The following is a 72089-nucleotide window of genomic DNA, read 5'->3' on the forward strand; positions in this document are numbered from 1 at the left end:
TCTTTAAGAATAGATACTTATAAGAACATTTAGCCAGTTTTTATATATTGGTTATTATCGTGATTAGTGTCATAGACCCAAATATCAATTATGTATTCTTTTATTCAGCATATATTTATTTAGCACTTATGGAATATACAGTGTGGTAGGCAATAAAGATATTAGTACAGTATCTTCATTCTTGAGAAAACTTTCTAAATGAACTGTCTTGTAAGGGTAGAAAAAAACACATAAACTAATAAACACATTTGAATGTTACAGCTGATTTGAGAAAAGTCTTTCCTGAGTACATGTCAGTGTGAATAAAAAAAAAAAAAAAAAAATATATATATATATATATATATATATATATATATACACACACACACACACACACACACACACACACATGCTAGTTCTAGGGATCTAGACAATGGAAAATATGAAGTAAGACTTCTATGAGAAGTTATATTTTAGGTGAATATTGACACAAGTGAATTTCACTAGTCAATGGAAAAGAAAAAAGCATGAACCAGGATGTCTGTAGCTGTGTGATGCATTTGGGACTCTTCAGGTTGTTCACTATGCCTAATCCTTACCTAGAGCAGAGAGAGATAGATAGAGAGAGAGAGAGAGAGAGAAGAAGAAGAAGAAGAAGAAGAAGAAGAAGAAGAAGAGGAGGAGGAGGAGGAGGAGGAGGAGGAGGAGGAGGAGGAGGAGGAGATCTAAACAAGGATGTAACATTAATCTCATATCCCAGATGTTGCAATTTGTGTTAATATCATCTAATAAGATAGCCACCAGCCATATGCAGTTACTCAAGTTAAAATTTTTATTATTTAAAATAACATAAAACAGTAAATCCCACAGTTACCCTAGCCACATTTTAGATGCTTAATAGCCGTATATGATAGTGTCCACCATTCATAACAGTATGGATCTCAACCATGTATATCACTGCAGAAAGTTTAATTAGTGTTGGATTGTATAGAATAGAAATTACAAACTTGAGTGCAAAGACCTTTGAAAATAACAATTCAGCATGATTCAGACATACTGTGGTGAAAGGGGAAAGAACTTAATAGTAAAGACTATTTTTCTTCTCAAGGAATCACAAGTGCTATGTTTAGATACCGTGTTCCCCAAAGGGCCATGTGATTAAGTCCTGCTTCCCAGGCTGTGGTATACTGAGAGGTGGTGAAACCTGTAGGAAATGGGGCCTAGTGGGAGGAGTTAGCTCTTGGGGAAGGGGTCCTTGAGGGGATATTGGAACCCAGCCCCTTTGGTGCTTTGTTTCCCTGTCACAATGGGGTGAGTTGTTTCCTCTGCCATGTGTTCCTGCCATGATACACTGAGCTGGCACAATCCCAAAGCAGCAGAGTTCAGTGACTATGGACGGAAACCATGAAACCATGAGCTAAAATAAACCTTTTCTCCTTTTAAGTTGATTATCTCAGTTATTTTGTCACCATATTGCAAACTGACTAATCCAAGGAAGAAAACATCAGCAAGGCAGTTTTGGGAATTCTGCCATTTTAGACAAATCACAAACAATTTTATTTAAATTAATTCAAATTTCTACTGAAATGTTAGTTTAAAATGGCTTTCTGACATTTCTCTCATAATAATTCAACATTTATACAAAGCCATAGAAATGGGAAGAGGTTTTAAAACCTAAATCTATGAAACTTTAAGAATATTTTCATTTGAAGCAGACCTTTAGAGAGGTAATTTAAGAGAGGACTCTTCTTGGTGGACCTACAATGAAGTAGATAACCATTCATGCAATCAGTGATTCACTCATCCATCTACTGACTTAGCAAATTTTTTGAGGTACTTACTATTTACCAAGCAAGCACTATTTTGGCCTTGAAGTTACAAAAATGAGCAAATTAATGAATTTAGGAACTAATTTAGATGTTAATATTATTGGGAAATTATGTTCCATGGGATCATAGGAGAATGTATTAGTAAAGTTTATATATTTGGGTAAGAAATTAAACAAATTCATTAACTGCTACTTTCTCACCAAATTCTATAAGAATGTTAACATAGAAAATTTTAAAAATGCATCCAAAAGAACATTAAGTACACATTAAGTAAGGCTGAAAGACAAAAAATCAACAAAAACAAAAATACAGTTGTGTTTCTATATACAAATAAAGGAAAAGCTGAAAAGGAAATCAAGAAAATAATTATTTATACAATAACAAAAAATAAAATAAAATACTTGGGACTAAATGAGGAAAGTAAAATATTTATGTTCTGAAAACTACAAAATATTGATGAAGGAATTTAAAGACACATGCAAAAAGTAGAAAGTTTCTACATTAATGCTTTGTAAAACAATATTATTAAAATGTCCACACTATCCATAGTGTTGTATAAATTCAATATACTCCCTATCAAAATTCCAATGGTATATTTTAAAGAAATAGAAAAATATGCTAAAATCTATGTGGATCCAGAAGGGACCCCCCTAATAGCTAACTTACGAGAAAGAAGAGCAATATTGGTGGTATTACACTTCCAATTTCAAAATACATTAGGAAATTGTTTCCTGATTTCAAAATACATTAAGAGGGTACTTTATTCCAGTACAGCAGTGTATAACAAATTCAGAAGAATAGTGAGAATGGAAATAAGCCTATAATATATGGTGACATTATCTTTGATAAAAATGCCAAGAAAACACAATCAGGAAAAATAATCTTTAACAAATGGCATTAGGAAAATTGGATATTTATATGGAAAAAAAATCAGATCCTTTCATAAACAGGAAAATCAACCTGTCAAAATTAGATAAGTTAACTGGTAGACCTGAAACTGTAAAGCTTCTAGAATAAAATATATGGGGAAAGCTGCTATGCTTGGTATTGACAATGATTTCTTGGAGTTGACATCAAAAGCACAGGAACAAAAGCAAATATAGATGGATGGAAATACATAAAACCAAAAAGCGTCCTTATAGCAAAGAAAATAAGAGTGAAAGGGCAATAGTGTGGGAGAAAATATTTGCTATATATATATATATATATATATATATATATATATATGAGTTAATACCAAAATTAAGTAAATACAAATTATATAAATAATTTTCAGCTCAATTTTCAAGAACAAATAACCCTGTAAAAACATAGGCAAAGTACTTGAGTAGATATTTCTCCAAAGAAGAGAGACAAATGGCAGCAGGTATCTGAAAGATACTCAGAACCACTTATCGAGGAAAAGTTTAAGAAACTGAATATCAGTGACTTTTCTTTGACTCATAAGAAAATTCAGGTTTCACCACAAAATTTGAAAAATTTGGTTAGAAAGGTAATTTCAGAATCTTAGCTGAAATCCCCTTAACTGGATCAGATGTTACTGTAGCCATAAAAGGGAAGAAACCCTTAGTAATATTTATTAATTGCTGGGAGCTGAATGAACGTGAGAAACTCCTGGGTTCTACCATACCAAATTATTCCATTGACACTACTAGAAATTTGCCCTCATGGCTCTGGAATGGGGAGAGGAGAAGGAATAACTGTATAATACATCCAGTGTCTTCTCTGTAATAAAAATCACTCTCTGGGGAAAGATTTTACTAGTGTTCTGTTGAGGGAAGTGATTTCCTGCTACTTCTGATCTTCTGAGCTTCCTGTTTTACAAAAGCAGAGGGGAAGTCATACCCAGGGAGACACAGCTGAAAAGTCACAGCTCAAATATATGGGCCCACTCCAGGAGTAAGATTTAATCATAAGTTTATAGATTGCTTTCCCCTCCCCATTCAGTATAATAACAGGGAATTATAACAGGTAAGAGCTTCTTTAGAGAGAAGGGTACTTAGGATGCCCTGAGCCAAACAGGGAGACAAAACAAGCACTCTAGGGAAATTTGAAGAATTTTTTTCACCTAAAGCCAAATCAAATATGGATTTAGTTCAATTCCTAAGCAAAATTAGCATAAACCCTCACACTGAATTCCTATTTGCTTCATTTCCATCTCTTAATAAATATGCCTAGTTTTAAAAAAAAAAAAACAAGAGATGAGGTATGACAAAGAGCAAAAAATAAATAGCTTAAAGTGAGAAGGTAAGCATCAGAAAGCAGAGTCATGTAAAACGTAGATGTTAGAGTTTTAAAAAAATGCTATGATACTATACTATGTGCTATAATGGAAAATGAAGAAGACATGTAAGCACATTTAGGTAATGAAAGCAAAGATGGAAACTCTGAGATAAAGTCCAGCAGATATGCTAGAAATCATAAATGCCATAAAAAATGTAGAATGCCTATGGCAAGTTAATGAGAAGATGAGACACATTTTAGGAAAGAATCGTGAATTTGAGGATACATCCATAGAAATTCCACAAGCTGAAATTCAAAGAGAAAAAAGAATGGAAGGGGGAAATGCAACAGAAGATTCAAAAACTTTGCAACAATGTTAAAAGGTATCAAAATAGGCATGACTGGAATACCAGAAGGAGAAATATTTGAAGTAGCAGGGGTTGAAAACCTTCTGAAATTAATAGTAGACACAAAACCATAGATACAAGAAGCTCAGAGAACAAAAGGCAGGAGGAATACTAAAACAAAAACAATTTCTAGACATATCATATTCAACTTTAGAATTCTTCTCTCCCCCTATAAACAAAAGGCAGGAAAAAAATTAAAAGAAACCAGAGGGGAAATTGCAGTCTACTTAAAGAGTAAAAATGAACTTCTTGCCACAGATCATGCAAGAAAGAAGGAAGTGGAATTAATAATTAAAGTGTTTTTTCTAAAAAAGAAAAAAAGATTAAACAAAGTCAAGAATTCTATATCCACCAAAATTATCCTTCAAAGTCAATAAAAAATACTTTAACAAACAAATAAAAACATAAAGAATTCATTGCCACTACAACTCCATGCAAACAATATTGAAAAAAAAACTTTTGGTCAAGAAGAAAACAACAAAAACATGGATTTACATCAAGAAAAAAGAGCATCAGAGAAAAAAGTATATGAGGTTATAATAAAAATGTATTATTTTACTTAATCTCATTTTGTCTAAAATAAAATTCTTTAATAACAAGTTATTGTGTGATTATAGCATATAGATAAGTTAAAGGAATGACAACAATGTCATGTAAAATATACATTAGATAATCTAGGGAAACTACTGCATTTAAAAGTAAGCATATTCTAAACACATAAGATGAAAGGAAATCACATAAGCTCACTTAAAACCAAAGAAAGTAGAAAAGATGAAAGTTTCCTCTAGTGAAATTCCCACAAGATGGCTTTGTCTCAAGGTCTGCTTTCTGTTGAACTTGACATCTCTGATTGTAAATACACTGAAGAGTCCAAAGTGTCAAGAAAAAATTAAAGTGAGCAATCTATTAATGGGACCATAGAAAATAGAGACTAGGTTCAACACACAAGACATAAGATTAGTGTACCTAACACACATTTGAATGACCTCAAAATGTAGAGAACTGGAGATATGTTTCTGTTCCCAACAAACTAAAGGGGCTTCAGATGGAAAAATCTCATTTATCTGAATGCCTGAAACCTATTTTTATTTAATTATCACCCACATTAAGTTAAATACCATTGCTAATAGGTGGTGTCATTGTAGGTGTTATGTGGATGTTTAGTCTTATATATTTATCTAATGTATAATAGAAAATATAACAATTCTATGGTAATATGATTTAGCAGACTTTTTACTTAGAACAATAATCATGGTAATAAAAAATTATGAATTTGGTAATCAGCTGATTAAATTTTAATAATCACCGAGGTATGGGGAAAAAAGGCTGATTGGAAAAGCCATGAAGTGCGGGAAAAAAAGTGGGGGGCGATAAACAAGTGTAAATGGATGAAGTTTTGCAACTTAATGTGTGGCCATCTGGGGGTCAGCTGTGGAATTTTGAGGAGAACAATACTGGAAGAGGGCATGGTAAGCTGGAAGAACAGAGCTGTCCAAAATTAATATGAAGAGTTATTGAGCTGAGATGGGACTTGAACTTGATTCTGTGGCAATCTAAAGGGACTTTTGCCAGTGAATACAGAATCTTCTAATGTTTAAGGGACTGCAACATGGAAAAATCAAATGTGTGTGCCTTGGGGTTTGCAGAATTGTAGGTCCTCCAGAGCTAATATTTAAACATTGCTTAAGTTCATCATGGGCAATGCCTGTCCTAGACATGAGAGATGAAACAGTGAACAAAAGGTGCAATATCCCTACTTTTATGGCCCATGCATTCCATCAGCCACTTCTAAGTAGACTCAGCCTACATTAAGTTTTGGGTGAACTGAATTATGATTTTTAACTGATGCAATTTTTGTCTACTTTTGATTTTTTTTCTAAAAATTTTGTACAGTGTTCAAATTATTCCTGTTGTTTAGCATTAAATATTTAAGAGTCTTGATTTTTAGAATTAAACATTCAAGATTTTTTAGTTTCAATGTATTCAAATTGTAAATGTTAGAAAAACTTTAGTAATACTATTTTTTGAAGAAGATATTAATAAATTTTTAGTATCTATAAAATAGCTAGTTTGTATAGGAAATATTTCTATTAAGACCAAAATTGTAATTTTTATTTGCCAAGTAAGTTTAGCAATATTTTAGAATCATAAAATATGTCCTTCTCCTGTGTCATAGATCTGCTGTGAAGAGACAGGTATGTTACCAATGCTCTATTTTCAGTACTGAATAGACAGCTTAAATTATGTACCTGTTATTAAAGACGGTAATTCCAAACACATCAGCTGGTTTTCAGATTTATCTATAGTGGATAAGTTATAAACAAACATTTGGTGACATTCAAGTGTTCTTAATGAATTGTTTTCCACAGAAAATCTGTACATTGTGATTGTTGCATTTCTTTTTTGTACTTATTTTAATAAAGAATGTTAAGCATTTCAAAATTACTCCTTCAACATATTCGTGGCAAACTCTCAGCCCCACCCATCAAAATTTATTGATTGAACTCAGAAATGTGTTCACATAAGTCCTTCCTCTAGAAGTCTTGTAGTGCTGCCTCCTTCTTTGGTGCTTTGATACTTTCTTCCCATTCTCCTCTCTTCCCATGTAATTTCAAAATGAAAATCTAGCAAACAAACAAAAAAATAAAGAAAGAAAGAAAAAAAAAAGCTTAGCTTTTCCCTAAATTAAAACTTAATTTGATTCCTGAAATGGGCAATTTATGGAGACAGGTAGAAGAGAGGTTACAAGGTCCTGAGGAGAGAAAGAAATATGGGATTGTTTAATTGGCACAGAGTTTCTGTTTGGAAAGATGAAAAAGTCCTGGAAATGTATCCTGGTAATAGGGGTATAACATTGTACATGTCCTTAATCCCATTAATACAAGCACTTAAATTGTGAAATGGTAAAATTAATGTTATGTGTACTGGTACCACAATTAGAAGTATACAAAATTTAAAACAAAGAAAAACTTTGAAACTACCAGATTTGTAATGGATTTATTAAATACTTGTTAACGTATTGCTATGTGTTACTTGTCAATGTTGGTGCGATCCCATTTTAACTGCCAGCTGGCAACAGTTAAGATTTGCAAGTACATCAAATCTAAAACAACAAAAAAAAAAATCATCTCCGCTGTATTTCCTCTAATCCCTGAGCAGCTTTCACTATGTGGTTTTACTCTCTTGGATAAGCACATAATGTTCTTATCATTCAGAGGGTAAACAAATCACCTTTTTAGAGAATGTTTTGATAGCAGGAACTTCTATGGTTCTTGGCCGATGGGAGGAATTAAAACACGCTGCTTATAGTTGGATTTTTGTATTGTCTTGGACCATGAGTAATGCTGGGGGAAGTTCCTGAAGCTGGCCTCCAGGAATGAAGACGTTTCATGAGAAGCCAATCTTTTGATGAAGAAAGCTCTAAAGAGATTTAAAACTGAAACACCAAATGCGATCATGCCCCAATTTTCTTTTGTTTTCCCCATAGGCTCATAATTATAAAGTAAGCTTGTCTGCTGGTGATTTAATGCCTTTTTAAATGATAAGCTTAGACATCATTCTGTGCAAAATGGGCACATAAATTATTTTCAGGAGGAACTATTTCCTCGGGTATTTGAAGTGGATTCATTCAAGATACAGGATGGTTTCCAAAAAATAAAAACACTCATGATTTCAATGGGAAGCATGTTTCACTTTGTTGTCATGTTAATATATACCTGCATCAAAAAGCTCATCTCATGATTTGCTAAAGAAATAACCTCAACAAGGCAAACTAATAGGGAAGGGGCAGCTTGAATCAGAGCAGATCATTCTCAAGGGGCCACAAATATCTCAGAAAAGTTTCCTAAACTAAGTCATTATTTTACAGTACTGACATTAGAATAAAACTTTTCATTCGTTTGTTTTACTTGAATTCTTGAAGGTTGTACTCTGTGGTGAAGAATTTACTTTTCCTTGGATACAGGGCAAATTGAAAGAGAATATTTACAGACCAAATAGGTACCCTGCAGTAAACACACAGCACAGACATGACCTGCATCTGAATGCTCGAAACCAAACAGAACATAGCTTTCAGGCCAGAGTATGTATAAAAGGCAAGAAAAAGAAGAACAAAAATCTCTTAAAATCCTCAATCCTTTCTGAAATTTGAATTACTTAACACAAACTTACAGAATTCTTTTATGACAGGTTCTGTTCCAGACCCTTTACCCACACAGACTTATTTTATCCTCATGTGAGATAGCTGCTATCATTATGGAGAAACTCTTTTAAGATTACACAGATTATCAGTGGCAGAGCTGTGAGTCAACCCTAAGCAATCTGGCTCTAGGGTCTGTGTACTCAACTATCACATTGCTGCCTCCCTTAAAACTGATAATAAGAAAACATCTTCATTAAAGGAAATGAAAAACACTGTGTGTTCTTTGCTTTCCCTAATTTACTAATTCATGTATTACACCTTATTCTGCTCCTTCTTGTCTTGTACTAAGTCTTGAGTTTTGTACTCACACATTTTTTTCTTTGCTTGCAAAAGACATATAACATGGCCATAGAAGCCTACTTTGTCAGATTTATAGTAGAAGCCCTTCCTTCCAGCTGCATAAGTCAACTAAGATGTAAAGAGGCAGGAGCAGGACCCAAGAGGTGGCCTCCAGGTAGTGTCTGGGTTTTGTCTTTCTTTTCTGTAGTTTCCACTCACTTGCATTACACTGCTCCAAAGTTGGTCTCATCTGTGAAAGTCACCTTTCTTCCCATTTAGTGAGATAAACTTTTGTTGAAGACACGGTCATTTCCCATGTGAGAATTCTGTCAATCAGGGGAGGAGTCTACATTAATTGTTCCTTTCTTCTTTCATTCTTCAATTCAGACTGCATGATTCCCCAGTTACTCACAGTAGGGTCGCTATCAGCACTACACATTATTTTTGTATCTTAAGAGTTGTAGAATATATTGATATTCCAACAAATTCCAATCATTGCATGCATTAAGAAATTTAGTCAACTCAGTTATTTTGTGGTTCTTTTCCTCATAATGTTCTCCTTGGAGGAGATAAAGATGCAGACAAAGCAGTCAACTCTTTCCTGGCTAACACTTAAATGATAGAAGCCGTTGGTTGGAGTGGTATAGAGAACAGCTGGAGTGTATGTCTTCCTCACTCTTTAACTCTGTGCTTTTAAAATTGATTATGAAAATTGTTTATGATGCCATCAAACTAGAAGGTTTATCATGAGCCTTAGTTGAGATAATGCATTTAAAGAATATACCTCAGTGTCTGGCACAGAATAGGTACTCCAAACACATCTTTAATATATCACATCAGCTGTCTGAGTAGTATCCCTATTTCTGCCTTGCTCATCTTGTTATTAAAATATTAAGCCAGGCACAGTGATGCTCGCCTACAATCCCAGAGATTCTGGAGGCTGAAGCAGGGGGATTGCAATTTCAAAGCCAGCCTCAGCAAAAGTGAAGCAGTAATCAACTCAGTGAGACCCTATCTCTAAATAAAATACAAAATAGGGCTAGGGATGTGGCTCAGTGGTTGAGTGCCCCCGAGTTCAATCCCCAGTACCAAAACCAAAAAAAAAGCTATTAATACACTAAAGCAATAACCTCTCAACTAGTTTCCTTGACTCACGTTTCACTACTATGAACATAGGTATAGAAATTGATTAGCTAAAATAAATAATTTTAACATGTTATTACCTCATTCAAGGACCTTTGATAATATCCAGCTTCCAGCACAGTAACTGGTATATTTTAATCACCAAATAAATATTTGCTGAGCAAACGAATGAATAGATGGATAAGTGCCCCACTGGAGACTTTCAAGTCCTTCCCCAATGAGACTCTCTACTCATTTATTTTCTCATTTCTATAAACACTGAACATTCATTTAGTGTGTGACTTGAATATGTCATACAGCCTGGGAGTGGAGTGTTTGAATATTCAAGAATGATAAAGGAGCTCATGGTTCCTTTCAAAAAAAAAAACATGTATTTCAACCACATTGATTTATTCATCTTTTGCTTTTTCATTTGCAAGATTATGTTAGTACAGTTTTGCCATTCTAAAAAGCCATTTCTCCCCTTTCATTCCATGCACATTCTTGTTATCCCTCAGGATCCAGCTGAAGTTAAACTCCGCTCTACATAAATACCTACTTAACAGTCCTGTGTAAAGTGATCTCTCCCTCATTCCTCCTCTCACTTGCTAAGACAATTACTTTTAATTACATCATACTTTACTTTGGATGGGAATCATACGTTATAACTTCTCTGGTATGCTAATACTAACATGTTATTATATAAATACATAGTTTATGTTCTATCTTCTCCTGCAGTGTAAATCCTTTGAAGTCATGTCCTTCGTGCTTAACTTTGTGTTTCTTAGTATCTTGCATAGGCCTTAATATTAATGCTATTTTCCCATAGTGGTTCCTCAGTCAGTATTTTCTGATTGATCGATGGATAGGTTACTGAAAAATTGCCTTGTCTTTAACAAAGGAATATGTGCATTCATCTAGAGAGTCAGTAAGTGTCGGCCTGTTGACCAAGTACAAATTGATTGTTCAATATTACAGGAAGAATAATTTGTCTCTTGATTGTAACTAAAAATATGCTCCTGAGCATTCCAGAAAAGAGTGAGAGAATAACAGAATTGATTATTTCCTTTTTTGCAGAGAAAGACAGGTTTATATCTCTGTACCTTTTCCCTACCTCAATTCATTATTTATCCTGACCGACTCCCTATTCCTATTTCTCTATTAATGTTTAGCATAGTTATGCTTAAACTGGAGTCTCTGGGCCCTTACAAAGTCTATCAATGAATTTCAGCAGCACCTACTTCTATAAAACATTGTCAGAAAGAAAGCCTAGCCATTATTTAATGACAAAAAGTGGGGGCTGAAACCCAGACTCATCAAACTGCATAGTGTTCATTCTTCTCACTGTAATACAGTTTGGGTGTTTTCTTAGGTTGTTGATAGAACAACCACTAGGGGTACAGTATTGAGTTCTGTACTGGAATGTCCAAGGGAAGGTTTGTAACAATATCATCCATAAGAGCAAGAACAGCAGAAACAACAACAAACGTGTATATGTTGTTGGAGATGCATCAGGCACAGCTCTAAATGCTTTATATATTAGCCTTTAAACCTCATCCAAACCCATGAAGAAAACAACACTAGGGCTATCCACAATTTATGGGCCAAAAGCCTGTGGAGCCAGACACAGTGGCACATGCTTTCAATTCCAGAAGCTCAGGAGGCTGAGGCAGGAGAATTTCAAGTTCAAAGCCAGCCTCTGCAACTTAGTGAGGCCCTAAGCAACTCAGTGAGACCTTGTCTTTAAATAAAATATAAATCAGAGCTGGGGATGTGGCTTTGTGGTAAAGCGTCTCAGAATTCAAAACCTTGTACACACACACACAAAAAAAACCTGTGGAACAGAGAAATTTGTCTAAGGACACCATGGTGATGGGTTGGGGACACAGACACAGGGGAAGGAAATCAAGGCAAAAGCGTCCTGCAATAGGTTTTGTTTCAAGCCATCCTGCATTCAAGACTTCCCTAAATTCCACCTTAGTCATCTTCCTTGGCAGAGTGAGAAATCCATCTGGGGTAGCAAAACATAGAGCCACATAATTCACTCCAACCCCTGACTTAACTTTGAAGTATCAGTCTAAGAATAGACCAGTCACATCAGGTTTGTGAAGATAATCACTTGCTTCCAGACCTCTTAGGAAATAAAAGGGTGTTAGAGGAGGCCTTTCTAGGCTCTGGCATTCTTCACTACCTTAATGTGTTGTAAAATTGAAGTCGCTTGCTTGAGATGTCAGTGAGAAAAAGTGAGTAGCCTTGAAATGAACTTTGACAGCATAAATAATACAGTTGTCCTGTTAGCTAGTGGGCTGTCAATAGAAATCACAGTTATAATAGTTTAGCAGAAGGTATGGTATCTGCTCCGAATTAAAATACTTTCCATAAAGTATTTTAATTCAGAGCACTTTATTGCATATATATATATATATGTGTGTGTGTGTGTGTGTGTGTGTGTGTGTATGTATGTGTGTGTGTGTGTATGTATGTATATATATATATATATCAACCAAAGTTTCAGAGAACCCAGTGTTCAAACATTCCAAGCCAGGATGAAACTAAGCAATCTCTGCATAGACATTGATTCTAGCCTCAAAACAGTTCTAATTATGTTAGATTGCAAGAGACCTGGATTTTAATTCATTTAATTTTATTCATTTGATTATTTATTTATTTATTTGCTGCCAGGGATTGAACCCAGTGGTGCTTAAAACTGAGCTACATCCCCAGCCTTTTTTTTTTTTTTTTGTAAGTTGCTTACAGCCTCACTAAGTTGCTGAGGCTGGCTTTGAACTTGAAAATCCTCTTACCTCAGCCTCTTGAGCCTCTGGAACTACAGGAATGAGCCTCCCTGCCCAGCCACATATTACTTTTAAAGCAGGCAAAGAAATTAAAAGTCATCTAGGTATATTTTTGCTTCACATACAAAACTCCATCAGTCATATGTGGCTTAATGAGGGCCACATAATTCACTCAATTCACTTAATGAGGGCCACATAAGTTCCCCGAGTTCACACCATCACAGGATAAAAACAAAATGTGAATCTTTACCATAATAGTCCTGCTTTTATAAAAGCAAAATGATCTGTTTATCAAGGTTTATGTCTTTTTCTTCTTCTACTCCTATTCTCCTTCTTCCACTTTTATTCACTACTTTTTTACCTCTACTTTCTTTTTTTTCTCTCTTTTTTATTAGATACAAATATTGTTATAATTCATCATTATACATGTTAGTAGGGCTGGGTTTTGATAAGGAGCAAATCAGGGGTTGAAACAGACAATAATCATGGTATAGTCCACAGTCAATATTTGACTGTCCTTGCTAATTCATCAAGTATTTCTTCATAATTCTCTATGTTATATGATTGTTGAGTGCAAGTACTTTAGAAATATGGACATGGCCTGTTTCCTTCCTAAGAGTAGAACATGTCCATAAATAATGAGACTAGGAGGAAGAAGTAACTGTATATCATCAAAAAGTCATAAATTCTATGCAAGGAGAGCTCAGAAGAGGAAAATTAATTAAGTCCAGGTACGGGGAGTAGGGTGTTCACATGAATGTCAAAGAAAAACGTTTACATGCCTTTTTCTAAACTACCAGAATAACTGGGCATAGGAGTATGAGATATTAAGGATATAGGGAGTGGGGGTAAAAACGTGGGAGGCTAGGCTTGGGAAAAAGCCAAAATATAATGGAGTCACACCCACCCCCTTCCTTTGAATACCCATTAAAGAATTTAATTCCTTCAAGTTGCATCAGGGCAAAAGAATATTTACTGTAGAAGTATATACTTAGATGACTACATGAGGGAGGGAAGGAGGGGGAGATTGGGAGGGGGTTCTTCTCATGTTTCACAGATGTTGACTTTAAGTTTCCACCTGGTAACAGCCTAGGGGCCAGAGCATAAAGATACAAGTCAAAACAAAACATAGAGACTTACACAGAAACAACTCACAGCATCCAGCAAGGGAATTATTAAAAAAAAAAAATTCTTTCCAGTGGCTAAATAAATATCTTTCCTCGTATTTGTACTTTCTTTTTTTCCACTTACTGAAATTTGGAAAGAGCCAAAGAATCTATTTGCCTCTTCAAAGTTCTGGATTACATAAAAATATAGCCTAAGAAAAGCAATTTTTTCAAAATGAGGATTAAACTATATTGTAACCACTTTCTAGTATCTAGGTGTTTTATTTTATAACAGCACAACAACAACAACAGGCAGAAAACAAAACAATTTTTAAATTGTGAGTAATGAAAATAATAAATGACATACTTTTTTATATAAATCCCTGGCTTTCTTCCAGAGTACTATAGAAACACATTCAAAATTCACAGAAAGGTCCATAGCATAGTACTTGAATTTGCACAAACCTTGTAAGGTAAGTAAAAACCTGAATGAGGAATTTTGAATAAGCCTACTCAGTCATCTTTGCAAACCACATTTAAAACAACTCCAGGATTAATTTCATTCCACTTTCTGGACTTGTGCATCTTAAAAGCAAGAAAACTTGTCATTTTGGAAGTATAAAGAATGTTCTTGATAAACAAAGCTAGAAAGTTTGCAGAGGGGGGATGGTGTTGGGGGTGGGGAGACAAACCCTTTAGTTACAATATTTTAGGGAAAGAATCGACAATAAGACAAATTTCAAGTCAAGTTGCTCCACTATACTACAAAAGCAGTTTAGAATCTTAAGCAGATGCAAAAAGAATAAAGCAAATGCGGAGGAAAAAAGACCGATAAAGTTTCTGGCTACAATACAAGAGACATATCATTACCATATGATCTAATGTGGGTGTCAGCCGGATTGTGTTCATTGAGGGAAACCTTATTTTTTAACTGTGCTATGGAGTAGAAGCAGGAGGTTTTCAACCTAGTGACAGTCACTGAGCAGCACCTACCCCCTCCTCCTTTCCACACCTGCAAACTCTTTTGCTTGGGCTGAATATTTAGTGTAATTGCATCTCAGCTTTGAGGGCTCCTGTGGCAAGTACCCGGATTAAAAGGTACGGTTTTCAATAATTGTCCTGAACTATGCTACAGACTAATAAAACTTCGGTCAAGTCGAGAGCAAAAGGAAATATTTGGTGAGAAAAAGAAAAAAAAAAATCATGCTAAACTTTTAGTAATCTTATGCAACCTTTTAAACAAGTATTGCTTGAAAGCAGAAGTTAAATATTTGGTAAAATGGTTGAATGCATTGTTTTACTTTTTTCTCTTCTGTTCTTGCAAAGATGCTTATGAAAAAACTGTAACAGAACACCATGACTATCTATATTAATGTTTTTGTATTTGTACTGATGAAATGTTTAGCTCTTTATGAAATGTTAACAGAAAAGTATTCTAAACTAGCATAGTATTTGTGGTTAGATTATACATTTAAGGATTTATTCCCATCCTGAATTCTTGTATATTTTACAAACTTTTAAAACCTCAGAGAAGTGAACTCTAGTGATTAGCGGTAGAGAGCTAATGTATATTTCTATAACCCCCAGAAATGAATAGAAATTATTACCAGAGGTAAAAAATAAACATTGCAAATACTTATTATGTTAAAGACCTAAGATATTTTTGCAATTGCAAAATTCCTTTACTGTAAAGGAGTGTCCTTTTCAGTATTTTAAAGCAAATGGAATTTTATTATAAGGTACATGCACTGTAAAATGAGGGTGTGGGTAATTTTCTTTCTAACTTTAAAACAGGGTAACCTGATGACCACTGGTTAAGTGGGCTCTCAGTGATGTAAATGTCTGTGGCTTTTTCTTCCTCCTGCTGTTTTTAACAGAAAAAAAAAGCCAAATACTTTTTATAGTAGTCCTATTTATGGATAAATGCTGCTATTATTTATTTTAAATTACTTGTATTATTAATGAAGTTTTGAAGTCACCCAGCACTGGGGATTTTAATTTTGATTTGCACTTAATATCCCCCCCTATCATTTAAGGGATATATTTTAACTTTAAAAGTCATACGAAAGGTATAAATGACATTTCATAAATGTTGGTCTGAACTATACAGTGAATTCAATGTGCTGAGGTCATTTTATTATTTTTGATAAGGCATTTATAAGCCATGACAACTAACATTAGTGGAATAATGACACTACATACATTTTGAGAATACTTAAAATAGTTGCAAAGAAATGTAAAAAGTTATGTCATTTCAGTAACAGCCTCCTTGCTTTCTATGGGCAAGTTCTATTTGCTGTCCATTTTTTGCATGTGATTTATTAAGAAAGGAAGGAAATAATTGAAGAAATCAAGACTGTAAGGAGCCTACATTAATCATTTTTAAGATGCTGTGTTTTCAGGTACCTATGACACTAATGCAGAAGAAGTTATTTCATGAAAGGATTTACATAAAGTTGCTGGACATGTTAGTCTTTCTTAGGATATTTGTAGTTAAAATGCATTCATATACACAAAGCCAATGAAAGTGATGTCAAAATAAGTCATCGAATCTATGAACTGTGTTACTCAGTTTCTATCAAAAAGAATATTGCACAGAGAATTTGCACCATTTTTAAAAAGAGTAAACAATTCCAAATGATGATACTATTGCTCTGAGCTAATGCTCAACATTTCCTTTTTTGGGTCGTTAGTAAAACAGCCAGGCATTTTCTACTCTGAGGAAAGGATTACAAAATGACATCTGCATTGACTCTCTTTGCTATTTATTAAATCTGCAAATACTTTGCTTCATTTTTTTTTCTAAAATTATGACATTAAATATGCAAGGCTAGCAAACTTGTGGTAAACCGTAAACATTGCATTTTAATGTGAAACAGATAGAGGACCTCTCCTTCAGATCAATGCAAGAAAATGTCCTGCCAAAACAACAGTCTCCCCTTAAAGAGAAACTCAACAACTGAATGGGAATGGGCTCAGGAGAACCCCTGACACTGAATTTCAATTGGCAGTGTGAATAATAATATTTATTTTTAAAACGAAAAACCATAATCCAGTATTGTGTGTATTTCTTTAGACATATTCCAATACTGAATATAAACTAAGAGAAAAAGTGTAAGAAATTGAAAAACATTTTGTTTCTTCTCTAGTGAATCTGGAAAAACTTCCAGAAGACACATACAAAGATTTTTTTCCCTTTATTTTCATATGTTTCCATTGGCTAATGTGGCTCAAAACAAGTCTTTAATTCTAATTATGAATGTCCAGCCTTAATATTAGTTCTTATACATGTACAATTCAAAGCAATGATGTTGAGACTAAACATAATATCTGCAATATGTTCTGGGAATTTAGAAGAGTTTCAATGGCATTTTAAAACACATCTTCTCAAAAATGGATTATTTGTTCTCTAATGCAATCAACCACTTTTTCCTATTCTGACTTATTCAGATTTATCATTGAGTTATTTAGGTCACATCAGCCCATTTAACAATATGGATGTATATATTTATAAGAGTTTGTTTAATGAATAGGTAAATATTATATGCATTTGTCAAAACTGAGCTTTTTTCTTTATTTGACTTTACAAAAGGTTAGTAAAATGTAAAAACAGATAATATATAAATTATCTACTAGTAAAAGTTACCATAGTGAAAAGTAGATAATATATAAATTATTTAACAATCAATTAGGTTTTCCACATATATTTATTGACTTTTTAAAAATAATCAATTTGGGATTTTAACCAACAGATTTAATTTTTAAATGTGAATTTTTCTTATACCAACCATGTTGAAGCTCTTTCCATTTGATATATATATATATATTTTTTTTATTCTAGAAATTTGGATTTGAAGAAAACACTAGATTGTGTCTTAAAACATCAAAATGATTGGTGACTTGGGAAAATATTGAATAAATTATGTTGTTAATAAACTGATGGTCAACTGAGTCATGTGTGTGCAAAACATTGTGCAAGGCTGGGTACAGAACAAGGGATAATAAGACACGCCCTGAAGGACTACATGGTCTAGAGTGGGGGACAGACCAAGCATGCAAAACAAATTACAATATAATGTGATAAGTTCTTTAAAAGAGGTAAGAGTGATGTGCTTTGGGATCACAGAAGAGGCAGAGAGGAGCATCCTGCCTGTATAAGCCAGGGGACACAGAAGGAAAGCCATTATTTAACTTAACCTTTCCACCCTCTCCACAAGGTAAGTACTGTAAATGGCAAGTGACTTTGAGTGCAAGAGTAGAGATAGGATCTAGTAGGAGAGAGAAAACAGAGAGAAATGTGCCTAGAAATATCAGATGGCACCAAATTATGAGTGGTCTCACATATGGCACAGGGAATGAGAACATTATTGGCAAGCCATCGGAAGCCAACAAAGGAGTTGCAATAGAAATTAATGAGGTTAATTTTCAGAGGATGGCTTGGGTAGAAGAGTGGAAGATGGCCTGGGGTAAAGAAAATGTTCAGGGTAGAAATGAGCAAGCTCTTGCAATAGTTCAAGGGATGATGAGAAGGCCTAGACCAAAATAAATACAGTAGTATGGAGAGATGAGGATGGTTTCCAGAGTTTCATCTGAGATAGGAATTGGTGATCTTTCTTCTGTATTGAAAGAATTTTAACTATGTCATGGTTTGTGTTGAGAGTATCAAAAACCAGAATGACTTATAATCATTAAAACTTTGCAAATTATATGAAAGTATAGTATATCATCTTAATTCAGACAGCAGGTTCAAATAGATTCACAACCTCTTCAAAGTCTTCATAAGTAATTCGCTGTGCAAGTGAAGTTATAATTACTTTATTACCTCTTGAATACATCTTTAATGTTCTCCTTCCTCATAATAAATATTATTTTTTATACTTTCTCCATCTTCACTTTAGTATGGGACATTATATTAAAACCAACTCATGGACTTTGGTCTTCCTATACCTTTCATTTGTTTCTTAGGTTCGTAGGTTGTGAAAATAATTGAGATAAATCATGAAGGCGACCCTCATCTTCCTCCTGCTTGCACAAGTTTCCTGGGCTGGACCTTTTCAACAGAGGGGCTTATTTGACTTTATGCTAGAAGATGAGGCTTCTGGGATAGGCCCAGAAGATCGTGTTCCTGAATTTGGAGAAATGGAGCCCCTGGGACCTGTGTGTCCTTTCCGTTGTCAGTGCCACCTTCGAGTTGTGCAGTGTTCTGATTTGGGTGAGTGGCCTACCTAATTTGTCTCTTTCATGGGTCTGGCTTCTCTCAAAGTTGAGGATTTTCGGTTGGTATCTGCAATTCCAAAGACGAGAGACACTGCCACCTAATGAGGAGTAAAGGAAGCAGCATAGGGTAGAAAAGTAGTTTTCAGGTTAGGGACACTTTGTCTTTCCTCCCTTCTTAAAAATCAGGATTCCATCACTTTGCAATCTTGACTAAATCACTTTCTTAAGAAGTTTTCTGAGCTTCATGGCCCCCTTTTTTGTAAAATGAAATTTTGAACAAAACTTATATTTTATGATTCCAGAGGATGGTTCATTTTAATTCTATGATTTGGTGTCATAAAAATTTAGACAGTAAGAAAACCTGGACAATCTCTCTACACTGGATTCAGCCCACATAGCGGAGTTGGACCATGACTTGATCATAAAACTATGGAATTATCAGAAACAAGACAAAGTACATTTTACAACAAAAACTTATCTTCCAAGTACTAAAATGCTCCCTTAATCTCTGGGTCTTAGTGTTGCTTCTACCTATGGTTTTTCGTAATCTGGCTGTTTATATTCTTTAGAAAGTTTCAAAGGAAATATTTATGATTAAAGTATGGTGTCAATATCCAGTGTAATCGTGGAGCATATATCTTTAGCCTAACACCAGACAGTTTGATTTATCTTGTTTTCAGAAACACTTGGTCTGGAAATTCCAAGAGTAATATACTTAAGAGATAAACCTCCAGAAAGTTTGAAGGCCCAGTGGATGGGTCAAAGAAGAATAAACTTAGTTTACATGGCAGCCAATTCACATTCTTCCTTTCTTTTGATGTATTTTCTTATTGGAAAAAAAAAAAGGAAAAGAATCCTCATATTATGATTTTGCCGTGTGTATTTCCTTATGGAAGAAATCCCATAGTGTATAAGGCACTTCTTTCAGAAGCCCTTTATTTATTCAAGACATGCCTGCCAAGAATATTTTGCAGGAAAAAAATTGTCATTAATTTCTACAGTAAAAATAAACTACACAGAAGAACTCAGACAAATATAAAATAAGTTCAACAGAAAGAGCTGAAAAAATACTTGCAGAAGTTTCATCAATGTCAGTACATATCATATAGCTATCCACAACCTAAATGCTTGTGCACATAATGGTTTTCCAAAGGGTAAAAGGATAAATTCCCTGGCTTCATTCATTCACTCCTGCAATGAAGATACTAAGAGCCCACCATGTTTCAATTCTATTCTAGATTATGGGGAAGATGAGGAAGCCATATATGGTCCTTGTTCTTTGGATCTTACCTTTTAGTGGTGGCAACTTCCTTTTTGAATTGCATAGTCACTACAGGGGATATTAGATTACTATGAAATTCTCCAGAAAGTTTTATAAGTGTCTAGAGATAACTTGCATTACTGTCTTGGGCAAGAAATTAATGAGGTTGAAAAAATATGAACAAAATAACACCATTTGATAGATATACTAGTGGTAAACTCTTTTTTGAAGTTACTAAAATGGCCAAGTTCCCAAGAAGTGTGATGAAGTTAAAATTCACTTTACCTCTGAGAATAAGGTTAAAGGGACTCATTATTACTAAATCTATTATCAAAATGAATGGTTGGTATTTTTGAGAGTGAGCCAGTCACTTTCCATAAGCATTATTTTTGAATATAGGTTCACTTTGCTTCCATGAGAAATAATTTATAAAGCTGGAATCTGATAAAAGCATTGCACCAGTTTTCCAATTCTCTACTTTTAAAAGGCACAAACCTACTAATAGGTCAAAACTAAATAGAAAATCTTTGTCTTAGGAAACATCAAGTACACTGACTTGGAAGACACATAATGCAATTTGTTGTTTTGTTGTTGCTGTTACTGTTTTGTTTATCTTGTTTTGTATTTAGACACTAAAGTTTTCTATATGTTATCTTTTTTTGTTTTGTTTTTTTCCTCTAAGTGCCCAAAGCATACAACATTCCTCCCTTACACATAGATTTTCTGAGTCTTATAGGTTAAGGAAGTAGCCAAGATTCTGACAATGATTTATTTTAAGAAACTACATTTAATTAATAAAACTGAGTTTCAGTGAGCAGTGGGTTCATCCAGGGTACTTTTATTAATTCAGAGATGAATATTGAAATATATCGTAAAAAATTTAATTATGTATTTCTACAGTAGAAAATGGACTTGAAGAGAAGAGAAATCCCCTTGCCTTTAAAGAGAACAGTTAGCGCTATTCAGATTTTCAATTATTATCTGTTACTTACTTTATGATCCTGGAAAGCTGTTGAGAACCTTTACATTTTCATGTGTAAAAGTCAGTCTAGGAGATCCCATTATGTAAGTGAAATACTCACCTCACAGAAGCAACTCAATACATGTCTTGATTATATAATGATCATGTCAAGTAAAAGATAATAGATGAGTTTTTTTTAAAAAAAAAGTAAGAAAAAAATGCGACCTTATTCATAGTAAAGACAGTGTGGTGTATTTTGTTTCATGTTCCCTATTGATCTGAGCATGAAGCTTGAATTATTGCAATAAAGAAAAAAATCCAATGCAGTTTATGATGGAAAATGTTGGTTATTTTCTTCATCAATAGCTAATATTATCTGAAGGATTATTCTTGCTCTAGCATTGAATGAAAAGAGAAAAGCTATGATGTTGAAAGATAATAATCCTTGGTTATTATCTAAATAAAATACAAGCAAATGTTTCTGTTATAATATTCAACTATTTTTTCCACTAAGAAGTATTTCTGGTAAAGTTAAAGAGTGAACAATTTAGATAATTTTTTCAAAGTTAAGAAGTGAAAACTGTGAAATTAAGTTGAGTAATTAGTCCATGGGCTATTTCAAGTCCCTAGTTGTAACTCATCGTAATATTATCATAATATACTTTTGTAGAGCATGAGGGACTGAGAAAGCACACATGAATTTCCACAGATGGTTGCCAAGTTGTTTTGCATAGTTTGTTGTAATTTAGTGTGTAACTTGAATGGGAATTTTATGAGACCCTTATTTTCTCTCTTTATCTGTCCTCTTCAGGCATAAAATAATTCACTCTTAATCATAGCATTTATAAAAAAAACAATAAAGGTAGATATAGGACTAGTGACTTCAGAAACCTATGGACATACTCATTCATTTTCATAAAAATACATAAAAATTTTACTATGAATGGGGTACTATGTGATACTTTGATACATGTATATATTGTATCATGTTTAAATTAGTTTACACATATCTGTCACCTTAGTGTTTATCATTTCTTTTTAGTGAAAACTATCCTAATCCTTTCTTCTGGGTTTTTGAAATGTGTGGAATATTATTGTTATCTCTAGGGCAGCAGCACACCAGAACTTTCTGCTGCTGACTGTAACTTGGTACCCATAGATAACATTTCTTCCTATTCCCACTCTTTCTAGTCCCTGGTAACCACCATTCTACTCTCAGATTCTAAGAAGTTTCCACACAGGAGTGAGATCATGCTGTGCTTGTCTTTCTGTGCCTGGCTTATTTCACTTAGCACAATGATCTCAAGTTTTATTAATGTTGTTGCAAAGGACAGGATTTCATTATTTATGGCTGAATAATATTCCATTGTTGGCATGCATACCATATTTTCTTTACCAATTCATCCATCGATGAGTACTATTCTCAAATTACATCAAATTAAAAAGCTTTTGAGCCAAGACACAATCAACAGAGTAAAGAGACATCCTGCAGAATAGTAGAAAATATTTGCAAACTGTAACCATGATGAGGGAGGGTAGATATCCAGAATACAACAGGAACTTCAAACCTCAAAATAAAAAAAAAATATTAAAAATTGAGGTTTGAAGAAAAGTCTAAATAGATATTTCTTAAAAGAAGATAGACAGATGACCAAAAGATACATGAAAACATGTTGAATATCACTATCATCAGGGAAATGCAAATCAAAACTACAAAATATTACCTCACCTGGTTGGGTGGGGTGGCATATGCCTGTTATCTCAGTGTCTCCAGAGGCTGAGACAGAAGGATAGTGAGTTCAAAGCCAACCTTAGCAAAAATGAGGCACTAAGCAACTCTGAGACCCTATCCTTAAATAAAATATAAAATAGGGCTGGGCATGTGGCAAAGTGGTTGAGTGCCCCTGAGTTCAATCCCCAGTACCAAACAAGCAAACAAACAAAAACAATAACAAAAGATATTACCTCACCCCAGGATGAATTGCTATTATTGGAAAGAATAAAGACAACAAGTGCTGGCAAGAATGTAAAGAAATAAGGATGCTTGCACACTCTTGGTGATAATGTAAACTATTACAGTCATTATGGAAAACATTATGGAGCCTCCTCAACAAATTAAAAGAACTAACATATGATCCAACAATTCCAAGCTGGGTTTATATTCTAAGGAAATGAAATCAGCAAATCTAAGACATCTGTGCATCCATGATCATTGCAGCACTCTTCATACAGCCAAGAAATGGAGGCAACCCAAAAGTCCAACAATTGATAAATGTAACTCCTTGTCAAATCTTTTTAAAATGTCTTAATATCAGTCTTGTCCTTGTTATCATGAAGGAAGATAGTATTTCTTGTGTGTTCTTTGGTTCAGCCATTCATCTTTTGTGAAGTATTATCAGTTAGCAGAATTTGGTAATGACTTTCATCTCATTGATGAAAGACAGATTAGGCCTGAAAAGTCAAATATAAGTATATATCTCATCTTTTGTATATTTTTCAAACTTAAAATAACACTGATTAACTTTTTTATAGTTAAGTTTCAAAAGATTTGGAGGAGGTTTTAAAATAATTTGATATTGGAAAGGGCTTGGGTCATACAATTAAACACCTCTGAGCTCCTATCCTGCTTTGCCATGGTAAGACTAGAAAATGTGTGTGAAAATGCTTATCATAGCAACTTTTACATATAGTTCATCATTTCTAAATTAACCAACAACCTGAGGTTACTTATGGCACATCCTTTATTTTTTATTTGAAATTGACAGTCTCTCATATATGGTTTGTCAAACTAGACATAAAGAGCATGTCTTTCTCCTGTCTCCTAAGGAAGGATGTGCCATCTCCAAATATAAATAGATGAGAATTTTAAAAAAATATGTACAGTTATCAAGACGTTTGGTGCTCTTTAATCCAATATTCCTATGAACAAAAACTGCTTGTCTGGAGTTGAGGATGAAGCATGTATTTATTTTATGATAGTAAGTGATTCAAACTTCACATTCTTAACCTTCTGGAAATGGCACCAGAAGATAGAACACATTAAATTTGGTCATGTGAAAACAACACAATTACCTGCTGGTACCTAAAATGTTCCTCTTAATGTAAAGGATATTTTCATTAAAAAAAAAAAAAAACTCAGGGAAACCATAGAATTGTTAAAATTGCATAGTGTCTTTTTAAAACTGACTCTGCTTATGCTGGTGAAAACTTTGTCTGTGGTTACCACTTGGGATATATTATGTCACAGCCTGTTGCTGGTCTGGGGAGACTAGTTTGCCCAAAGCAGATCTTATAAAGGAAACAATAAACCATTAGACTTCTCCCCTGAAGTCAATCCATAAGAATAAATCAGGGCTATTTTGCAGGGTGCAGACAGGATGCTAGAAGCTCCCGCTGCCTTCCTAATTTCTAGCTTTATAGCCCAGGGATGCGTGTGGCAGGGGTTAGGGGGGAGTCCCTTATTCAGATTGTCAGATGCATCAAAAGGGCTTCTTCAAAACACACTATAGGAAGAAGGATGTGCAGAGTATGCCCACTGGGTTGCTAAATTAGCATTGGGCAGAGGGTGAGTCTGGACAATCCTCAGGAGAAGCGAGATTTACACTCAGGTCTTACCCAGAGAGCTGAGACTCCTGACTCAGGGGTTAAAGATGGTGAGGAGGAAGAGAGGAATCTAAAACAACTGGATAAGTGTTTGCCTTCCTGACCTGCCTGAGAACTGATGCAGCCCTGGTTTCCCTCTTGGCCCCAGGAGGGAGAGCAAGGCAGCTGTGTGGGATCAAGGCATTTCATTAGACGGCAGCTGGGATGCATTCTCTTTTGGAAGAACATCCTGGCTCCAGGGGACAGGATGGAAATAGGTTAGCTGGAACAGCAATTCCCTGGATGAAAGAGGAAAATCATGAGACCCTGTCATCTTAACTTTTTCCCTTCAAAATAATTACAAGAGGATTATATATTTCCTCAAAAAATGAGGATAAAGAATTTAAACCAGTTTGCAATCCAGTCTCAGTAAAAGGAGAAAGCCCCATAACAACTGCATTGTAATACTCCAGATTTATTTACCCTGGATTTATTCTGTAGACTGCTTTGAGAAAACTTCTCCTGCATGTCTACTTCTGTGCTTTCATTCTATCTATATTCTCCTGGATTATCCTGTAACAATTGATTATATATATATATATATATATATATATATATATATATACATACATATAATTATGCAATACTTTAAATTACCTCTGTATTGATCTGCTTTCTCCAGCAGAAGGGAAGTGTAGTGATAATTTATATTTGTAACATTCTATACACAATAAAATGTCTTATACTTGATGGGCTCTTAAAAATCAATAAGTAATTAATCAATTAATCGATAAACATATGCACGGCTTGGTGCTTGCGTGAATACTCTATAGTACTCTTGATGCTACCAAACTGGACACCAGAGGGAACATGGCTGATTGGGTATTAGAGAGCATATAAGTACAGTGCACCCTGGCTTCTTCCATTTGAGGATGACTGTAAATCCAGGAAGCTTAACCCTTCCTTAAGTTTGTTTGGAAAGGCAATAGAAATAAAAGAGAAAATTTTCTGTTTCAGAAGCCTGGACTAACTGCTATCACAGTCCGATTACCATTTGTTTTTTAATATGGGAAAAAGGGAAACATGTTTGCCTGAAGTAGAAAACATTTTTTGTTGGGACTGGAGAACCTGAATGTTATTTTGGTGATTTGACAAAAACTGAGGCAAGTGTATCACCACTATCCTAATTATTAAATTGAAGACAGAATTATAAAAAATAAACTGTTGGAAATCAACAAGTATAAATCCTAGAGTTTGGACTCCTGCCACGTGGCAGGAAATAAAGCATGATGTTTTAGGGTAACCTGGCCTTTGTCCAACGTGATGTTTACCAGATTGCTGACATTTACCAGCAGAGCAATGCTCTTCATCACTGGGACTACCAGAAGGGAAAAAAGAAAAGGTAGTACATTTCTTACTAGTCTTTATTCAGAAATGATTTTCTGGTAACAACTTAGTATACTTGTATTTACTTTAATAATAATATTTTAAAGAAGACAAAACTCCTTTTACACAATTTGTCAGAGCAAATAAAATAATTCAGGTTACCTTAGGAAAAAAAACTGTGTTATAATAGAAAAATGAAAATTATATTAAAGTTTGTTGAAAACTAAATTTAGGAAATCATTTTATTCCTGTTACTATTGCTGCAGAAGTATTTTATTCCCAAACATGGTAACTTCAAAAAATCATCTTATTTTGCTTACAATTTTTGAGGAACAAGATATTTGGGAAGGGATAATAAGGGTGTTCTCACTTGAGGTTTCTCACTGTTTGCAGTCAAGCATTAGATAGAACCAGAATCATGGGAATGCTTGCCTTAGGCTGGCCACCCGGATGGTGTCCTTTAGACTTATGATGAGCAGTTGGTGCTAGTCACAAGGGACTATTCAATCTGTTGTCTTCAGAGTGACTCATCTGTCCAGATGGTGGTCTAGCAGTAAACATATTTCTTCAGGCTTCTGGCTGCCCCCAGAGCAAGCATCTCAGAGGAACTATATAGCAGCTGTGAACTAGGTAGCAGCTGTGAACTGGGTACCACCTTTTCTGACTTAGCCTCAAATATCATAATACCATTCTACAGCATCCCACAGGTTCACAGAGGCATTATAAGTCCATCCTAGTCTTAACGGAAAGGAAAGAGGATTGCACTTCACCTCTTAAGGGGTTTGGGATGAGTTTTTATATTAGAAGGACATGAAGGATAAGAAATATAATTAATGAAATCTTTGAAAAGTACTATTATTTTGCACATTTGCTTAGATCTTCATGTTTCTAAAGAGAAGCATGAGCATAAGTTACTCTACAGAGTACTAAATAGAGAAGATCCATAGATATTATTTGTCTCTATGAAGGTCATTACTTATAATTGCAAACTGCTTAAGAAGTTAAATAAATTATATTTAAATTAATTTTAAGCTAACTTCATAGTTACTTAAATCATCTACTTAAGATTGTATGAGCAGCAATCAGTCATGTTATCTGGACTTTGTTATTTTTATAGAGCATCTTATTTGAAGCTTATTCTACTTGGCTAACTGATATATCATTTTTAAAATGCTTAATATCTTATTTTCTCTATTGTTTTGTGAATTACTGTAAAATCCATCAATATCTGTAGGAATGATTTTATGAAAATCATATGAAGTTAATATAATTATATGTAATTAAAAACAGTATTTGTTAACTTTGCTTATTTAAGTGGTTAAAAAAAAATAAGATAAAATAATGGGTTCCATAGAATATCACATAGTTTTTTGCATGGTGAAGATTAGTTTTGGTTCAAATGAGCAACTTTTAATCATCAAAATAATATTTAGCTCAAATGTATTTCTATCCAATTGACCCTAGGCTCAGTTGGTTTCAGATGAAGATATACAGGTTTAGAGATGCAAACTTGAATTCTGGTCATCACTAGTTAGTGGTTGAGGTCATTTTAATCCAGATAATTTTGAATACAGATGGATAAATAAAGACTGCTATTTTTTAGATTTGAAAAATACAGCATTTACACCATCATATGGAATTAAATTAACCAGAAACAGCTAGTGAGGGCCTAATTACTTATTGGGATTTTTTGGTGCAGATAATGTGAATGACATATTTGATGGTATCATTTACTTGAGAATTAGAAACAAAATTATGATAATTATAACCAGTTATATCCCAATACTTCTGAAAAAAAGAACTACAACAAAAGTAGGATGTAGAGAGATTTAGTAACAAAATATGGTGGAAAGGATCTCAAAGACATGTTCACAAACTTCCTACCTACGACTGTATTTAAAAATTAATCAGAAAGACACCTGTGTACAAACAGCCAGAGGCCATCAGGAAACTTTTGAGGTAATTCATCCTCTTTTTTTTCCCACAGGTAGAGACATCTGATGAAAAATGATCATTTGTCTTAGTTAACCCCAAACATGCAGAAACAAACAACAAGCAAAAGATCCTAAAATACAGGACAGTACATCATAAGCTTTAGAAGCAGGGAATCAGTGTTATTTGAAGTGGTAGAGATGAGCATTTATAGAGTGGGGAAGGAAATAAGAGGAAGATTTATTTAAAGCACTGTGAGATGGAAGTAGGAAGAAATGCCTGGATGGAGTTTTCCATGAGTGAGAACTCAAACCATCTTGGTTCTTGGGCTACTTTAGCCATCAGGCACCTAGACTAACCCACCTGGCATTTCTGGGTTTCTTTTTCTCTACCTGTGAAAAAAAAAAAAAAGAGGATGTGTTAGCTCAAAACTTTTCTTATTTCTGGGACAACTAAATATTTGTGAATGTTGAAAAATTCATTGATTATTAGGGTCAAAACCAAACCTAACAAAATAACAACAACCTGATGTCTACTCTCATAATTTTTTTTTAAAGAAGGTGTGTATAAAAAAAAAAAAAAAAGGAAATAGTAGTAGCAAGAAATGCTCTCATAAATTGCGGGAGGTACTTTATATTAAAACTAACCAGATTCCCCTTGTTGTTTTTCTTATTTTGATATAGGCCAATAGAAACCTCCTTGTGCATGCTGGAACATTCGGGATCCATAGACTACCCGACATTTTCCCTTTGTGACATTCTAGAAACTCAGCTGTAGTATTTTGCCCGTGGTATTCTGCCCTTAGTTCTTGAACATGCCAGGCAACAGCCCAACACTTGTTAGACTCTTTAAAAATATAACATGATATTGGGTGTAATATCTTTTGGATCTGCCCTTAGTTCTTGAACATGCCAGGCAACAGCCCAACACTTGTTAGACTCTTTAAAAATATAACATGATATTGGGTGTAATATCTTTTGGAGGATGTAGATTTGACAGGAGAAAGTATATGTCATGTTGGAATCCAAGAGAGCAATCTTCTAAACACACTTTGTCACTCTTAGCTAAATGAGTTTTCTCTTGTCATTAAACCTTGTCTGAAAATCATCTGGACAAAGGAATGTATCATATTGCCTTACCTGTCACATTGGGCTGTTTGGAAGAAAATGAAATAACATTGTATTTTTTTGAATAATTACTAAAGCCTCAGAAATATAAAGTATTAATAGTAAAACACTCATATATGAATTATCTCAAAAGGATATGAATTTATTAGTGATTCATACATTAAAATAGCTCTACAGGAACTAAGCAGTAAGAATCACAAGGCTGAAGAAGGCATTTTTTAGTACTAAATCTTCAGAAATAAAGAATTATAATTCATCTCAAGCAATTTCTTTTATTAAAACATTCTGAGATAACAACATAATAAAAATTGCCAGTCATTCGGATATATATCAATCTCTCCCTCTACATCTAATACTATCTTTGCAGTTTGAATCTGAACAAATGTTAAGTGTAACCAGAATTCAAGTGCAACGATGTGGATAAAGTAAAAATAATGGAAATTAAGACTTATTTTTGACTCCACCAAAATGCCCAAGAAATAATATGTGGGCAGTAACTTTATATCTTTATTTGAAATTAAAGGAAATTATATCTTTTCTTGGTTGGATAACAACTAATCATCAAAGATTTGGCAGAAGTGTCCCACCTCTAATTGCATGTAATTAGTAAATTGACATTCTGAAAATGGCAGGGATTATGACTGCATAATGCCATTAAATATCCTCCTACGAGGTAGCTGTTCTGGTAGTTCACTGTTTATGATGGAAAACACTTCACTCTGGCTATTTCTATGGGAACTGTTTCTGTAGTGAGTTCTGTATTTACATGGCATATTGATGTAAGTTCAGAATCACATGAATTTTGATATTGCAATTTATGAAGAGAGTGGTCACTGGATTAGGGACAAGATTATTTTTTCCACTAACAGAACAATGATATCGTGAACAAAAAATTATTTGAAAAAAAAAACTCATAAATACGTGACTTTAGATATATTTTAAGTCATTTCCATGAAAAGCAATGAGGATAGTTGAAGTATGTCTACCATCATGGTTTATGAATGTATTCTAATTAAAACTCAAAATCTGAAAGGAATTTTCCAAACATAGGAGTTATTCTGCCTCATTATAATTTGATTTTTAATTGAAAAGTTTGGATTAAATTATGTTTTCCATGCAACATGGATAATTTCTGGTTTATTCCTACTTTATATTCAGCTGCTAGCAAGTTGATGGTTCCTAGGAGGTACTCAACCACATGCTGTTGAATGAATGAAGACATGTTCTTCAGCACTTCAAGTTACAGATATGATGGAAGATTGCTTCTGTCAAAGACTAAAAAGTATTCCAGATTTATGTTATGCAATCTTAAAATATAGAAATAATCACATTGAGTTAATAGAATGTCAAATTTATATTTATCATCCCACATCGATAAGAAAAAAGCCAAAGGAAGACCAAAGGCCTCATTTAATAATTTTCCATTAGCTTTCATTCCCTTTACTCAAAGTGGCATACATTTTGAATAAAATTGTTTTAGTGACTAGTGAAATTTTTTAATACCATGGACAAATTGCTTACTCAATATATTTATATTTGTAAACTAACAAAAATAACTCATTTAGACCTAAATGTAAAGTTCAAAAGTAAAATTTTATAGCATTACCTTTAGAGAAGTTATACTATTTATTTTGTTTTATTCTAATTAGCTAAAAGTTATACTAAAAGTTATACTATTTATTTTATTTTATTCTAATTAGCCTAACATTGATTGATCATAAAATTTCAACTAAAACTAATATTGTTCTGGTATTACAGTTAAAACTGAAAGAATTGATCTCCAAAAGTGTGGAAAAGTTTTCGAGTTGTTGGAGTAACATTTTTCATGTAGTCAACACACATTGATTACATATTTATATAATTTAAGTTAAAGCATAGCTCGATGACAGTGTTAAATTATCAATAAAAGCTTTACAGTTGATGATATGACTAAAGTATGTTCTTATTGACAGGGTGTTTATTTAGAAATATATAGATTTACACTTCACTCCTACCAAACAAATGTAGTAAAAAACAGTGTACACTGAAAGATTTGAGCCACACCATGAGGAAATACAAAATTTCCCCTTTGCATAAAAGTAAATATGCAGGGAGAATATCATGTTCTTCTTATGACTAGGAAATAAAATTGTTTGACTTCGTTAGAGGATAAAACAAACCTTTTAAACTACAAATGATGTAGTTCTTAGAAGAAAAATAGTTTGCTGGTAAAATTATCATGGCAACATTGGTTTCTGTATAAATCTATTTTTTTGTGTGTGATTCTGTAGTTATGTGTCCCCTTTTACTGACGACACACTCCTTTTATTCCTATGCTAGGTCTAGACAAAGTGCCCAGTGATCTTCCACCTGACACGACACTGCTAGATCTGCAAAACAACAAAATAACGGAAATCAAAAATGACGACTTTAAGAACCTGAAGGACCTTCATGTAAGAGCAATTTGATTTTTTAGTGATAAAGTGGTATGCTTCAAAGTATTTTTTCCAAACGTAAACTATGTAAGGGCAAAACCATTTATGATAATAAATCAGCACTCAACCACATGTTTATTAAATTCTCTTCCTGGCAGTGGTGGGGGAGCAGAGCAGCATGTTAATTAATCAACAAAAAATCATCAAATGTTCCTCTGTATATTTATACATTTTTAGTATTTAATTTATATCTATCACTTTATATCTTAATCCCCTCACAAGTTTTCATGAGTAAATATATGTATTTTCTCAATTAGACTGTACTTAAATAGTAGAACAAAATACAATATAAATTGATTTTTGTATTTTATTTCTTTGTTTCCTTTCATTCATTCATTTTTCTAAGAGAAGTGAGAATAACCTTGTAAATTCTCAAAGATTGGACCAACAGAAAAAGGAATAATCATTAGTATTTTATCTAGTAAATATAATCATATGTGTATATACACATACATTCACCTATAGACAGGATTGTATTCAGAATCATGCATGCTGCATCCTGAGCTGTGTTTTGATTAAGATTTTCACTTATCTATACTCCATTATGATGTCTAGTCTAATGTTCAGGACCCCCTCAGAAAACAAAAAACAAAAACAAAAACAGCATTCTCAAAAGGGCTTCCTGCAGGAGACTTTACAGAAAGAATAGTTTGCAAAGGGGTATGGGAAACAATAAGGCATTGCAAAGCACCCAGCTCCACAAGACTTCAAGGAACTTGTGTTAGTTCCCCATGAGAGAACTGAGTAACTATAGTCCTGTTCTTTTATTTCCTGCCAATGTCTCCACTGGCTGAACTTATTTGGAGGCCATATGTGGAGAGCACTGGGTTGGTATCGTCCCTATAGTGAGATCAGTGTCCTAAGACACAGAGAAGGGCCGGAAAGAACAAATAATATAGTTGTAGATGGGAGACAATATGCTGTAAATGGACAATAGGGATACACCTCTAAGGCAGCCTTGTGTAAGAGTAAATCCATGGTCTCTTTATAGAGAGTACTATGAAATTTGTTATCTACTCCAGCTCCCTACCTATGCAATGAGTATGCTCAACATCTCAGTGTACATTTAGTATAAGTCAATAACATCAATGTTCAAAAGATATACTGTGGGAACCTCACTATGTGTGTTCCACTGTTTGGCCATTCCTGGAGCAGTGGTTTTTTTCTTGGCAAAGAATGGCAATTAAGAGCATCCAGGGAAGGCAGGTCTTATGGGAATGAGGAGACTGGACATCACATGGGCACGATTGATGGATATGGATCTCTAAACTGAATTTAAAAGGGCCATCAGTGAACTTTGAAAGGCTGTGTTAGAGAAGAGGAATTATATTTACTTGCTGCTATACTACAAAATGACAGAATTGTCCTAGTGACTGGAAATTCCAGGGAAGCAGATTTTTGTTCAACATTAGAAATGCAATGAAGCTGTGTGCGGCAGCACATGCCTGTAATGCTAGTGACTGTGGAGAAGGAGGCAGGAGGATCACAAGTTCAAAGCCAGGCTTAGCACCTTCGCAAGTTCATAAGTAACTTAGTATGATCCTGTCTCATATTAAAAAATAAAAAAAGGGCTGAAGATATGAGTCCGTGGTTAAGCACCCCTAGGTTCAATATCTGGTACCAAAAATTTTTAAAAAAATTATAAAAAAAGAAATGCAATGAAAATAGTTAGAAAATTTTGAAAATTGTTGTATGATACCTGTATATGGAGACAGAGAGTTCATATTTTTCTATAATTAATGCTATAGAAATACATTCTTAAGGTTGATGAACTCTAATTTCACATCTTCTAGTCATTATAGAAAGGCTATGTAGTAAAAATTGTCAACTTATAATAAAATATAAATATACAATTCATCATTTGAGTGCTATGTATTAGAAATAAGAAATATAGATACAGGGGATAATGAAATATAAAATAGTAAAAATGGCAACTATATACTTAATGAAATTAACATAAGATTTAGCTATGGATGTACTAAAAGCCCTGGAGGGAAAAGAGTACCATTTAACCATCATCAGGAGAACATACACTCGATTTTTAAAGGAAGCACATTTTTTTTCCATAAAACTTTTAAGATTGTACATGTAATATATTTTTTTAAAATAGCAGATAATAAAATAGCCATGGTCAATTTATTGATGTTCAATACTATAAGCCATTATAAGTACTGAGTATTAATAGCACAAAGTAACAGAAAAATCAGTCATCATCATTATATCAGAATATCAGGTAGAGTATTAGGAGAATATGGGATAACGGGGATTTAGAAGATGAGCAGAAATTGGAAAGGTAGAGAAAAGAGGACATTTTTTTCTATAAGAGAAAAGCAAAGGCAGAAGACAAAAAGCAATAGATGATAAAATAGAGGCAGACTAGAGTAGGGATGTGGGCTCTGAGATAGTGCAGGACTAGGCCTGAGCAAGAGATTCCATAGCTGGGCTGCTGGGTTCTGTTTCCACAGGTAGTAGGTGGGTCCCGAGCTGCTCACCTGCTCTCTGCCTTCACCTTGAGATTTCACTGGGAGTGAGGGCATGCCGAAACCAGCAAGGTTGTCAGTGACTATTTGGAATACGTTTAAAGAGGTGATAATAAAGAATGAATATCATTAATTTCAGTGAACTAAAGTATGTAAAAAGCTTTATTTGCTAAGGTTAACCTAAAGCTACTTTTTTTTTAAGGAAGAAAAATTCTCTTACTCTAATCTTAACTTCATATTTAAATATATGCCAAATAGTTTTTTAAAGCTGTTCAATAAGAGACATCTAAATTTCTGTGACATTTCTTTAAATCCAGTGTTGGTAACAATGTGTTCTTTCTTTCCCTAAGTCTCCTTCTAAGTGTGCTTTCAGGCAACCATTACCTTGGCAATCCCCTTCTTTCTACTTCAAAGTGCACATTGGAAGAGACAGAGAGCTTATTAGAGCTTCTAACCTTTCAGAGGATGTCAAACAGCTATTTTTCTCTTACTCTTTCATTCCTGATCTTTACCATCCTTGTTATTATCCAAACAAACATCATAATTTCAGCTAGGAAAGGTACACTTGAATGGGAGGGAAGGAGAGCAATGAAAAATAAGCAAAGTTTAAAATAGAAAGGATTCAACTGGAAAAAAATTCTTTATTCTCCAATAATTATATCCATTTGCAATGCTGTGGCTTAATATGAGTGATACTTGTTGCATATTAATAGTTTTATACTTAGAGTAGAAAACTATATCATCTTTCTGTAAAATAATGGAGATAACGTGTGGCAATACTAACAAAGTATTTCTTTTGAATTAAAATTTAATATATCTGGTAAAGAAGGCGTTTTTAAAATTAAAAATCAACAAAAATTGCCAACAAACAAAAACTTGTCAGCAGTTTCTATATACTAGCTGCTCTTTTTAGTAACGTAGATATATGGAACTATTTAATCCTTATAACTATTCTTAGCGATTAAGAAACAGAACTTGAGTTTAGAATACCAGGATTATTCTTCTCTTGAGAATGTTCATTAAAAATTGCCAATAAATATGATAGTAACCTTACAATATCTAGTACAGTGTAAGCCCTGCACAAGGATGATATTAAAAGTCAGACTTTAACATTTAACATAATAGAAACCAGATTTTAAGACTATATTGCATACATTTGATTGTATCAACCTTCAGAATTTTTCTCTATGGATGGTAGTCAAAGATGTGCCTTGTATTTCTCATGCTTTGTATTTCTCATTGAGCTTCTGCCATTCTGTGTGTCTGATAAATATAAGTTTTGCTCACTCGGCTCCTCTGCTTTGACTTGTACTGATTTCCATAGCATTTGCCTGTTAATTTCAATTTTATATTACTTAACCCCCATAAATGCGTTTAACTTTCTGTAATATACATTGGAAACTTTTAGAATTTTTGTATTAATCAACCAATGTATCTTTGGATTAATTAAAAGACCAGGTTACTCATAATAAGTTTTAATTCATAAAATAATGTGAATAACATGAGGATATACTTCTGAAAGCCACTGCTTTCAGAATAGATTCTTGCATTTCTGGGACTGAAATTTTTTATGTATATACTTTTTAATTTTAGATGGACACAATAGCTTCCTTTATTTATTTATTCATTTTTATGTTTTGCTGAGAATTGAACCCAGTGCTTCACATGTGGTTCAGATGTACCTCTCTGAGCTACAATCCAGCCCTGTGATTGAAATTTTACCATCCTATTACCTCAATTACTTTCCCTCACCCCTGAATTCTCATTAATGCAAAAACATGAGTTCTGCATTTGAAAATTCATGTTTCCTAGACCTTCATAAAATTATCTCAAGTTCCTTAATAAGAGCAGATAATGTGACTTAAAGCAATAAACACAGTGTGGCTCTGTTAGAACAAATATTGGGACAGAATAAAGTGTCCACAACCATGTTTAGAAATTACTATAAATATAGCACTAATTAATTAAAAATAAGTTTTTGCATTAGGAGAACTCAGATACAAAAATCACCAAATACACTGTTTTATAAGGCATTTTAGTTGTAAAAAAAAAAAAAAGAGAGAGAGAGAGAGAGAGAGAGAGAGAGAGAGACAAAAAAGAAAAAAAAATGCTTCTTCATGTTATATTGGCTACTTATTTATGTTCTAAACCAATTATTAAAATATATTACAATTTGTAAAAATTAAGAAGCTTTTGTGATCTGAAAATGTCTTCCCTAAGGGAAAAAAAAAACAATACCTGGCAAGTAAACAAAATAAAGTTTAATTTTTCAAGAAAAGACAAAACAAAGCAATGATCTACAACATAATTAATGTTAATTTGGCAAAAGTTTTTTTAAAAGAGATCAAATTTTGTGAGGCTACAATAAAATTTCAGTCTCTTCAATTGTTGATGATAGTGTAAAATGGCACCACCTTCTGTATCAGATTCTGTGATACAGTCAATGACAATGGACCTTTAGGATGAAGACCTGACTGGGACATGAATGTTTGTTACTAGGAAGTACAATCTTGGGGAGTATTTATTGTTTAAAGATTGCATATGTACATACATATCTATGTATATAGACATATAGAGACACAGATAAAGTGATCATATTTGCTGATTTTTCATATTTCTTGCAATTTTCCAGATTTCCTCCTCAAGTACCATTAATGGAACGAAGAGACTACATACTTGTTAAATGTGTGTGTGTGTGTGTGTGTGTGTGTGTGTGTGTGTGTGTGTATGTACTTATATATAAAGTAGTTTGGAACTTATGAAAATGTTTCTGTTTTCTATCTGTAGGCATTGATCCTTGTCAACAATAAAATTAGCAAAATAAGCCCTGGAGCATTTACACCTTTGGTGAAGTTGGAAAGACTTTATCTGTCCAAGAATCAACTGAAGGAATTGCCAGAAAAAATGCCCAAATCCCTTCAGGAGCTTCGTGTCCATGAAAATGAGATCACCAAAGTGAGAAAAGCGGTGTTCAATGGATTGAACGAGATGATTGTCATAGGTACAGATATTCTTGAAACTTGAAGACCAAGGCACCAGGTGGACCTTAGAGATATCAAGTATTCTTTAGCTGCAGGAAGGTGAACCAGCTGGAGCCTGTGTGCCTGAAATCTACATGGTGTAGAGTAGCAGGGCCCGGGGAAATTGGACTGAATTTGTACTTTACAACATTTTTCTTTCTTGATTTTGAGGATCTGAGGATGTAGAGGAGATCTAAGACTGAAGTTACCTTGCTGTGTGCTTAATGTGCAGGATGGACTTAAGTAGTGCGTAATTAGAAACATTTTTGTGTAGGGATTTGCCATATCCTGAACGTTCATAAATCATTTGCTTTAAATATTATGTTATAACATTTTGCTAGAAGGATGGTCAAAATATATATAATTATATAACCAGTTTGCAAAAAAAAATAGATTCAGATATTTTTGGCAACACTTTAAAGTATCTTAGAAAAGAAATAGCATAATGTATGATTTATAAACACTTTTTTTAATGTCAGCATTTTCTGAAAAAAAAGAAAAAAATATTAGATACTTGGTTGCGATTCTTTTTTTGTTTCATATGTCTCTGGTTTTTATGGTTTGATTTTTGCTTGTTTTCGTAATGGAATGTATTATTCCACTTTGCTATTCTTCTGAAGAACATGTTCTTTTATTTCCCTTTTGCTTTCCCATTGTTATTAACCCAAATTTCTTTCTAGAAGCCTGATAGAAAGAGATACTATTCTGACTTATAATATCCTAAAATTCCCTCTAAAATCCTGCACTTTTCACACTTGTAGAACTGGGCACCAACCCGCTGAAGAGCTCAGGAATTGAAAATGGAGCCTTCCAGGGAATGAAGAAGCTCTCCTACATCCGCATCGCAGACACCAACATAACCTCCATCCCACAAGGTGACAGAAACCCTCCCAAACATTCTGAAACGCCTAAGTCCAAGGGATTTGATATTTTAAAAAAGTGGATGTGGACACTTAAATTGTGACTCAAGTAACCAACCTTATTTATGGTAAATACTCTATCCCTACAACGGGTCCTGTGGAGCCTGGGTGACTCTGAGACTATCCAGGCTCATTGTAAGGATGGAGAGATTCCTTAAAATGTCCTTTCTACAATGAAAAAATAAACAATGAATTTATATTTGTAATTGTGATATAACAAGGAAATAGTGGAGTTATTTTAAAAATAAACTGAATGCTTTGGTACTTTGTTTTTAAAAAATGATACGTAGAAGTACCTCTGGAACTGAGACACTTTTTAATTTGTGTCTCCAATTCCTTAGGGAATTCTTTCCATTGTAGGATTTTCCAGTCCTTAATATCTGAAGGGAATCACCACTCTTATTTTGATACCATTGGTTGTAAAAAGTGTGGATTTCAGAATCTGTTTGCTTGAGTTCAAGTTGTCATTGACTCAAGGACCCTTAATTACTTCATCCATAAAGTGAGAACAATGTTAATATATACCAGAATGGGTTGTTTTAAAATTAAATAGATAATCAGAAAAAAATCTGGCATTTAGATAAGTAGGGACTAATGTTGTCTCCTATTATTCAAAAAATGTTTTCAACCTTCACTTGGCTTAGACAATGTACAGAATATTGGTGACAGAATGGTGAATAGGAGATGCTATCTACATTTAGCAACCAAAAAACAAACAGCAATCACCACAGTCAGAGTAAGCTCATCCTGCCTTTTTCTTGATCTAGGTACAAGATATAGGTACTTATCTGCAGAAAACACCAATTTTACGTTATTGCATCTTCAGAGAAACTTTAATTTCTGAGAGTACATACACCATAGAAGCTTTATTACTACCACTTGTTCTATCTACAGTCATCTCATACAGAGCATGTTTTGGGTGCCCTTAAAAGTAACTGCTGGGGTGGACAGATGGATGAACAGATAGCTATTTCAATTTAAAGTTTACAAGCCATGTTCTTGCTGAGTAACTTGCTGCATCTAACAAATGACTTTTAAAAAGAAAATCACCAGTGGCTCCATATCCATAGGTTCAACCATCTATGGATCAAAACAATTTTTTTAAAAAATTTTCATCTAAAATATGTGCTTTTTTTACTCCCTAAACAATACAATATAGCCACTATTTATGCATCATTTACATTGTTTTTTATAAGTAATCTAGAAATGATTTAAAAACAAGAGGATTCATGTAGTATATACAAAAATTCTATATCATTTTATATAAAGGCCTTGAATTCCAGCAAATTTTGGTTCATAGTAAGGTCCAAAAAAAAATCCCCTAAACCCCTACAGATACTCAAGGACACTGTGTACACACACCAGACAGAAACAAATATACACATACACACACACACACACACACACGCACACACGCACGTAAAAATATATAGATGCAGATTAATATATCTGACCAAAAGGCATACTCATAGGAGGTGAAGCAGCTGGAATTTCCCCATCACTTCATGTTGCCATAAAAATTTTATTAAGCATTTTCTTTGACTTTGTAATCCCTCCTGATACCTCCTATAAAATATCCCTAAGTGACACCTTTCATCAATGATATGTTTTCTTTTACTGTCCTAAATTTTCTTTCTCTCCTGCTTTACTCTTTTTCTTATCATTTCTGGCTTGCTTTTATTTACTATTTTATAATAATATAGAAGTTGTAGTAACTACATTGTATTAAGCACTTGCTGCTAGTATCATGCCAAACACTTTTCATGGAATCAAAAAACATCCCTATATGGTAGTATCATTCTTGTTCTGTAAATGAGGACAAAATGAGTCTTAAAGAAGTGAAATAAATTGTGAGCAATGTCATAGAGTTAGGAGGAAGTATCACAGTGAGATTCTCTGGGCTGTATTAGAGTTCGTGTGATTAACTACTTTACTCTCTTGCCATCCACCATATTTATGTTCTGCATATTTATGTCTATCTAAAATAAGAATCTACTGTTAGACTGGGCCTCTTATGCCTGCCTGCTTATTATCCATGTCCTGATTATAGTTTCTCCCACTACTTATTGAAATGTAAAGGTGGGATAGTGTAGTAATTATAAAATCTAAATTGAATAAAAACAACACAGTGAGAGAGATCTCAGCCACTTAGCAATTCTTCAATTTTGCATTAATTGTTCATTTCTCTAAAAACATCAGTTTTTCTAACTATAAAATGAAGGTATTAATAAAACCTACTTTCTAGGATTATTACCTAAAGTAATATTTATATACATATAGTACCCACACCTGAGTAATCTTCATTTATTTTTATCTCATAAAACAAGGAAAAGGAAAAGAATTAATAAAAGTAACTGGAGAATATGTTTTCTCAGTCACATGCCATAGAGGCTAAGTGTAAGAAGAGTGTGTATAAATTTGTCTTTCTCTGTCCTGTTGCAAAGGTTTTTCCATAGACAAACTTCTTCCTGGTTCTAACTTTATTTTGGGGAAATCAACACTAAAAACGGAAGACACTAAGAAACCAAGAGGAAGTAATAGCTGTGGGATAAATGGTGCACTAGAGGCAGAAATCTTTTCCTGGTGATAAAAAAGAAAGAATGTTTATTTAGTTGCTTTGATATATATATATATATATATATATATATATATATATATATATATATATATATATATAAAATTGCTTTTCTCAGAGGATAATGTAAAAATATAAGTGCATTATTCTAAGGAGAATTAAGTGGTTTAAATCCTTTATTGTCAAAATGGCTACAATTCCCTAGATTCTATTCATAAGAAAAATGCAATTGTTTTTTCATTTCCTCTAGTTAACAACAGGCTATTTTAACTTCCTTTGGCTATCTGGGATCATATTCTACTCTTTACTGAAGATACAGATGGCCTACAAAATCTGTAATTTTGAATCTCTGTTTCCTCACTTATGACAAGGGATTAATTATCAATAGTTTATACAGTGAGGGAATAATGAAATTGAGTTAGGACAAGTGCCATAGCAAACACACTTATTTCCTTAGCATCTTCCAAAAAAAAAAATTTCCTTAGAGAAGCATATTCATATATTCATTTTTTGGTCAAATACAGAAAAAAATTATTGCATTAAATAGAAAATATTGACATAATTCAGTGGGATGTAATGAAAGTTTCACATCAAATGTAACCTGTGATTTTCCAAACTGATATCTTTATAGGCAAATATGCAAGACATTTTGCAAGTCAGATTTTATTTGTTCATGTAACAGATTTGCTATTTTTTTAAGTTCTTGCTATTCTTTTAAGTGGAACAATGTGCTATGTAAAAAGCTGTATAAAAACACAATATATCCTCAGATGGCATGAGGAAATGAAAATAAAATATTTAAACTTTTATATATATACTACTCAGTCTTTGGACATTATAACCATTCCGGAAGTACTATTCCAAGACTTAGTGGGCATATTGGATCTTAAATTATTTCTCCAGGTGCTCTACATATGGCAGATGACTTGGTTATAGGCCTGTGCTTTCTTCTCATATAAAGAAATGGTCTTGATTTAATACATTCAAGTAAGCTTTAGCTCTTTCTACACAACCAGATTTCAGGGACATTTGGTGATTTTTATGGAAAGGTTGGTAAGTGTAAGACCACCATAGCTTATCATTGTGGGTTATTAATGATTCTCATTAATGAAATGCTTAGTTAAATTTACATATATACTTAACCAATACATCACCCCTTTGTTATATTCAAATACTCATCTTTTTTATTTTATGATGTATCTCTTTTATCGGTGGCAGTGTTAGCCCATTAACAAAGATAGAAAAGAATAGTGAGTTTCAATGTTTGATTGCACTTTTGCCATTGCTGGTACAATTATCACGTGACTAGAACATTTTCTCATTTTGTTGAGTCCATCTAGGAGAAAAGTAGGAAGGTTTTCTACTTTTTTTTTCCATTTATCAAAATGCCTTTAGTTTAGTTTTTTTTTTTTATAAAGGAGGAAATGTTTATTTGGGGGCTTACTCTTTCAGAGGTCTCAGTCCATAGGTAGTTGGTTCCATTCCTTGGGGCTAGAGGTGAGGCAGAAGATCATGGTGGAAGAGTGTGGCAGAGTAAAACAGCTCACATGATGATTAGGAAGCAGAGAGAGAATCCACTTGCCAGATATAAAATATATACTCCAAAGGCATGCCCTCAATGACCCATCTCCTCCAGCCATACCCTACCCACCTTCAGTCACCACTCAGTTAATCCCATCAGGGGGATTAATTCACTGATTGGACTAAGGGTCTCATAACCCAATCATTTCTCCTCTGCACCTTCTAGCATTGTACTTTCAAAAGCATGCATCATTATAAATGGGATGAAGGAAAAATATGAAAAGCAGAACTAATTCTTCAAACCTCATTGTATGTTTAATGGCATAAACTCTCATTGAGTCTTTCTACATTCTGTACTTAGGTTTATTTGCTAAGTCAACATTTCACGTTTCTATATTCCAGGCCTTCCTCCTTCCCTCACCGAATTACATCTTGATAACAACAAAATCACCAAAGTGGATGCAGCTAGCCTGAAGGGACTGAATAACTTGGCTAAGTAATAATCTTTTCTCATTACTCGTTATCAGAACAATTGACTAGGCATAATCAGTGCCTGCATTCTAGAAGATAGAAACAGGATGATTGGTTTTTATTTAATATTTGCTACACTTTATTGTTGTTTCCAACAAATTCAAACTTTGGTGTATATGATTATTTTTTGAGAAAAAAAATCAATGAAATAGAATGCCTACTATAAACACCAACCTTGACCTTGCATTTTGTGAATACTGTATAGTTTTAGGTATTACATACCGGGTATTTTATTAACAGATTTTATTTAAATGTGTTTATTCAATATATTCTAACTTGGTATCAAGCTGAAAGTTAACAAAATTGTAAGTGTCCCAAATACAAAAATGCTGTAAAATGAACATTACCAAAATCTAGAAATGTTGAACATCCCACATATCACTGCTAGAGTGCTTATATTGAAATTCTCTAACCTCCTGTTCTCCAAAGTTTATAATAAAATGCATCTGCACATTAAATGTAGGCCAACTAGAAATTATTTTTTTATTATTTTGGGTGGTATTCTTTAGCCTTCCTTAACTTTGTTTCTTTCTTTGTGAATGATCACTAGTGTCTGCTTCCTAACTTCAGTCTCTGTACATTTGCACTCTGGCTAATTATAAAAAGAGGAGAGAGCTGGCAAACTCTGAGAATACTCTGTTCTTGATACGCATACATTGCTGAATGTCCTTCAAGAGTATATTCCCACCATGGCTTTATGCCAAATCAACTCACTCCTCTCTTTACATATAAATTTCATGGGAGATAAAAATACATAACATGCATCATTTTATCTTTGATAAATATCTAAGTTCAAATAGATGTTTAAGGTGGCTTTTCCCATTTCTGTGGATAACACCCAGTGGAGTGGGCTGAAGATAAGCACATGCATGTGAATAGAGCTGACATATATTAACCCCAATGTCTCAAATAACAAGAAAAGCTTCATTTAGACCTGTTTGAATGCTATTCACTAATGTAGAAAACATTCTTCACAGTAGTATTACACATCACCTACCTGTATTTGTAGATCAGGTCCCCCTAACTACAGAAATGTATATTCAGATAAACTGCATTATTTATCAAGATCATTATTATTGGATTATTATAATTATTGTTGTTGGTGGTGGTAGTAGTAGCAGTAATAGTAGTAGGGAAACAATATTTTAAAGTTCAATATATAGTAAATGAATCATTATAAGTGTGCTTTTTTTAGAAAAAAAAGAATAAATTCATTTTTTACTAAAAGTGGTAAGGAGATTTTAAGATTCTCCACTTGAACACTGATTTCATATGCTTTGTATCAAATACAAAATACAAAAGAGCTAATAAATATTGAAAATGTCAACAGAAATTTATATTTCTCTTCAAATGAATTTTGAATTCCATTCATTGCCTTATTGGCCAAGCAAACATTATAATTTCTTGAATTCATTGAACATATTTTTTTTCAGAATCAAATCCAAAATCTTTTGATTAAGCCATGAAATAATTATGTTGTTTATTGCTTACTTATGTTAGAACAAGAAAAGTATTTTGATGTTGAAAATGAAAATGGTGAAATGAAAAAAAAAAAAAAAAAAAAAAAACAGCCACTGACCACAGAGCATTGTTTTAGGGTAAAGGTTACCATTTGTAATAAAGAATAAATTTGGAGAAATCAATGCATGCCCTTCATCAGAAGCATGAAATTATTTATTTATTTATTTATTTATTTATTTAGATACATAGGTAGGTAGTTATATACATGCATGCATACACCATCATCACCTTTACTAAATGAACTATTCCTTGATGATAAAAATAATTTTTGAACTATTTCACCTCATCATTTCTACAGTAAAATCATGCATATACTGTGTTCTCAAAACTACTTTTTTGAAGATTGGGGATGTGGCTTGATGGTAGAGCACTCATACAGCATGTGTGAGATTTCCCAGTACTATAAAAAAATGTTGATTGAATAGATAAATAAATGGTTAAGTAATGATTTGTGTTATGAAAATCTTCCTTGAATAACTTCATGAGGAATGCTCTATTCTCAAATTTAATATTGGGACTTGGAGTTCTGCAAGATACAATAGACACAATTCTGGAATAGAAAAGGAAAGGTCAAAAAGAAGACAGGAATGTTTCAAGACTGAGTGTAAAACAAACTTTTCTGAGCCAAGATGCCAGCTTAATATCAATAGCTAAGACAATGCAGTACTGCTATTAATAATAGCCTAAAAGCAGTTAACCTTAACCCTTATTTCAAATATCAATCCGTGATTAAAACTGGAAAATTTTGATACCTAAACCAGCATCTGAATTCTGAAGGAGCTCAAATCAGAACTAGCTGGAGCGTAGGAGAAACCATCCGTGGACAATGACTAGATCTCTTCCTTTGCACTTAGGAAATCTGACATACTGTCCCTCACCCTCCTTGGAGTGTCTGTCTGCCTGTCATTCTCTCTTTCTCTCTCTCTGTGTGTGTCTCTCATGTGTGCGCGTGTGTGTGTGTATGTTTCTTTATTTTGCTGTCTCATACCTGGTATCTTCTGTCTGCCCTTTGATTGACATCACTTTGCTTTTCATTCCCAGAGTATTATACAAAATATTCATGTCTCTAAGTCAACCTCTCCTGGCCTTGAAATCCGTGAAGGGACATTGCAGAACCCCCACATATTATGCATTTAATTTTTTTAAAACTAGGAACCAAGACTTTGAGTGAATTAAATTTGAAGGAACTTGTATTAGGAATGTCAAAAGGGGCAAGAGAGGGAGATCTGAGTCAGAGACCTGGGTCAGAAGCAAGAATGCTGGCAGCAAAGCAGAGTTTGAAACTATTAGATGGTCAATGAGGAATATTTTTGATCTAGAAAACTGAAATTTTCTAGAAGGTGGGTTGTCAACTTTTTAGAATTTGGCACCTTTTATCATCTGTGAATAAATTTATATGATAAATGCACTGTAGCTCCATTTTCAAAAAAACAAATTGGTTGCGCCATTTCTGTTGGTTCTCTCTCAAATGAATTTAATATGTTCATTACCCATGGAAATCCATTTTGTAGCTATTTTTGAGCATGGCAAGCACTACGTTAATTACCATAAGGTAGTTACTGTTCCAAAGGAGAGGTATGCACGTCCACAGGCCTTTAGAATACAGAACACAGTCTGTTATGTAATACAAGCAGTTGACCACAGGATGCTACAGAGCATTTAAGAGAGGTGCCTGTCTAATCTTGTTCTGTTAGAGGAGTCTCAAAGAAGGTAACACTGAGCCATTAAGAATAATGGGCTTTGTGTAAGTTCAGAGAGATCAGATAAAGCATTGTAAACAGTGGGAATAATACAACAACAAAACCAAAAAATGCCCTTTTCTATTTACTTGCCTAATCATACAATGCCTGCACAAAAGACACCTGTGTTGGGGTATGTGTTCATTTCTGCTTTGCTTTGCAGGTTGGGACTGAGTTTCAACAGCATCTCTTCTGTGGAAAATGGCTCTCTGACCAACACTCCTCACCTCAGGGAGCTTCACCTGAACAACAACAAGCTTCTCAGGGTGCCTGGTGGGCTTGCAGAGCACAAGTACATCCAGGTGATGCATAAGCAAATACTCACTGTGAGGGATTCAGAGAGCAGACCCTCCCTCCTGGAGGCTGGGAGGCAGGAGGATCTGGTTAGACATGGTTTCTACAATGTTACCGTCAGCTAAGCTGCTGTACCAAGTCACCATAAACTGGGTGGCTTAAACAGCAAACACTCATTTCTCACTGTTCTAGAGGCTGGAAGTCTGAGATCAGGGTGCTTTGCATATTACATTCTAGTGAGGGCCCTGTTCCAGGTTGGAGAATGCCAACATAACATTCTGTCCTCAAGTGACAGAAAGACAACTAGCCAGCTCTATGGCCTCTTCTTATAAGGGCACTAATACTATTCATCAAGGCTCCTCCCCCATGTCCCAATGACCTCCCTAAGGCCTTACCTCCTAATACCACCATGTAGGATTAGATTTCCAACACATGAATTTGGGAGGAGATACAAAATTCAACCTGTTTCTCAGAAAGACATATTTAATATTTCCACATAAATATTCATTTTCATTTTGTCAAAGAAAAAAAAACTTCGAAATTACTATTTTTAAATTAGTGCTATTCTTTTGAACACACTACAATGCTCGCTGTGAAGATACAGCTTATTATGAAGCAGCATCATTTCCAGGCACTGATCAGTGTAACAAATGCACATTGTTGCACAGGATGATATAATCACTGATACACTGACATGAACTAAAAATAGTAGTTTTAGCTTTTATCTTCAGCAGATATGATATCGCTTAACAAAGAATGTTTAGCTAGTAGTATAGCTGAATTAACTATATAGAAATTACCAAATTATAGTGCTTAATAAGAATAAGAGGATAAGGGTCAGTGGTCCACTTTAATGATAGTGTTTTCCATTCTGCAAATCTACAAATTAAAGTAAAGCTTATCAGTTTAAGTAGTGATAATAATTTTATACATATATAAATTTCATCATTACTTTGAAAAAATAAGTTATTCAAACATTCAATTAAAAATTCAATATTGCTTGTAAAATTTATATATATCCTTGTTTTATCTAATTTTTCAGCTTTTTAAATTGAGTTTCTTTCAGAAGTTTACATAGGTACTTAGGTCTGTCATGGTGAATCAGAAACACTATCTTGACACTTTTTTTATTGTCAAGTCATTTTATACAGTTGCCCTTTTCAAAATCTAATATCTAAATTTTGCTTGGGGTTCAAGATACATTAATCTTTTATTCTAATATAAACAATGTAAATAAATTACAAGTCACTTATTATTGATTTGTGACAAAACTCCAATTTAAATTGACATAGGCCAATTTATACTAACTCAATTTCTATAACATGTTTTATAAATAGGAAGATGAGACTTAAAATAAACATTTCTCTCTTTTTTTTTTTTTTTTTTTTGGTGCTGGGATCAAACCCAGGGCCTTGTGAATGCTAGGCAAGCACTCTACCAACTAAGCTATAGCACCAGCACCTAAAATATTTCTTGATGGTTGATTTTTTTTTTCAACAGGGTCTTTGGTGATGCTGGAACAAGTAATAGGCAGTATTAAGTAAAAAAAATGCTTCAAAGACTTAATAAGACTAGATATTGTTTCTACTAGTTCTTTGTTGCTGTTGAGTTTTTGCTTGCTTATGTCTTTATATCCTTGCATGATCATTTTCACATTCTTGATTCCTATTTTTCAAGTGTCAGGCAGGACACATTATGAACTTCATAAGTTTTAAGTTCATTAGGAACATTTAAAGAATGCAGTAGACTAGAAAACAGCTGATCACTGTATCATATTTTTTTCATATGCACAGATGCATACATGCTAAACTTCCAAACATAATGCATTTATTATTTATTGTGAATCATAGAGAAAAATCATGAATGGAATAGAGTGAAGCTCTCTCTGATAAGAAAAGATTGATCACATGAGCTAAGTGCCTACAGATGTCTTGTAGCTTATTCCAAGTGGAGGAAGCCTGTGTTTGATAACCTGCAGAGGAACCATAGTTCCTAGTAGTAGAACAGCAAGTTGACAATTATGATTGGTTGATCAGTGAAGGGAAATGAAGTCAGATCATGTAGTATTTGTAGACTATTGTGAGAACTTTGGATTTTTTAACATGGGAAGGGAAACCACTGGAGTGTGGAGGCAAAGAAGATAATAATGTGTAATAAAGTTTTTAAAATAATTTATCTGGGAGGTAAATTAAACCATAAAAGTTAGAAGGCAAAAGATAAAGCAGAAAGAATGACTAGGACAACTTTAATAGTCCAGAAATAGACAATGGCAGTTCAGAGAATGTTGTGCGAGTAGACATGGGAGATCTGGCTGGTGTGTACATTTTGGAGGCTGAGCTAGCAGGATTGTCATGAGGGTATAAAGGATAAGAGGAAGGGAGGCTCATGCATAATGATAAGGATTACAAACTGAGCATCTGGAAGATTGGCATGTTATTTACTGAGAAACAGAAGATGAAGAAGGCAAAGGCAGTTTGAAAATGAAGGGAGAAAGGAGAAGTTTGATTTGTGCACTGCTAAGTTATTCAAACTGAAGGATGAGAATATTAAAAATGAATATTCTTCTTTAAGGCTGAGTAATATTCCATATATATGTATACCACATTTTCTTTATCTATTCACTTGTTGAAGGGCACCTAGTCTGGTTTCATAGTTTAGTATTGTGAGTTGAGCTGCTATAAACATTGATGTGGCTGCATTACTGTAATACACTGATTTTAAGTCCTTTGGGTATAAACCAAGGAGTGGGATAACTGGGTCAAATGGTTGTTCCATTCCTCGTTTTTTGAGGAATCTCCATAATGTTTTCCATAATGATTGCGCTGATTTGCAGTCCCACCAGCAATGCATGAGTGTAACTTTTTCCCCACATTCTTGCCAGCATGTGGTGTTGTTTGTATTCTTGATAATTGCCATTTTGACTGGGATGAAATCTTAAAGAGAAGTTTTCATTACATTTCTTTTAATTGCTAAAGATGTTGAACATTTTTTCATGTACTTCTTCTGGGAAGTGTCTGTTCAGTTCATTAACCCATTAATTTATTGGTTTATTTGCTTTTTGGTTTTAAGGTATTTGAGTTCTTTACATATCCTGGAGTTTAATGCTCTAAGTAAGGTGCATGTGATAAAGATTTTCTTCCTTCCTCTAGACTTTCTCTTGAAGTTATGGTATCTGCCAGTAAATGGATGGAGCTGCAGAATATCATGCTAAGTGAAATAAGCCAATCCCAAAAAACCAAAGGCCAAATGTTTTCTCTGATATGTGAATACTAATTCACAATAAATCAGGGTAGGGCCTAGGGAAAAATAAGAGTTACGTTTGGTAAAGGGAAGTGAAGGGAGGGGAGGAGGTTTGGGGGTAGGAATGATAGTAGAATGAATCAGACATTATTACCCTATGTACGTATATAATTATACAACATGTGGGACTCCAGATCATGTACAATCAGAAGAATGAGAAATTATACTCCATCTATGTATGATGTATCAAAGTGCATTGTATTGTCATGTATAACTAATCAGAACAAATTAAAAAATGAATATTTACATGAAGGGCCTCGAAATATTTAGAAGAAAACAATCATTCTCTCCTGTTTCATGTTGCAGGTTGTCTACCTTCATAATAACAACATCTCTGCAGTTGGAGCAAATGACTTCTGTCCACCAGGATACAATACCAAGAAGGCTTCTTATTCGGGAGTGAGTCTTTTTAGCAACCCAGTCCAGTACTGGGAGATACAGCCATCCACCTTCCGGTGTGTCTATGTGCGCTCTGCCATTCAGCTCGGAAATTTCAAGTAACTCCCAAGAAAACCCTAATTTTCATAACCTGGCAAGATTCTGTTCATGCCATTGCTAAAAAGAAAAAAAGAAAGAAAGCTAGATATTGGAAACTTAACTGTATTGTGGATGTTTTCCCACATGACTTATTATGCATAAAGCCAAATATGCAGTTTAAATAATTGCCTACAATAAAAATAATTTGCCTGACATTTTCAGAATCATTTTTTGAAGTTTTCTGTTGATGTTAACTAAGCTACTATAGGTATTTTTATTTCACCAAGTATAAAATTTGGAGTAACTATATATGTCAAGAATTTAATAAAATGTATTCTTTTAATTTTTAGAAGGAATCAGAGTACCAGTCTTCTGTAATTCATAGGGCAATTGGCTCTTTTGACCTAAAGTCAAAAGCGAAATGCTAATTCTGTATTAATCTGAGTTATTAATGGTAAAGCCTAATTTGAATATGGAAATTCAATACAGGCTGTGTCAAAGTTTTGCTAATGTCATTATTTTAAAGAAAATAAATTAAAAATGCATTCAAAAATTGATATTGTATAAAAGCTTAATTGTAAACATCTCCTAGACTCAATTTTCTGAATAGCGTTATCAACAACAGCACAGATTTTTAAGTTCTTGGTCACTTCTTCTATCCATTTTTGATATTTGGGTATGGCACCTGTTTACAAGTCAGCTTTTTCACTGTTGTGACTAAGGGACCCAACCAGAATTATATAGAGGAGGAAGAGTTTATTTGAGGGAATCATAATTTCAGACATCTTAGTCCATAGAAGGCTGACTCCATTTCTTGGGGCTCAAGTTAAGGCTGAAAATCATGGTGGAGTGTGTGGGAGTGGGAAGCAGTTCACATCATGGTGATCAAGATGCAGATGCAGAGAGAGAGAGACCCTATTTACCAGATAGAAATATATACACCAAAGCCATGCCTCAATTTCCACCTCCTCCTGCCACACCCTACCACCTTATTTAATCTCATCAGGGATTAACTCACCAATTAGACTAACCTGCCTGAACATTTCTACAGTTACTAGATATGGTAGAAATATTCATTGCCTTCAGTTAACCACTGAATTTAGAAACTCTTTTCAGTAGGATCTGGAAACATCTATCAAAGCAGCCCATTAAACAAGCCCAGAGGATGGGTTGATTTACTAGGAGTAATTATCAAATAATACATCTATATTACCAACATCTAACAAGCAAATTTGTGAACACAGATTCTTATACAAAACTGGATTGTTTTTTTGTCATTGCAGATCCCATAAAGAAACCCAAACTGATTTAAAATATAAATGGGAATGCAAAATAGTTGTGCCTTCAGATGAGCCTTCAAGTATAGTATGATCAGAACTCTAGCCAAATTTTTCTGCCATTCCTTCAAACTTTCTCCTTCTTTTCATTGTCTGACTGGTTTTCCTCATGGTTCTATAACATGAATCCACATCTCTTATTTCCCCACTCTGAACAGAAAATCATACTATCTTAAGATTTATAGGAGTATCCCTGAGTTTTTCCCTAATTATTATATACCATCACCAAAACTTCATAGAGCAAATATTACAAATGCTATTTTGCAAAGAGGTAAACTGAGATGAGAAACTGAATAACTTTTCCACAGTCAAATACCTGGAGCTGGCACTAGTGCTATAATCTTGCACAAGTTGGAATGTGTTGGAAAACGTAATTAAATTTGGAGGGTTACAATTAAGAAAATTTAATGAAGGAATTATTCTAGAGTGTAGACAGAGTTTACTATACAAACAAGGGATGGTGAGGTATCCAGAGATTGGCTATGATGGGAAGCTGTTCCTATCCATATGGCAGAATGGACATCAAAGGAGACCACCTGGAACCAAGTGAAGATGGAAGATCTCTAAGCCCAGACAGCCTTGATTCTGCACAGCATGCAACATCTGCCACTTGTGTAATACTTAAGCAGGGTACCTTAGTACTTTGTTTCACTTCAGATCACCTGCTGGTGCTTCCACTAATCAAATCCAATAAAGAGATGAACATCAAGAAATCAGGGGGTTAGGGCTGGGGATGTGGCTCAAGCGGTACCGCGCTTTCCTGGCATGCGCGGGGCGCTAGGTTCTATCCTCAGCACCACATAAAATAAAATAAAGATGTGTGTCCACCGAAAACTGACAAACAAATATTTTTAAAAAATTCTCTCTCTCTCTCTCTCTCTCTCTTTCTTAAAAAAAAAGAAATCAGGGGGGTAAGGTGAGGGAGAGAAAGGAGAAAAATGGATCTGTTCAGACATATGGAGAAGAACCAGTAACTAAGATGGCCCAATGAGTTCTTCAAGCCACAGATAAGACTACACTTACATCATTACTCGGAGGGTTGGAGAGGAAGGGAGAGGCCATGGGGTTATTAATGCACTCCCATTATAGGCTCTTACAGACTTTTCTGCAGTGATCTGAGGTACAAATCAGTTTTTTTTTAATTTGATAAAAAGTTGTCAAATGTTTAGCTGAATCTTGTTTTTCTTTATGAAACATCGGGCTGTTTTTAAAATGACTATGACTAAAGAAGAGTTTTGAAATGCAGGTGCCATATAAATAATAACATTTATACTGTTGATACTATGTATCAACTGTTGACATACAAAATTTTATTAGTATTTACAGTAAACCTATGGACTATATGTGGATGTTTAATATCCTTTTTTTCAGATGAGAAAAGTGGGTCTCAGAGAGCTCAAATAATTTGCCTATGGCCCATAATACAAGCAAGAAAGACAGACTTTTCATCAGTTCATTGTGTTGGTACTTGATAAAAGAATGCACTCCTGTCTAACAGTTATATATTACAGAATATCTATAGTATTTTCCATCTTCTTTGTAATAATGAGTAGCCCACCAGCCTGAATGAGCACCCTTACATTTGAAAAATGATGAATTTGCTCACAAAAAATTTAAAATATTTTACAATATTAATCAATGTTGCAAAAGTTCCTTATCAACAGTATCCAGTATGGTATAAACTAAAGCACTCATGACTGTTGAGCACTAGAAATGAATTAATGAAGTTGAGAAACTTATTTTAAATTAGTTTAATTTTAATGAATTTGAATTTAAATAACCACTTGAAACTAACTGATATCATATTTAAAGGGCAATTCTATTCACTATCAATTGAATTTAAATATTACTTTCACGGTATTAGAATGGACTTTTGTCCAAGCAAAAATATTTATTACGACTATGATAGACCCTGGGGATATAAAATGAATAAGATTCCATCTTGGTTTAAGATAATAAATATTTAACAGAAAAAATGATAATTAAAATAGAGTAGGGTAATTATATCTTAGAAATATGTTCAAGTTACCGCAATGGCTCAGAAAAGGGGTGATGGGTTTTGCGAAGGGTGGTAGAATGAGTGAAAGGAACAGGGAATACTTCAGAGAGGAGCCAACAGTTTAGGGGTGTTTATGTAGGTACCATGAGAATTCAACAGGGAGATATGGTGGAAAGGGGGAGACTTGAAAGACCCAGGGGAATGCCTGGACATCTTCACAGGATTTTCTCAGTTTCTTTACCTTCTTCTCAAGTACAGACTGTAGTTTACATTTCCATTTGATAAATACACAGCTAAAGAGAACATCAGAGGAAGTCACCATTTTCTTTCTTTCTCTGAATTTGAAGAGGAAGAAGGAAATATCTCTTATGTTCTCTCTTCTCTCTCCTGAAATATTCTATATTCATGTCTGCAGTTTAAAAAGTGTCCTCCATAAGAAGCCATTCGAGAGCCATGATCATTACTGGAATGAATATATGTGTGTGTGTGTGTGTGTATTTTATATATATATATATATATATATATATATATACATATATATATATATATATATATATATATATATATGATGGGTAGAAACATAAGAAGGGAAAGATCATGTTGGATTGTCATCTATCTGTAGGGCAGATCATTCAATACATCTTTTCCATTAGTAAAGCTATTTCTATTTTTATACCACACCAAGAAGACATAGAGGCCTGATTCTTCAGTGACCCTCTTTTGCATAGCAACACAATTTCCTGTTTCATATATATATTCATATGTATGTGTTGTATGTGTGTGCATATATACATATATTTATATTTCTTTTTCTTTTATTATTAGAGCAAAACCTTGTGTGACATGTCTTTCTATCTGTTGTAGCAATGAATGACGTGCTCTCCATGACACAGCCCATCTCTTGAAGGAGTTCTAAGGGGGGAAACCTGCAGTTACTCTGCTGTTTAAATCATGTCCTGTGTATTAATTGTCCTATGTGGAAATAAAAACCTGGGATTTAATAGGTTAAGAATAACTAGGCAACTAGGGGAAAGATGGGTAGAAACAGAAGAAGGGAAAGATCATGTTGGATTGTCATCTGCAGGGAAGATCACTAAATACATCTTTTCCATTAATAAAGCTATTTCTCTTTTTATACCACACCAAGAAGACATAGAAGCCTGATTCTTCAGTGACCCTCTTTTACATAGCAACACAATTTCCTGTTTCTTATGTATCTTTCCTTTGAAAATAAAGATAAACACACCTCATTTTATATTTAGCCTTTCTCTGCCTTATTTTCCTGTCTATAAAATAGTAATAATAATAACAATGCACCTCTTATAGGTTGAAACATGAATTAAGTGAGTTAACATAATGTACAACTCTTAGATCAGACTCCTGCACATGGAAAGGGTTAAAATACATTTGCTTCTATTGCTGTTGGTATTGCCCAGGCAAATAGTTTGGGGGTCAGTCATCTCAAGGGCAATTCTATGCCTCAGGTGCAGACTTAGGTCTGAAATTCTGCATTTCAAATAAGCTCAGAAATGTTGTTCCTCCTTGGTGCATGCCTTGAGGAACAAGGCCACAGTCTTCTCTTTTCTTGTTGAACTATGTCTTTCTCATCTCCTGTTCATTGGCCATTGTGAGAAACCCCTGCTATATGAGATACCCAGGGCTTCTGTCACAAAATACTACCAAGGGATTGCTTCAAAGAATAGATATGTTTTCTTTACATTCTGGAGGTCTCTTTTAGGTTCTGGGTGATTTCCTGGGCTTATGGCAGAAAAACTCCAACCTCTGGCTCTATCTTTCTGTGACCTTCTTTTCTTATATTTCTGTGTCTCTTCTCCTCTCCTAAGCAACTACATGGACAAGGGCTCACTCTAATTCAATATGAGATCATCCTACCTTGATTATATCTGCAAAGACACAATTTCTAATAAATTCACATTCGCTGGGGGTTAGACTTTGAACATCTTTTAGGGAGAGACACAAAGTAACAATAACACCCACTTTCTTTATTCTTTATAAATTTTTCATTTACTTCTTTTTTTATTTGAATTAAATCTTTAATGTGACTGTGTGTGATTTACATCAAAGGTTAGAAACTGAATTTACCTTTGACTCTTTTTGGTCCTTGATACATGTATGCTACACCCAGACTTTACCACTTTCTTAGGTGCTGTCATCTTAGAATATTCAAGTGACCCAAATATTCCGGAACACCATATTTATGTTCTTTTAATGCATTCTTCATCAGTGACCTTGATCTGGCAATGAATGTTACTCTGTCATTCTTTATCACATAAATCAGGCATTTCCTGGGTCTCTGCTTTCTTTCTAGTCCCTTTGTTTTACTGACTCATCACAATTATCATTTTTTTTTCAAAATTTTTCCTTCTCCCTTCTTCATAATATTGTGCCAAAGAACTCCTTTATTCCATGATTTTATTGCTGAGGCAGATGTAAGATATCATCATCTTATTTTAAGGCAAAGAAGAAACGCCTAATCCCTCAAGTAAATTTAATTGTCTTATGCAGCCATTTCCCATTCTACCCAGGTCTGGTGCAAGACTGCTTCCACACACACAGAGCTCTTTATAAGACCTCCTTGTCCTTCAGATGCTGATCGGCACCACAGGGATTATAGTTCACTGAGTTAATGTCACAGTGATTTCTCTCTTTGCTGCCCACATTTTAATTCCCACCCTTTTAAAATTTAATTTTCTGTGTAGAATTTATTTTATTGGCTCTGTGTATGTCTTAAATCACACCATCTGTCACAAATACTTCAAGTCACAGGTCCATGGCAGTCCACAAATGGAAAACAAAGTGAAATCATGAGAGGGAAAACACTCATTAAAATCACATACAGCTATAAATATCCTGTAAAGTAAAACAAACTCTGATGAGGTTAAATTACACACACACACACACACACACACATTAGGTACAGGCTACAGGTGATTTAACTCAGAGATACTTAAACCCTGAGCTACATTACCAGACCTTTTTAATATTTTATTTAGAGACAGGGTCTCGCTAAGTTGCTGACACTGGCTTTGAATTTGTGATCTTCCTTCCTCAGCCTCCTGAGCTCCTGTGATCACAAGTGTGCACCACATCACTGGGTTAAATAATCTAGAAAAAGAGGAAAGACAGTGTGTTCCCCAGGGTAAGACAAACAGAAAAAAACCAGGTTGAGATGCCTCCTAAGTAAATGACACTCAAGTCAGGTGTTAGACTTTGGTGGTCAGAAGACTTTCTCTCTAGGTCAGTTATTCCACTAGGAATAGTGAAGGCCAAGTTGATGTTTCCAGATGATCAGGTGCAAGCATAACAACAGAGATCAATTGAAAATACTATAAAAGTATTAAAATAATACATCTCATCTGTCCTGGTTTGATATGTCTGACAGCACTTATTACTTTATGTATTCAATGATATTTATTCATGATCTTCTGTGTATCTGACACTGCGCTAGCCTGAGTCGCAGCAATGGATGATGTCTTGCCTTCTTGCATTGCACATCACAGTGGGAGGAGGCCTTGTAAGGCATAGCAACGAAAGTGTAGATAAGTAAAGAGGACTGAGGAATCATAAGAGCAAGAGGGTGAAGCATGCCACTTTTATATAATATAAGGAAAAGAGTCTTGTAATCACAATGACATTTCAGCAGAGATATGATGGTCAGATGGAAGCAAGTCAAGAAAAGGGAGTCTAAGTTAAGACAATGCATGTCGTGTTCTAGTAAGAACAGAAAGGAAAATGTGAGCAAAGTACAGTGAATAAAGAAAGATATGATCCCCCGTAAGAGAAGTGAAGGGAACTGAATCCTGTAGGACTTCTCAGCCAGTTGCAAAGATGGGCTTTCACATTGAGCAAGCTTTGGAAGAAGATTCAGCAGAGGAATGACTTGAATGGATTGTCTTTGAAAGGAAGCTCTGCCTGCTAAACTGCAGAGGGACAGGAATAGGCCAAAAAACAATGTTCATGTTGCTACTGAAATACACAAGCAGGGAGATAATGGCTGCTTTGACCTGGAGGAGCAGTAGACAGTGTTGAGAAGGGATCAGAACACAGATCCGTTTTAAAGATAGGAGAGTGATGGCTGAGTTATCATAATGGGTATGACAGAGAAAGAATAGAAGCAGAGGTGACTCCGAGAGTTTTGGCCTGAGCCTCTGGAAGGATGAAGTTACCGTAATAAGATGGAAGACTGAGGAGGTTGAGTTGAAAAGACGGGAAATTGAAAATTTGGTTCCAAATGTGTTTTCTTTTGAGATACACATGCAATTTCCCTGTGGAGCTCTCAAGGTCTACTTAGATTTGGGACGTTGCTACAGACACAAATTCTGAAGATGCCAGAATAGAGATTGTGGTCCGTCTTTATCAGCAAAGAACTGACTCAACTTTATCCAAACTAAGCAGTCACACTGTACATGTTAGTAATACATTTTGCAGGGCCAATTCTGGTCTTTTGCAATGTTCTCGTGGTTTCTAAGACAAATAAACGCAGTATATATTTTCCTCTGGATGCCTTTGCTGTGATTCTGTCAGCATTTCCAAAACAGATCTCGATTGGAGGACACCAAGAAAGAAAAACCTCTCGAGAGAGGATTTTATTGCTTTTTCAAACATTCCTTTGTTTTCTCTTACGAGTTTAAACTTGTATAAAAATACTGTAATTTCTACTTCACTCAAAAGTTCACATTAATAAAAGTTTGCTTGGTGCCTGCCTTGACTGTGGGTTGATAACGTGCTAGTGGTTTGACAGTTATAAATAAACAGCCCTGAACAATAAAGAAAGCATAGTCCTGAAACTGCATGTGGTCCCAGTAGACCTCAGGCACTGTACCAACACGCTGAACTAAAGAACCTTGGAAACACATATTATTTCTACAGCTAAGGCCCTTCTCCATGAATTCCTAACACAGAACAACTCCAGGAAATTCTTTAATAACCTCCATTAATCATTAGTTCATGAAGAGCCCACATGACCACTGAAGCTGACACTGATTTGAGAAAAATGTTAAAAAAAAAAAGTGAGTAAAATTATTTACTTTTCCTCCTCTTTTCACAAAACCAGGCATGTATGCATTGTGGAAGATGGGGTTAAGCTGTTACGCTTACCTGAAAGAAAATAAAATCTTCATTGATTGACCACTTATTTATTTTATTCATTCATACATTTGTTGAGAACTTAGAATATGACAAGAATTATGTTAGGTCTGGAGAAACTAAAAATGAAATATGTATATTTTGTTCCTCCTAGTCGATAACTTTGGAATGTGAAAGTGAGATTTTATTTCATAAGTTTTACAACAAATAAAACAACAATATCTAAGAAGGCTCTGAGAGGAAATGAAAGACAAAAGTATGAAGTACAGGTTCATGATTAAAAATTATAATGCCAAACAAATTTCCTGCTGCTGTCCTGACTTAGGAAAAACATCTGGAGCACTTTAACAAACACCAGGCCACCTACAAGTCACAGGACAAAGCTTTTACTGAGGTCCAGGAAATGATAAACAAAGCTTAGAGGGCCAGATGTTTCTGGATGCTGTTATTTTGCCCAAGACTCTTCTCACACTATCCAGATTGCTAGGTGGATTTTTTAAAGACATTCCTTTCTAGCTTCATCGACTCCCATTAATAAATACACAAGAGTTATATTTTCGAAAGAATGTTAAAAGAGTTAATCGCTTTCTGGAAGGAAAGTTAATGCAGAAAACTCTGCTTGAGTAGGCTGTCTGATTTAATCCAAGCTTAAAATCTGTTGTCACCCTCACAGAATCTACAGTTTCTCCCATTTCTCCAGATGCTAGTTTCTTCTTCTCAATCCCTTTGCATAAAGTGTGCCTTAGACCTTATATGGAAAAAGCTGGAAATCAGGTACAAATGCAAAAAACAGTATTTTTGTAGGCTGCAAATATCCCTTAACATTTGGTCCATTTTAATATATATATTTAGCTACTACACGGAAACATGAAAACTGTACATATTAATGGACTAATGTGCAGTTTGGTACATGAATCCATTTTGCAAAGTTTATCAGGTAAATCATGTCTGTTTCCTCAAATAGTGCTTCCTTATGGTAAAAACATTCAAAATTAATTCTTTCAGCTTTTTCAAATATTTAGTACATCATTGTTATCTATAGACACTTGTTGTGCAATAGCACACCAGAACTTTTTCTCCGGTCTACCTATAACTTAATGCTCATCCATCAGCCTCTCACCATCATTCTTCCATCTGCTAGCCCCAGCCTCTGATAACCACCATTCTTCCAATTTCTGTGTCAGTAACCATTTTATAACCCACCTTTGAGTGAAATCATATGGTACTTGCCTTTCTATGCCTGGCTTATACTATTTATGATCTCAAATTCTATTTGTTGACATATATGCAATGGAATACTATTCAGCCATAAAAAGAATGAAATCCTGTCCTTTGAGACAATATGGATGGAGCTGGTCTGGTTCTGGCTTTTGAAAATATCTGTTCGCTTGGTTTTTCAGCATCAATAATAACAATACTACTACCATTGCTACCCTGCATTCTACATGGTTTATTAATATATTCATATGTGGAATCTCATTGCTACTTCATGACTACCATTGTAATTAGGCTAAGAAAAAAGACAATAAATAAGTATTTTAAATGGATTTTGCTGGAAATGTCAATAGTGCCATGAGATAGTATGGCTTATGCTGGTCATGTTTAATAGCTGAGGGAGAATGTGATGGTGGTCTAAGTATATCAGGGGAACCATGCATGAAGGCCTGCACTGTAGCAGGAAGGTTTTCCAGTCATTGCATGCATGATCTTGAAGGAGATCGTGGTACCCTGCTTCTTCCTTTTATTCCCTTTATACACCCAGCCATGAGTTGAATTAGTTTCCTCTGCCATTGTGTACTCAAGCCAGAATTTACTGTGCTAATACAGACCCAAAGCAATGGGCTTCCAAACCTATTAGCCAAAATCTCCAAATCTGTGAGCCAAAGTAAACCTTTCCTCTTCTTATGTTGACTTATCTAAGATATTTCTTATGATAATGGACTCTAACACACATGTTATGATATCTTTTGTACTAAATCTAAGCATTCTCTGTACTTTGCAGACTTAAGAAAATAATCCATCTCATGTATAAGGTAGACTTAATTCTTCAACTAGTATTGAAAAATTTTTACCAAAAGATCAAAGAGAGCTTGTGAAGAAGTTCAGGTAGAAACAACACAAATGGAAGTAGTCCTTAAAATTCCCTTCCATATGGATTCTTAGATACACACAGTGAGGGGATTTCATAAAATTCTAGCAGTCATGTAGGATGAGGTATTCAATCCATTGTGTGTGTGTGTGTTCATTAAAGAAATGGCAACTCAAAATGGTTGGACAATTGAAGGGCAGTGAACTTCTCATTGCATCCTGTTCTGAGATATTTCTGAGAGCCGCTGTAAAGTTGGTAACATTAGATCTGACCTTCTCCACCTTCTAAATGAGACACCAAACATATACAAGTTTTAGTTAAGATGATAATGGCTGCTTTAGGGGGAAAAAGGGAAGGTTTCTTCCTTTAATTGAACCTAATAAAAGCAAATTCCTTGGTCATACAACATTTCAATATAGATATTCCTGGTTGATACACAGGTTTCTTGTAATAAGGCAGGGATCCAGAATTTTTCTAACTTTTGGCTCTACTTTCCTAAGAGTCTTGACTTTCTTTGAATTCCGCTGGCAGATGAGAATTACAAAATAAGAAGACCCCATCTCATATACTCCTAAGCCTCCAAAAGACATTCCTCAGTTTGCCTCACATTATATTGATGAGTTTTAATCAGGACATCTACTTTTGCCAGAGGAAGGCTACAAAAAGAAATCCCTAATGAGAAGGCAAACTCCCAGATGAAGTGCAGCTATATATACAATATGAAAGAGGTAGTATTAATTTGTGGGAGGATCCTTCCCAGAAGCAATCTGTTTTCAGCAGGATAGTAAGTTAATTATTGATGAATGCCCTGCAGTTGTCCCCAGCGCATTCCCCTAAACATCTCAGACACAGAAAAGGACTGGAGAGGCCATGGAACAGAATTTTCTTGCAATTGGGAAGAGACATGGAAAGAATGTAACAGTCTTTCATCCATACTTCCCACTGAATTATCTTACTACGAAAATATTGTTCTTTTGTTAAAGTGAGGAAACCAAAACTAAGTTAATTAATTTAAATTAATGTGGCTAAAAATAATTAATTTAGCTAAAATCAACTTGTGGGATAGCAAAATTTTAAAATTTCCTCCTTTGTTTCCAGTTAACATTTTTGGTGCTAACTTTAGGATCAAAGTTTCCAAAAGTACATATAAAATTGGATAGAAGATAGTATTCCATATGCAATGATGTCAAATTGGATATAGGAAGGCAATTCATCCTAGAACAACTTCTATAAACTTCTTGTTTTTATATTTCCTAGAAGACACAAAAATTGTGTACTATGGAGCTATTTCTTAAACATCCCTTTTACTGTGTTGGCCAAGACAAAAACTTCCTCATTCGTCAGCACATGCATATTCAAGAAAATATTACAAAAACCCCCCAAACATTGCACACTACTTTGTTCTCCTCCTTAATATCTAAAACAATTGTTCTTTAAAAGCTGAAAGAAAGCCAAAAAGAATGTCAAAATTTTGTTAATGGGCAAAATTCCAACCTGGACAGAACTCACATAGAGATGAGATAACATTTCAAAAACAGCAATAACCTTTGTATAGAAAAAAAAAATCTGTAACAGAAAATAAAGACTGAAATTGTGAAAAGAAAGCATTGTGTTAAAAAGAATTTTTCAGGGTGCATAAATTTTGAAAGTCTTGCCTTCTACTTTAAATTAGTATTGAATATGTAGTGTATGAAATAGTGAAAAAGAGGGAAACAAGGTTGTTTAAATGAAAATGAATATGAGAAGAGAAATTCAAATCAGCGATGTTTTTTTGTTTTTTGATTTTTTGTTTGTTTGTTTTTGGTTAACTACTAAGGCAACCAAAAGTAAAAAAGAAAGAGATGATTAATTCAATGAGATGACAAATAAAAGTGAAGAGGAATCCATGCTATGGCTAATTGGTGTTCTTTAGAAAGGAAGTATTCCAAAAAGTGCAGAACACATCAATCAAAGGCAAAATGGCGGAAACATTCTTTGAGTTGAAATTTTGAATCTGCAACCTGAACACAAGCCAAAGAAAAAGCAAAAAAAAAAAATAATAATAATAAAACCTGGTAAAGTACTTGAAGGTCAAACATGAAAGTAATTTTTTAAAAAAACATTATTTTAATGATAATAATTATTAAAATAATAAATTATGCTTATTAAACTATTTAATATTGTTTAATAATTTTTATTATTAAATTAATAATAAGTAACATTTATTATTTAAAAGTAATACTTTTTCCACACAAGTATCATGTGGAAAAAAATAACATTAGGAGACTTTGTATGAAAGAAAAATAATTACAACTGTTTCATCTTCTCCACAGCACTTAAGTTCAAAAGAACATGGAAAAAAATAGATGATATGTAATAGAAAAAAAACTTTTGACAATATCTATGTGCTTCCTTATGGTATTTTTCCCAGGACCTGGATTACAGTAGATAATCATTAAATACTTGTTAACTAACTGAAAGAAGGAATAAATATCAATATGAGGGGAACACATCTTTTGACAATCACCAAGGAATGGAATAATAATATTGCTAATAAGCCTCCTGAATGTTAAACAGAAGGAATGGATTTATCTTTTCTTATGCATTTTTAAAAACTAATGAATATACCTGGTTTTAAACTCTATTTTCTTCTAATCACTGTTAACATTATTAGCTTTGTTTGCATAAGAGATTATAGTAAGATTTTAATTGTTTTGGAGTTGTAGAAATGAGCATAAGTTCCCACTTATCTATATAATGCACACCATTTATTCATTCATCCAAAATCTAGGAAGCATTTTTGATAATCCTTCAGTTAATGCTATTGACATAACACCCAGAATATATCCTCATCGTGTGTCTTTATGATACATCTCTGCCTCTACCACCCGATCCAACACCATGATCTCTCACCAGTGACTTTTCCACACCCCTCTTACAACCCCATTTATCCACTTAGCAGCCTCAGTTCTTTTATAAAAATGGATCATATCACTCCATGCTATGAACCAACACTCAAGGGCTTTCTTTCCATGATATTTAGACAATGTAAATGCTGTGGCTGTAGGGGATCATTTCTGTGTCCAAAAGTCTGCTCTTAAGTCATCCTCCTACCATGCCAAGCTTGACATTCCTCAGGACATTTGTACTAACTGCTTTCTCTGTCAGGGACACCTGTCTTTTCCCTGGCAGCCATTTATAAAACAACATAGATACTTGTCACTTTCCAATCCTTTAGCCTATTATATTTTATTTCTCATAGCAATTATTAGTTTTGGAGATCATATTACCTACTTACCGATTTATTAACTTTCTTCTCCCAAATGCATAAGCTCCTTGAAAGCAGAGACACTTTCTGTCTTGTTAGTTGCATTCCCACAACATAGAGTGATTCTAGACACACCACTGGGCATTCCAAATTTGTTACTTTATTAAATGAGTGAATGATAAAGTAAATGAATGATTGAACAAAGGAAACTATTTGATAAAACACCATACTCACCGTCATAATTATTCAGAAGATTTGGAATTATTATTAAAAACCGTGCAAACCATCTGCTTTTATTTAGCTCCTTTCCCTTATTTTGGAGTGATGGGGGCTAAAGTGGGGTTAAAGGAACATTTTATCACTTGGGTTCCAAGAGAGGAAATGGAGGGAGGGATCTGGATACTTGAGGAGGAGCAAGTTCAAGGTTACAGTACCAGTACATTTAGCGTGGTCTTGACTTCCTGTAAATATCCACACATACTTGCACCATGGAGTCTGTGTGTGGTTAGCACTTGGTTAGCACTTTTGGTAATGAAAATTTGTCCTCTCATCAAGATTACTTCCATGTTGCTACCAGAGTCCAAAGAGTGATTAAAGGAAAGAGGGAAATAGAGGGGAGGGAGGGAGGAGGGAAAGGTAAGGAAAGACTGGGAAAAGGAAGGAAGGGGGAGAGAAAGAGAATCCATCTATCATGTATCCATGCACCCCTCCATTTCAACAGATGGACCAAATTAGAAAACGAAATGAAATTCTCGGGTTTGGTTCCGTAGAAAACTGCACTTGTGGTCAAGTACCACATTGTTTTAAGCCAGCAACATGAAGGAAAGCCACTCTGGCAACTCCCAAGTTGTGTGAGGGTTGGTGACTTAGGCAGATACCACAGGGAATAGTCCTCAGGAACTGTGGCATTTCTGGTCAAATGGAAAATGAGAGTTAATGAAGTTTAAAAACAGCCACCTCAATGACTCCATTTTGCAAACTAGACCAGGTCTTGTCTGAGGTTTGCTTGTGTTTACCCTAGACTTCATGTCTGAAAAGCTTTCTTTGGTCATTGGACTATAGGTCTATTTAAAAATAGTATTTTTTCGAGATGAGGTAATGAATTCTGAGTAACTAGATTATTTCCTTTAAAACATAGACATAGGTATAAAAACAAGGGGAAAAGTGATTGATGACTTACATCATAATATTTATCACACAATAGAAAATGTGGTGGCATTTATAGAATATACAATTTACTTTATATTTTTTACTTTATATTGTCCCAAACTGGTATCAGAACATGTAATTTTATTTCATAAAATTATCATAGCTGTCAAAGGATGAAAACAAAATAAGGCTTTTGAAAGTTCATCCAGATTGTCCCAATTAGTTTCATGGGTGAATTTTTCACTTTATTTCCTATTGGCATAGGAATATAGAAATAAGATGAGATAATGAAATCATTATCACAAAAAGGGGTCATGAAGTTTATCGTGCATCTGCCTTTAAAAATATCCTGTTGATATACCTATTAGACTGGCATCAAGTTTGTATAAAATTATGATGCTAAACCTAAAGTTCAAGAAAATATTTACTTCAAAAATGTTACTTTCATTTTGCTCCATTGTTAGGTGAGTAGTCCTATCTAAGCATGTTGTTATAAAATGCAAATATAAATTATTAAAATTTTATATTGCATATTTAATGATTTATATTCCTTGAATAGAAATATTTCTACTTCATTACATAATACAGGAACAATTTTTAACAACTCATATTTCATTATGTAAATAATCTATTTAGTCACTTATCTGTGCTCTTATTACTCATTTAAAATTGTTTAATGTTGCTACTATGCAGTATTAAATATGGCCCTAATGATAAGCTGTTTAATATTTTGATATCTAGATATCGAAATTATCAGATGAAATAAATTAATATTTTGTTACATAATGGTAATAAAAATGTTTCTTAAATGTACATTATTATAAAATAAAATACATATATTCAATTTTGTTATTTCCATAGGTCCAAAACACTACCATATTTCAACAGGCATTTTCTACCCTTGCAACTATTTTTGCTATTGTGCTTTACCTGGTTAAACTTTTTTTACTTCATTAAAATGATAAAGATCACAAAAATCAAAGAAGTTAAATGACCACCCTGGAAAAATCAAAACCAAACAGAAAATTAGTAAAAAACTAACATTGCCACCTGTATTCTAGTCCTGTCTTCTTACCATTTACATGTAACTTTCCTGTTAATGATGTATATTACATTGGCAAAGAGAACCTCTTAAATCTTTGAGAATTAGAGCATGACTGTTTTTTTTTTAAATACAAATTGGTGAAGAAGTATAAGTTTCAAGGATACTGTGATGCAAAAGGCTACAATATAAATACTTATATGATACAGCTTGAAAAGTGTGGGGGAATTCTTAACTCCCAAATTCTTCAAAGACCCTGCATCATTACTGAATGCCTCCGTTATGGTTTAATTCTTTAAATGATTGTAAGGGATTCCTAATAAATTTCAGAGCCTTTTGGTGCATAGAATATTTTGATCCATGACAACATTCATCCATGGTCTTCATGGATGAATGTGTTTGTTCACTCAAGGAGTATTTGAACTTCTACCCTGGGAAAGAATATTATGACTGATGTTGGAGGTCTCACCCTGCACACAATTACATTGAAGCAGGTAGGTATGGTGCATTCTGATAACAGACACAAGTGCACACATACATGTACAATAAAAATAGGCAGAAATCTAAATAATAGGAGAATCAGTGATTGATACTATGTCAGAAACAGTAGAGTAACTGAGATAGGTAGCCAGCATGCTGAGACACTCCAGGGCTTGTACATACTAAGTATGGTAGAAGAATCTGAATGGAGTTGGGTGTGGTGGAGAAAGTACCCAAGATGACCAGTACTCAAAGGCAAGGAGACACATAAGAGGAAAAACTATCGACTTAAGCATGATAGAACCAAAAAATCATGGAATTTGGAGGCAGAAGTCCTGTTTCTGAGGTTTGATTTGCTACATCTTTCCATTTTATTTTGTGAGGTTTTCATAAGAATCCAGTGAAATAATGCACGTGAAAGGGCTCTCTATATTATAAATCACTGAGAAAATGTTAATGATTATTATTATCTTTGGTGAAAACAGGAAGTGGGTGAGTTTCTCTGGCTCTCTTTCACTAACATGAAAGACTCTTTTAAGGAATAAAGGATTAAAATAAGCTACTTATGGAACTCTGCTTAGACGAGGAAGTGTGTTTAGATAGCCCAGATTAAATCCAGAGCTTTTAGTGTCACAGTCTACAAATACAAAGTAATGTTCTCAATATTAGATACTTGTCTTTTTTCTTTTTTTCCAAGGTGACAACATGAGATGATGATTCATTTCAAGATTTCACCCTGAGTCATGATCAAGGCGATCACAAATAAATCCAGAGTAATGGGCACTCTTGCCTCCCTCTTTGGATGCTGTGTCTACTGTGCAGCATCACTTCTGAGAACAGCAATCCACAGACCCACAAGAAATTTCCCAGTGTACTTCTTAAGTTATTCCAAAGTCTTTTCCCAGAAAGGACATGAACCAGACCCAGAATAAATCCATTACAATTTTATTTTCCCTGGCTTACAAAGGAATACGTATTAAATTAACAATGTGGAGATGTTTACAGCTGAATTATTCTACTAAAGATCACATCTCAATTCACCTTTTTTAAACAGGATTTTAACATAAAATATCAGCATAAAAATCCACATTTTCTAATATTGAAGTGTGAGGTAGAAGATACTATCTGATATGGCTACAAATGATTTTTTAAAAGTTATCAAATATATGAGAAGTCAAGGTCCTAGAAGCAGAGTTTCTTCTAATTAAACACCTTTGTAGAGTTTATTTTGGTGGATCTATGATTGCACAAAAATGTTTTGGAAACTAGCATAGACAGAATAATGGATTTTCAGAGACATCCATATTTTAATTCCCAAAACTTGTGAGCATGTTACCTCATATGGCAATGAAGAATTAAGGCAGCTAATGGAATTGAACTTGGCAGTCACTTCCTTAAGAGAGGAAGTTTTTCCTGTGTTATCTGGGTGGGTCCAATGGAATCCCAGAGTCTTTAAAAAATGGAAGAAGTCAAGTGAGTGCCAGAGTGACAGGATGGAAGGGAAGCCCATTGCCCTTGTGACAGTCAGCTTTTTCACTGCTGTGAACAAAACATCTGACAAGAACAAACTTAGAGGAGGAAAAGTTTATTTTTGGACTCAGAGTTTTAGAGGTCTCAATCCATGAACAACTGGCTCCATTCCTTGGGGCTGGAGGTGAGGCTGAACATCATGGCGGAAGAGTGCGGCTGAGGAAAGCAGCTGGAAACATGGCACCAGGAAACAGAGAAAGATAGCTTTGCTCAGAAGGAAAAAATATATACCCCAAAGCCATGCCCCCAGCTACCTGTAGCCACACCCTACCTGCCTATAATTACCAATAAATTAATCTCTCGAAGGGGATCATTCACTGATTGTAAGGTTCTCATAACCCATTCATTTCACCTCTAAATGTTCTTGCATTGTCTTACACAAGAGCTATTGGGGGACACATATCTAAATCATATTACCATGGCTGTCTTTGAAGATGGTGGTTGTAAGTGTTAAGGAAGGTGGGCTGTCTCCAGACCTGAACAGATAAATGGGTTCTATCTCAGGACATAGGAAGGAGTGCAATCCTGCTGACACCTTGATTTTAACTCCCTGAAACTAACTTTAAAATTCAGGGTTCCAGGGCTAAAACATAATATATTTTTAAATATATGTGTTGTTTTGTAAGTCCACAAATTTGTGGTAATTTTTATTATAGGAGTAATAAGAAATTAAAGTACGAATTTGCCTGGGTTTCTTGCCCCTTTCCCTTACTATACTCCAGGTACTCTATCCTTGGTTCTGTAATTGCAGAATCAGTGACCTAGCAAAAATTTGATCAGGAGTCATTGACAGGTACATCAATGACCTAAGACCCATGACTGACAAGTTCATGAGCCACAAGTTCTAGTTGCATAAATCACTCAGTGAAGACATCCAGAGGAACAAAAGAAAACTATTATGCAGCTCCCTAAGGCCACTCCTTCGCCCATTTCACTGCCAGTGGGAGGATTCACTAGCTTCCTCACATCTAAATTCCATCTAAAGAAGACAATGGTGAGATTATTAAACCTGAGAAGGTTAAAGTCATTTTAACAAATTGAAAGTATCCGTTTAAATAAACAAAATGCCAGTTACTAATTTCAAACTTCCTACCATCCAGTGTTGATGAAAGGAAGAAAATATAAAAAGTGAAAAAATGCCAATTTTTCATACATCTGAATATGGTATGCTAATTTTCAGTCAACATCAAACAAATAACTCAACCACCTTCAAATAATATTAAAGACCAGCTAGATCTTTTAATATCATTCTTTAAATTTGCATTTTTTTGTGAGCAATTGGGTAAAATGACACAGGCTATGCTGAACTTATCTCTGTAACCCCTGTGCACAGCTTCAGTTTTATTAAATTTGAATTTCCTCAGTGTATTTAAAATATTTTATACAAATATATTAGGTAGAGACAATATTTCTAGAAAAGAACAGGAAAGTCACAGAATTTATAAAAGAACACCTTGATTAGTGTAGGAAACTAAAAGAAATCAGGGATTTAAAATCCAAGGTCCCTAAGAGATTATTTCAATAGTGGAAACTAGGGAGCTATTAATGACTTGCTAACTTAACACCTTCAGACTACTTAGGATGGTGAGTTCTTCTGCTACTTCGCAGAGATGAAAAAATAGAGGCATGGGTAAAGTATAACTTTCCCTACTCCCCTGATTGTCCTATTTACTTTGAAAGCTTGTTAAAAATGTAGATTCCTCAGCCATGCATATTCAATCAGGATCTTCAGGGGAAATCTCTCTTGGGAATCTATATTTTCTAAAGTTACTTGAAGGATTTCAATCAACAGCCAACTTTAAAAAAGACTCCCTATTTCAAAATTTGACATACTGCCAACCCTAACTAGAGAAACCAAAACAACATGACTCTTTTTTAAAAAATAAGGAAATATTTAAATAAACAAATCATTGCCAAGATTAGCATAATGTATTCACCCAATTTTCTACTTGGAAACTTTGGAAAAACTTTTATTGACATCAAGGTAATTCCATTGTTGTGCAAAGGAAGAAATTTTGCCTGGGTTGGATGAGTATACAAAAATATATATTTTGCAGAAGGGAAATTTAGAAACATTCTATGGTTTCCCATATTGAAATAATTGACATTTAAACATCTTTGTGGTTTCAGAATAAGTTAACTATGACTTGTTTTTCAAAACCTCAGAGCTATTTTCTGAAACTCCCTTCTGAAACTTAGAGTAAACCATATAACCCTGAAAATGTGTTTCATCTAAAAGTATATTAACTAATTAATCTTAAAGCTCAATAATTTCCTTGCAAATATAATAGAGGAAGGATATTTGGAATGGCAAGTATGTTTTAAATTTCAAGACCAAAACTTTTAACACTAAAATAATGAGTACTTTTGCCATTTGCTCTTACAAGTTGAATTGTTTTTAGTGGAAAGTATTTTATAATGAGTCAATATTATGTCATTTTCCAAACATCCTACATGACTTTGGTACTAAAAAAAAAAAAAAAAAAACATGCTTGAATTATTTAAATCTTCAAAACTTTACATTTTATCAGGATATCCTATTAAACTCCTAAGAAAGTGTTCATTTATAAATAGGGGGTTAAAATATTTTTAAATGTATACATTATTTATCCACAGATTTAAACTATTCTGAGTCATCATAGTTAATCTGGTGAAAAAAGGATTTATTTCTAACTTTGAGTATTGCTACAGAACTTCTATTCATGAATCCAGTTAAGGTAATCAGTCAAGCCCCCAAAGTATTGGCTCTCTCATTCATGTGGGTGTTAAGCTTTTCCTCTTCCTGGAATTGGCTGGACTTCTCTCTTGGCTAATTCCCCCTCATCTTTCACTTTGAAGCTTTTCTTGATCTTCCCTTCTTGGGTACCTTTTTCCAAAACCCCTGGGTGAGGTTGATACTGCTTCTCTCCAGTCTCAGCATATCATATTTTTCTTCCTGTGGAAGAAGTTGCCACATAGGACCATAGCTGAAGATTTATTTTTGTCTTTTTCACCTAGACTTTGTAATTCTCGAGGTCAAGGGTTGTATTCTAGTACAAAATGTTGGCCAAGTGGTTTTATATTCATATATGGACTGATAAATACACGATGGAGTTAATCCAAGAGGCAACTGAGCATTTTAAAGAGTATCTTAAACTTATTTCATTGCTTTGAATTGATTATAATCCAAATTGCAATTGGGGGAATAGCACTGTTAATTTTTTATTATATATATATTTTTTTCTGAGCAAAGGATCTTTTAAGTTCTTTACTTGACCCTAAATACAGAGGTGAAAGGGATAATTTTATGCAGTTAATTCATTTTCCTTGATTATACTGCCATTGCATATGGTCCATCTCCAATGTCACTTCTCTGATTCAAGCCACTGTTGTCAATTCTTACCTGTACTAATGCTGTTGTGCACCAACTGGACTTCTTGCCTCTTTTTGTCATGATATAAGTCACTGTCATTTCAAAACACTTAAATAAATGTTCAGAGTGCATAATGTTCCAATGTGACCACTACATGAGCTGGTCATCATTCCATGTACTGCCATATGCTCATGCCATTCAACCAAAGAGGTTTTACCATCAGAGCCTTCTTCAAAAATCCGAAAGCCTCTTCCTCAATCCTTCTTTCCCCTACTACCTCCCTTTTTCCTATTTAGTTTAAATACAAGTTTGCCAAGAAATAGGCCTTTTCAGCTTTGCCAAACTTGTACAGATGCTAAGCAACATATGATGGGAAATATCCCAATAAATCTACCATAAATTGAAAATATCATAAATTTTGAGAATATCAAAATATCATAAATATCTAAAATGCAGGTAGGGAGTTGGAGTGCTATTCAGTGGTATAGCACTTGGCTAG

At 34.2% G+C, this 72089-nt stretch overlaps 1 protein-coding gene across 2 annotated transcripts; it reads left to right on the plus strand.

Moving 5' to 3' along the window:
* The first annotated feature begins 14744 nt into the window (after positions 1-14744).
* Positions 14745-50816, plus strand: Dcn (decorin). Of its 2 annotated transcripts, none has more exons than XM_046419377.2 (8): positions 14745-15039; positions 18907-19153; positions 31727-31839; positions 37149-37362; positions 38143-38256; positions 42800-42893; positions 46352-46490; positions 50089-50816. In XM_046419377.2, exons 2-8 carry the CDS (start codon positions 18940-18942, stop codon positions 50281-50283), a joined length of 1083 nt encoding a protein of 360 aa, XP_046275333.1. In that variant the 5' UTR covers positions 14745-15039; positions 18907-18939; the 3' UTR covers positions 50284-50816. The 2 variants fall into 2 exon arrangements, with proteins under 2 accessions (XP_046275333.1, XP_046275334.1); XM_046419378.2 differs by lacking the exon at positions 14745-15039 and adding an exon at positions 18000-18158.
* Positions 50817-72089: the final 21273 nt, after the last annotated feature.

Source organism: Marmota monax, unplaced genomic scaffold (genome assembly GCF_021218885.2).
Source record: "Marmota monax isolate L192 unplaced genomic scaffold, Marmota_monax_Labrador192_F-V1.1 WCK01_AAM20220418_F8-fsc00036, whole genome shotgun sequence".
NCBI classification, from domain to species: Eukaryota; Metazoa; Chordata; class Mammalia; order Rodentia; family Sciuridae; genus Marmota; species Marmota monax.

What these genes read in the sequence shown, in the direction of transcription:
- Dcn (XM_046419377.2), top strand. Translation starts at nt 18,940, where the DNA reads ATGAAGGCGACCCTCATCTTCCTCCTGCTTGCACAAGTTTCCTGGGCT. An exon ending in CATAACCTCCATCCCACAAG is followed by an intron (nt 38,257 to 42,799) that starts GTGACAGAAACC and finishes TCTATATTCCAG; the next exon opens with GCCTTCCTCCTTCCCTCACC. An exon ending in GGACTGAATAACTTGGCTAA is followed by an intron (nt 42,894 to 46,351) that starts GTAATAATCTTT and finishes TTTGCTTTGCAG; the next exon opens with GTTGGGACTGAGTTTCAACA.